At 38.5% G+C, this 53,755-nt stretch overlaps 2 protein-coding genes across 3 annotated transcripts; one reads left to right on the forward strand and one right to left on the reverse strand.

Moving 5' to 3' along the window:
* Window positions 1–2,922: 2,922 nt before the first annotated feature.
* Window positions 2,923–9,947, forward strand: ngb (neuroglobin). The gene is made up of 5 exons (XM_055038977.1): window positions 2,923–3,277; window positions 3,466–3,568; window positions 3,895–4,003; window positions 4,088–4,207; window positions 6,566–9,947. Exons 2-5 carry the CDS (start codon window positions 3,468–3,470, stop codon window positions 6,716–6,718), a joined length of 483 nt encoding a protein of 160 aa, XP_054894952.1. The 5' UTR covers window positions 2,923–3,277; window positions 3,466–3,467; the 3' UTR covers window positions 6,719–9,947.
* A 10,439-nt stretch (window positions 9,948–20,386) lies between these two features.
* On the reverse strand, window positions 20,387–52,389 carry tmem63c (transmembrane protein 63C). Of its 2 annotated transcripts, none has more exons than XM_055038700.1 (23): window positions 52,313–52,389; window positions 40,291–40,516; window positions 38,197–38,276; window positions 37,390–37,477; window positions 35,172–35,209; window positions 33,887–34,029; window positions 32,672–32,723; window positions 32,464–32,572; window positions 28,736–28,809; window positions 28,545–28,625; window positions 28,355–28,475; window positions 28,075–28,208; window positions 27,840–27,962; window positions 25,439–25,592; window positions 25,252–25,358; window positions 24,584–24,670; window positions 24,395–24,460; window positions 23,473–23,635; window positions 23,274–23,379; window positions 22,227–22,394; window positions 22,025–22,137; window positions 21,870–21,944; window positions 20,387–21,376 (listed from the first exon to the last, which is right to left on the reverse strand). In XM_055038700.1, the coding sequence occupies exons 2-23, from the start codon at window positions 40,498–40,500 to the stop codon at window positions 21,146–21,148; spliced, it is 2,523 nt and encodes an 840-aa protein (XP_054894675.1). In that variant the 5' UTR covers window positions 40,501–40,516; window positions 52,313–52,389; the 3' UTR covers window positions 20,387–21,145. The 2 variants fall into 2 exon arrangements, with proteins under 2 accessions (XP_054894675.1, XP_054894676.1); XM_055038701.1 differs by lacking the exon at window positions 52,313–52,389 and adding an exon at window positions 44,179–44,236.
* Window positions 52,390–53,755: the final 1,366 nt, after the last annotated feature.

Here is a 53,755-nt window from a genome sequence, read left to right on the forward strand (position 1 = left end):
TGTTACAAGAATAAATATTCACAACAAAACGATCATTTAATTTGTTTTTAAAAAATTGCCAGCCTTTCAAACATGAAATTTGAAAAAGAATTATACTGTGAGACTTTGATTTAATTTGTTTTTTATTGTTTAAGTCCCATAAAAACAACAATTGCTTGAGATTGGCATTTCTTCAATGGATGGTTTAAAGTTCTCAGTTATTTCGAGAGCCACACTGCCAGCTAAATAAACAGTCCTCTCAGTGCTTGTGCCTTCTCAGAGACCAGCGCTGCCGTCTGCTCCAAGCCTACAAATCCACATCAAATACTCTGGTGCCCTGGCCTCTGCTGTACTCTTGTGCTTAGACAGCTGGCTGCCAGGAATCTCAGAGATCATTTTTACTTACAAACCACATGGGATGTCTGGATATGTTTGAAAGCGCAGTCAAAGGGTCGTCGGAGAGATCAGGACAAGCCATAATAGACACTTGCGGGCCTTTAAGATGTTCAGGCTGTAAGATGGTGTTGTATGAACATAGACATGGGTAGAGAATGTCTGTGAAAAACTGCATGTATGTGAATTTCAGGTCACATATCTGCAAAAGGATTAAACATGTTTCACCTATTTCTACATTTTTCATGCAGTACTCATGTTGCTGCACATCAAAAATGTAAAACTGGGTTTGGCTTAATTCTAGCTCTGCAAAAGTAATGGGTTTTATGAACAATTTACCAAGTAAACACCTTTATTCATATTATGCAACACTGATCATTGCTCTCCTTTGAAATATACAGATAAGGGTAAAATAAAGGTGCAAAAATAAAATTGATAACTTATTTTAAGAAGTGTTTTCCTCCCATTTTAGAGCTGTAAACTTTACATTTTTTACATTTAATTATTTTTTTTTTAACCACACACCAATTTTTGTTAGGTTTATCATAAAATCACAATACACACACAATTGAAATTACAAGATCATATTCACACTGCATAAGAAGAAGTATTGTCTGACACTAAGGACAGCTAGGATTACCACATTTATTTCAAATTTGCTAAATAGCAGAATCATTTGTATTACATTTGTCAATATCAGAAGTTTAAAGCATCAATATTATTTTAGACAAGTTTAGGAAAGCCCAGATGGTGATTTTATGTTTTCTTTGCAAGAATTTAGTAGAATAGTTCACCATGCTGAAGTTAAACAAAGGCACATATTTGGATGTACTTTAAAGCAGCATCTCAGACACATGCTTCCTCGTGTGAAATCATGGACATATCAAAATAACTGAGCCACAATAGCCTTCGGTAAAATTTCCAGATGTTTTAATGGGCTACATTCAAATAGCTGCCATTCTATTCAGTAGGGACAGGTTCTGTTTCCCAGATGACCATGTCTTGGTGTGAAATGTGGGTATAAACCCAGAACAAAAGCAAGACTCTCTGAAGCTGGTAGAAGTAGAGTGACATACCACAGCAGGGAAGAAACCATTGCTATACAAGTAGCATTAAAAAAAGTCACATTACTGTGCAAAGGGACACAAACCATAATTTTATGTGATATGTCCTGTGCTCTTATGAGACTGAAACTGAAATGTTCGCCTGCAGTAATCAACACTACATTCGAAGGAATAGGAGGAAAACTAGCAAACTTGAGAACATCGTACCATCTGTTAAAAAGATGTGGCAACATCATTTTGTGAAATTATTGAATAAATATTCTAAGACATTTGGTATGAAGTTAAAGCTCAAGTAAAAATAAGTTACAATGCCTGAGGAACGACAACTGTAATGCTTTTAAATTAACAATCTCAAAACCTTGAGAAGCAAAATTGTGGTCAGAGACGAAAAGATGCGGGTGAGTGAAACAGCCTCATACCTGACTCACTTATACCAACTTTGTCAGGAGAAAAAGGCTAAACCTCCTGCAAACTATGGTGAAAATGTTGAGAAAGGATATACCTTATTCAAACCATTTACCGAAGCAATTCTAGCAAATACTAAGGAACTGTGTGTAAACTTCTGAATTTGAACAAAGTGACAAATATACCGCTCCCTTTCTCTCTCACATAATCGTTTTTATGCAGCCCAAAAATGTTTCCACAGACTGAATATATTGGAAAACTCAGTTTAATTAACTTAAATCCGGCCTGCATTTTCTTTTGCTTTCATTGACAGCTCCATCAAGGTTAAATGATCCACAACACACAAATATGTAGTGATGTTAAATGATCACCGTGTCCCTTCTTTGAAATCTCAAGTATTACATGATGAAGCTTCAAGGGCTCCATCCTGTCAGGTTGTCATGGGAACCCCGCATCCTTCCTCACTCTGCCTTGTGGTCCCTCCGGGGAAAGCTGTGCACCTCCAATTTCTTGCCGCACAGCAAAAAAGAAAAATGAAAAAGCCTCTCTCTCCCCAACCTGTTAGATAATACCTAGGAAGGGATCTGCATCGGTCAAAAGTGCTGGAGTAGAGGGAGGGACATTTATTTGAGCAAACTGCAGCCTTTAAACTTGTGTTTGGAGACTGTAAGAGGAAACAAACACATCTCATTTAGATTAATGAGAGGCTGCACGCGTGGCCACAGAATGTTATGATCACGGCTGTTTGAGGAGTGGTTATGTGTAGTAGATGAAGAATATAATTTCACCAAGGTGGTGCGTTCAGGTCATTTATTATTGTAGCCATTTAAATCCCCACACATTTCATTTTGTGAAAGCACGGGTGGCAAATGTAGGCAGCTGAGGATACATCTCAGAATAGAAGATGAAGGCCTCAAATAGATTTCCCCGTCTATAAACCTGCAATTGTCAAGTTAAAAGAGGCTCACACTGTGTTCTTCTGGTTATTTAGCTTTTCTTCATTTCTTGTTTAATGTATTCTCTTGATTATAATGTAAAAATCCAGTGGGGCAGTTGTTGTGCATATAGGCTCTCTGTGTACTTTAGACCTCGGTTCACCTGCAGGAGGAGCTGTGGTTTGCTGCAGCTTCTCTGGAGCTGAAGAGAGCGATCCCTCTTTTTCTCCTTCAGTGGCATGAATAGCATCCCCAGTGCTGGAGAGAGAGCATATCAGGAGGCAAACGACGAGGGGAGAGAGATAGCAGGCGGTGTGACAGATAAGAGTGTGGCAGAACTTGCCTTCCTGACTGCACCGTGGGTCGGGGAAAGAGAGAACAAGTGGACCTGAGTGTCAGCCTGCAGCCTGCACCATAATCACTCACTCACAGTCACAGAAACAGTCATTCCCCAGAGCCCGGCTGCAGCAGAACTTCAGAGAGACGACTGACCTCAAAAAGGTACAGTATGGTCATTTCTCCTGCAGAGGTTTCCTTAAGTCCAACATGATTAGCAGGTTGCTGCTCATGTTTCCAGGTGGAATAGCAGAAGTTTTGTTGTTGTTGTTGATTCTCAAAGATATTGTTTTTTTTATTATTTGGAAGAGTTATATATTCGCCCACCAGAAAAGAGTGTCTTGTGCTTGCAGGGATGATGGGAGAGCTGTCAGTGAAAGATAAGGAGCTGATACGAGGCAGCTGGGAGAGCCTGGGCAAGAACAAAGTTCCTCATGGTGTCATCATGTTCTCAAGGTAATGTTCTGCTAAATCAGCGTCTGAACAGGTTGCAGTAATTACAGTCGGAGAATAATCTAGTTGTTTTCTGAGGGATTCTTCTTTTACTGTGATGCAGGTTAATCCTTTAAATGTTCGGTTTCTTAATAGAATATGTAATACAGGTATTCAGAAAGAGTCGGAGAAGATTTGCTGCTCTCTTCCCCATGCAGACAGGGACTAGAGGCTTGACTTGTTGCTTGGCGACAGACTAATCCATAATTTAGACAGCTGCAATATATTTCTGAATCAATGCCATGTGCGTGAGTGCACTTATAGAACTGTGTGGTATTTGTCTGTGGCAGATTGTTTGAGCTGGACCCTGCGCTGCTCAACCTTTTCCACTACAGCACAAACTGTGATTCCAAACAAGACTGTCTCTCCAGCCCCGAGTTCCTGGACCATGTCACCAAGGTGAGCCCACTCCCACAAAATCCAGAGACATTTGAAAGTACAGTTTTAATTGTTGCCTTGCATGCTTCCCCCAATTCACCCCAGGTAATGCTGGTAATTGATGCAGCGGTGAGCCACCTGGATGATCTCCACTCTTTGGAGGACTTTCTGCTTAATCTTGGGAGGAAGCATCAGGCAGTGGGAGTCAGCACACAGTCATTCACTGTAAGATCAACATACATGTGCAAATCAGAAAAAGCTTTACCCTGCTTCAATAAGATCTATGCATTATTTTGTAAAGTTGTTTTTTTCACAGGAACTATTAAAAAAAAAAAACTAAACAAAAACAAACTTGTAGTTTTAGATGTCTTGTTTTAAAATACAAATTATTAATGTGAAATGCAAGCCCGCCTATCTTTTTTTAGATGAGAAGAAATGAAAATTTGGTTTCAGCTCTGACGTACTTCACTTCTCAACTGGCACAAGCAATGCAACATAACGTCACATATATAGATACAAACTGGGTTAGTGAGTTTGTTTCCACATCAAATTTGCATGTAACAAAAAGTTAACTTTTTTATCCTTGACCTTTTTCAAACTCACAAAATTATTAGTATGTTAATATCATTTGACATCTTGTTCTTCGGTTCGTTTAGCATTGAAACAAATATGACTTTGACTTTGAGCTGAACAAAAGAACCAGTGCCACCTAGAATCACAGAATTGTATGCCTAAGAAAATATTAAAAGACAGCTTTTCAATTCTCTCATATTTTTCTAATTATTTTCTTCTTGAAAAGTAGACCACATAAAATTTGATTTTTTGATACCCCAGGGTCGACCCTGTATTTATCTTTTGGCCTGGAAGGGCCTCAGTCAGAGGCATGTCTGGATTTTCCTCCTTCAGATGTCAGATAAACATTAGTTTGGTTTTACTCACTGGTTTCTGATGAGTACATCAAATTGCCAAATACATATTGATCTATTTTTTTCTTTTTTTATCCTGCCTTGATATTTCAGCCATACTGTATGGAGAAGCTGGTTGCCTACATGTCCATATGCATGCCTAAAATTAGAATTGTGTAAACTAGAATAAGTCTTAAGTTTCTTTTTCTAAGGTTGCCTAATGTTGCATAATGAGCTCGATGTTGAAAACACTCTCTCCATATCTCACAACCCAGTTCAATGTGAAAAATGAACTTCCCTCAACAGTTATACATGCTTGTCAGCAGGTTTTGTACATCATAGTGAAGAAATGTAAACCTAGTCTTCTTTGCAGAATTGATCTAATTCAGCCTGACTGGAGGAGTTTTAAAAATGAATATGTCCAATATCAAACCACTGCATCTGAGCTAGATTAATGCTGCATTTTGACTATGCCACTTTAAAGCATGTTAATTTAGAGTTTTTTGGAGCCATTCAGAGGCAGTCTTAGAAGTCTGCTTTGGATCTTTGTCCTGATTCTTAACCCTCCTGTTCTTGGGTTTAAGGTTGAATATTCTCCTTTATGATTTCCCATTTGAAAGCAGAATGTATCATCCAGCAGAACCATCAATGAAAGAGTTTTTTTCTCTGAATTGCTGTTAGTTTTGTTGCGATGGGTTTTATTTTATTTTTGTTTAATCTTGTCGGTTCACAACATATTTTATTGAAAGTCTTGATAATCAGCAAGATAGGTTTGTTTTGGTGGGCCAATGTAAGAAGAATCTTTGCGTTTTTTTGTGCTCAGCAGGGCTTTAAATATAGTTTTAAGTATCATATCATCCTTGTGGATAAGTCGATGGTATTCTTTTGGTAGTAATTTTGGTAGGCTGTCCAATCCTGGGAAGATTCACCACTGTTTTCCATTTGTCCATAAAGTTTCACAGTAGCAGCGTTTCAATTAGAAACATGTTCAAATTTTGTTAATATTCTGCTAATGTTTCAAAAACAATTTCACAATTGCAGTATTTCCACTACATAACAAATGGAGCTAGAATCACATATTAATAACCTTGTTCATTCAATGTTATTAAAAAACGTGCCGCGCCATCATCCTCCTACCACTTCCTGTCATCTCTGTCATCTTTTATGGCACCAGTAACATCTGGTTGTTGATTGTGTGACTCATAATAAGAAAAACTGTTTCCATTGGAGTTTTGCAAAATAAAGCCGAAATCCTAGAACAAAAACTTTTAAGTAACAATGTATTTTTTCAAAATTAGCGTGTTGCCATTTAGTTCCAATTTCAATGTCAAACCAGCTTTGTCTGCCTGCCTTAGACTGCAACTCTTTCTAAACTGACTGATATTTAAAAACTTACTTTTGATCGTAGCATGATGTATTGTCTTTTGAGAATTGTCTACTTCATGCTGTCAAACAGACTCTATTTAAAGGATTTCATAGTTCTGCAAAGATTGCATTAATCAATCATGGTTGTATCTGGAAAAATTAATTTAAGAAGAGATGTGGGTAATTCATTAGGTAACATGGTTTCCCAAGTTGGTATAGTTAATTTTCCCCTTTAATAAACATAATCATAAACAACTGTTCTTTATATTTGCTAAAGGGGTAACATTTAAGTAGTTTTTCTTTACTTCTGCAGGTGGTAGGAGAATCCCTTCTCTACATGCTGCAGTGCAGTCTCGGCCAGGCGTACACAGCGCCGCTGCGCCAAGCCTGGCTCAACATGTACAGCATCGTGGTAGCGGTAATGAGCCGAGGATGGGCCAAGAACGGCGAGGACAAGGCCGACTGAGGCGCATAGCGGGAGCTGCTGAGCAGTTGCTGTCAAACCATCAACACGGTTGCCATGCCATAAGGTTGTGTAACTGTGCAGCATCGTGTCTTTGGCTGCTGTACATGTGCTCTGTGAGCTGGTTTGTATAACATGGCGAATGTATGGTGTAGTTACACTTTAAAATTAGACAGACCGATTGCAGAGTTTATTTTCTTTGCTGTGGATGTTTAGCTTCCAGTCGACGCTGATGTACAGCTGTGAGAATCAGACGCCGTTGGTCCGTTAAGTCTGGACCAGGAAGCTGAGAGCATTGAAGATCACTGTAAGTTTCTTTGTATATAATGGCTTTGATATATTTACTAAACAACAGTGAATATAGTGGTCTTTATGTTGTATCTTAAGAGAGTTGCACACTTGTGAAATATATATATAAATCTATATATATATATAAAACTATATTATTATATCTAGACATCGCACACTATTCAAACTGTGACTGTTACTGTGGCCAGCGAAGGCAGCTCTATATACATCTGGAACACAGTGATACTTAAAATGTGATTTTCCAGGAGAAAATCAGATCACTTTAGTCATAACTCTGTGTGTATGTGTGTCTCCTGGATTTTTTTAGTTTTTATTACACATGTTTTATCTGAGTTTATAGCAACTAAAGTGAATCAAGTTTACTAAATGCTTATCAGTGGCTACAGACAAGAACTGTTAACCTTACTCAAAGCTTTCTTCAGTGATCAATGACTGTTAGGGTGTTGGTTCACACCTTACTCAACATAGTTTTTGATGCTCTCCTCAGACCGAGGTTTTGAGTGTTTCAGTAGGCGTCAGATGACTGTTAAACGCTACATTTTAGACAGTTATGTGACCTTTAGTGTTTAGTAAAGAACATGTTGGAGCAAATTCAACATCTTTGTTTCTTTGCTGTTTTTATTAAGTGTAAAGGTATTTATTGCAGTTGATTTTCTTTCTAGTGCTTATTAATTGCATTGTTGTCACACCAAATGAAGAGTTATCCTATTACTCCAATGTAACTTTTCTGTAAGTGTAAGTGAGACTTCACAAGGCATGAGTTGGTATGAGATCTTCATACATTTATTAAAAGGGAACAACACACTCGGATATGTTACATGATCAAAATGTGACATATTTAAAAATTTTTCCTGATAAAATAGTCTCACATACTGATCATTAAAACTAAGACATTACTTTATTGGTTTTTTTTTTTTTAACTCCATGTATAGATTAAAGTAGAAATATAAAGTCAACATCTGCTAAATTCTTAAACAACATTATAGGAGTGAGGGGTCGTTCTTCTTAGCTCCAAAAAGTGGGTTTGGACTGATATGAAATTCTCATACTTTGATAAAGTAATAATAGCACGACTGCACCTTAAAATCATATAATTTTAAATAAAATCAGCTAGCATAATCTCGTCAAATTTCCAATTTAGATGTGGTTTGTTTCTGATTGGAAAAGACAAGAGGCATTTTCAAAAAAAGATAAGACATAATAAAAAAATATTATTTTAGAAAAAACAAATTACATTTGAATAAAGAAAGTAGCTAGACTACTAGTAAATATTCTCTTCAATATTTCTTGAATTTTTCTTGAATTTTTAGTTTCTTCACAAATTTTCTATCCAAAACACATCGAAGAAGAAACATTTTCAAAGTTTAAATTTGCCTGTGGTATGAATAATACTGTGTGCTTACTGCACATTATCATTCTGCTCTTTGTAGAATAACACACGTATAACCAGCTGATAATATCTGGGTCAGCCAACTGTTTGACACAACTCCATTAAATAACAGTGTTACAACAATAATAGGTTCCTTCAGTTTTCACAACACAACCTAACTTTTTGCAATCAGACAATTTAGGGTTTTTGTAAGCCAATGAAAGAAAGTTGCAGTGACCACATTTCAGCCAACAGTGCAGAACAAGAAGTGGGAGAGGGATAATACCACATTATTCAATACTTAGATTATCTTAAACCGAAAGAACAGTACAACAGCAAAGTTCAGTGTTTTTGAGAAATAATGTTCTCAAACTTTGGTACCAGTAAGTAGAAAGACTTGGAAACATTCAAATTAGCCTGCGTCCTGAGCAACAGAAGCCCTTTATCAGCCTGCTGACCAGCCATGGACAGCAATAGGCTGCAACACTCAGTGCTCCATACAACCAGAAAAAACTCAAGTCACTCTGGCTCTCATTACAGAAACAGCATGACAGAATATTTTTAAACTTTAACGTTTTAAAGACTGAGCATACCTTGAAATTGGTAACCAGGCCAGGCCTAATCCTAACTGATGAGGATTTTCATCAGTTAGGATGAAAATTATGGTATTATCACAGACCACAGTAATGCAAATAAACTGTCTGCTCTCAGTTATTTGTGTGATATACACAGTAACATGTGTATATCACTGCATTATAAGCTCTAACACTGTATGTGTCAGCCACAGCTGTTATTTACCGTTACAGTAAGAATGCCAAGCATCCTAACAAATGGGCCAAGTATGAAAAATACCACCATTCAACTGTAAATCCAAGCTGCTGACATGTGGTTATTATTGCTTTATATTTATAAAGTTTATTTTTATATAATCTGAATTATTATGGTTTTGAAAGAGCATTATTTTTATTCCCCCAGAACGTCGTGCACTTTACTCTTTTGATATTTTATCTTTCGGTTTGTGGTTAATGATCCCTGCACTAATTGGTGGCAAATTTTAAATTTTTTATGTGGTTTCTCTAACTCAAAGTAACAAAAACAAAACAAAAATGTGCAATTATTATTGCAAACGGAGGGTTTCCAGATGAACAGTCTAAACCACACATAGACTGTTCAGTCTGTATTTTCTCCAGCACGGTTGTAATGTGTATAAGCTGGCTCTGAAGGTGTTGCATTTATAGTGAGTCTTTTCTTAGCAGGTCGTCTTTTTTTCTTACCTTAAGCATTTTTAGCCAACCTTACAGACACGTTAACTGTTTTATTAAGTTTAGTTATGTGTATATATTGGGTGTGTCACTGTCTACCTCATCATAATCAGCTGCTATTGAACTGTGATGACTTCACCTAGTTATCTTTTGACCAAAAACACACATTGTTACTATTATCAGAGTTAATAAAGGTACACACTCTTTGTAAAGTAGATTCTGTCCTGAACTTTTCAGGAGGACATGTTATGTGTTTACTTACAACTAAATAAAGTGATCTGTGGGTATTTCACAGCTTAATGATGTCTTTTCCTTTTGATCTAAACCTGAGTCAATCACACAATGTTTTATTCTCTTCCCACTGACAGCCCATTAGAGAGTTACATAAGATCCAAGTGCCAATTAGTTCTTAATCCTTGCTTGCAGAGATTAGAGCAACTTCAGGCATGTCAGCCCACTTATTCATGCAGCTGCACAATGTCACATCGAGAACATTTTCAGAATGTCTGAATATCAGTCTCTCCGTAAGTAAGTCATGCAACAGTAAAGCAGAGATGGGATGGCAAGTTATCTTAATACACATGGATCATTTCTGTCATGCACAGTTTGGTTGGATCTCTGTAAAAGTCACATCAGTGACTTGGCTGTCTGTTCTGCTGTCGAAGGGGCATTTGACATGGCCTTAATCTGTCTCCCTGTGGTGAACACAGGATCCCTCTGTCTCAATAAGCGTCTTCTCGATGCCAGTTGCCTCAGTTCAAAGCTCATAAAAAGAAAAGCCGCAAAGGTTGACTTTGTTTTGGGCTTGACACATACTTGATCCTTAGATTTGCTAATTAAATAAATTACCTTAAACATAAAAAAACATAAATTATTCACGTCTGACAGTTCTTCAGCCTTACCTTGTTGTGTATCAAGGTCTGTCGTCTGGAGAGGAGTCTGGGAAGAGACAACATGGATTATTTTTAGAAAGTCTGCAACGAGTTTTTAGATTCGAGGGGCATTGAATGTTGTCATGGCAACTGTTAGTGTGATGGCCTTGTATGTGTGCTTGTGTGAGGAAGAAAGCAAAGTCATGCTCAGCCAATCACTCAAACTAAATCATACCATGGTGAGGATGGTGGCTTGGCATCATGCTTTCAGTTGATTGCTCTCATGCTTTCCAGAACTTTGGGACAGCAACACAATCGTGCCAGGCAGGAGACGCCATGCATGCCATAGAAAAAGTTAAGATATGTTACATAAAAGAGTCTCATGATTCTTCTGTTTACACTAAAAATATTCAGCTTCCTTAAAGAATGCAGACTCTGCTGCCCCTTTATACATATTTGATCAGAGTTCACAGGTCAACTTAGTCTCATTTTAAGATTAGGCATCTTTTAACTATCAATTAGTTGTATTGTAATTATGACGTAGTTATCTAACGAATCGTCAGGCCTGCAGGAAAAGGGCAGCAAATATCTCCGCAGACCCCACACATCCTGGTCACTAACTGTTTAAACTTTTACTTCCAGGTCTGTGCTCTATGTGCAAAACCAAGCCGCTACAGTGACGGTTTCTTTTGTTAGTCTCTGATGAAATCAATGAACACCTTACAGGCTTAGTATTCAGCTAAACACAATAAGCAGTTTTGCACAGAAACATCATGCCTATACAAGAAACAAAATGTCTGCAAATATTGTTCCTTTACCCTTGTTTTATTTCCCCTAATTTTGCTCTATTTGTAATTAATGGTTGTATGCTATGAGCATTTATAGCTATTCAGATTTTTATTCTGAATCAGCGTCTCATAAATATGAATTAACTATTGTTATTTACTAGTTTGTCAAAGTTATTACTCAATGACATGATAAAGACTAGAATTGATAGTCTTTTCATGAGTTTATCTTTGGATTATGACTAATTTATTTGTAAGAACAAGTCTCATAGTCATGACTTAGATGTCTCTTAGATCTAACTTGACTGTTTTTTAAATACTACATTTGATGTAGTTATTACATAGCTATTCTAGAACTATGACAGGGTAATCTCTTATGAATGATTTAGGGTCTCATTATTGTCCTGCAATTTTAAAATGTTTCATAACAACAACTGTGGCTTGTTGTCTGTAACTATGACTCAGCTGTCTTGCAATTACAACTTAGTTATCTCTTAATTATGACTTAATATTGCATAATTTTAACAGTTAATACATTATAATTTAATTAGCATCACGTGAAAGACTTGACTAATTGAGTTATCTAAAACATTATGAGATCATATGTTCTTAAAAAAAACTATAAAAACAAGAAGTTCAGATGGACCGAGCTGACTCAGAGAGGAAGACCATTATGCCTTTGGAGCTCTTTTGTGCATGAGGTCTTAGATATTTTTACAGTAAAGCAATCTTAAACACACTCCTCCCTGAGGTGTTGTGTGTCTTCTGGTTAAAATGTGGAAACTAACTCATATGGGAGTGACAGTATGCTTTCAGCAGGAGGCAGAGACATTTTCTATTCTGAGCATCTGGGCAGGGGAGAGGCGGGCAGCAGACCACGCTCCCAAAGGAATTCACCTTTCACTGAGTGGTATGCTCTCAGCAGTTGCCACGGGTGACAGGGGAAATGTCAGGGACTTTTCTTTTTCTTCTTTCATAACCTAGTGCACTGCCTACGATGGATATCCCTCCTCAAGCCTCACTTTTCTCTGCAGGAACATTTCTCCATGTCATTTAGGATTCAATAAAGAGAATAAACATTATTAGCGATCCTTTGTGGTGCAGATGCAATCAGTGGCTGTTAGCTTTCCTGTCTGAAATCTGGTGTGGTCCCAGGCTCCAGTGACATGGCATGAACAGAAGATTGCCCCAAGGATAGTTTGTATGCAGACACACACCTTGCAGCAAACACAAAGCTAATATATGCCTGCTTTTATAATCAGTCTTTCAGTTCTTACCTGGTTCACATGGTGGTGACAGTCAATGCACGTTTTCTTCTATTATAATGGTTCTAAAACTTGTAAAACCTTTGGTACTCTCTGTGATTTCTCTGGCATTTAGATGCATTTTAGATGCTGGGAGGAATTTATCTGTAAAATAAAGATCATTCAGGAGAAATGACATCATTCTCACCTTACTCAATCATATTCTTTGACCAATTAAGCTCCAGAAAAAATAATGTTTCTTGATTTAATCACTTAAAAAATACCCGGAAAGTGTTTCAATACATCTTGTAAGATCTCCAACATAAAATTTTTTATAAAAGTTTTCAGAACCATTAATACATTAAATATTTTGTATTATGAGAAAATATTGTGATGGGTTAAGGTGCCAGAACCAACCACATGTTTTATGAATGTTCTGGAAAGTACTGTAGAATTTCTGTTAAAGTTTTTGAAAGGACTTTGGTAAATAAATGTCTCAGCAACTATGTGATGAGCTCCTGGAAGGATTCATATGTTGCCTCATCATTCAGAATAATGTTTTAATAAGTTCTGGCAAAGAAACCAATAAGACCAAATACAGTAAGTTATAGTTCCTGATAAGATTTCTTTTTAAAAGTGCCTGGAGAGTTCTGCAAAATCGACCTCTAGTTTCTGAAAAAGTACAAGCTGTATTACGTAGCACAATTCCCACCACCAGCACTGGAAAAACCCTCAATAAAGCAACATTTTAAAGAAGACTTTCTCCTTAGCATTACATTAGAACCACAGACAGTTATTTTTAAACATGTTTCAGAACCAATTAAGACAACAAAATGAGGTGCGGTTGTAGAATACAATCTGATGATTTGAACCTGTTTCTTGCAGACATGGCCATGTTTTTCCAGCTCTTCAATGTTAAAGCTATTTAACGCTTAGCTGCTAGTCATTTAAGTCTCTGCAGTAAATCGAGTTTTTCTCCAAATTTAAACACTTTTTAAAGGAGTATTGCAAAATAATTTACCCCATACACTTATTTAACACATGGCTGCCTCGCCCTTTACCCACAAACCACACTAAGGGTCAGTAGCAGGAATCCCTGGAACCATATCATAAATTAATTGAAGTAAATCATTTTTTATTTCAGATACAGCACTATCAATCCATCAGCCTGGCAGAGATATTTCAGTGCTTGCTTACATAAATGTTAGATAATGTACTCTTAATATATATAATGCTAAAATGGAACAGAATTGTCTGGAAAACTAATAAACCTTGAAGAGCATAGCTCACATAAGCTGGCATTTCAGAATTTAATGAAGCTAGTTAAGCATGAAAATAGTCGGCATAGGAGCTAAGAATATCCTGATTTATATGATTTAGTTTTTGCTGATGCAGAGAAAGTTTAATGATCGGTGAAACTGTCTTTTACATGAAAACCCACAAGACTTTCGAGACAAAAATTTTAAAGATGTGCTTTTTGATGTTTTCTCCAGACAGTTTCTTCATCGCTCTCCGCACTGATTCGACTTCCACCTCTTGTGTTTCCCCAATTAAGCAACTGAGGAGCCATAAGTAGACCACTCATAAACGAGAATGGAATAGATTTTCTTTTATGGTAATAATACGTTATCATTTTATTCTAGTTTTCATCTAAAATTGTCTTATGTTGTCATGCAAGTGAGCAGATGGCAAAATGGATTTTGAGCTATATCACACAGTAACAAGAGTTAAATTGATAACTAACAGTTCTGCTAAATCAATCAAATATGTAGGAAGTTTCTGACATATTGATAAACTTTAGTTGTTTTTTGGTTTTTTTACATTACATCACTTTATAGTCACATTTTTTTTTTGACAAAGTCTGGGATTTGATGTGATGGTTCAGCACAAAAAAACTGAACAATTTTGACATTTCTCACAAACAAAAAGTAAAATTAAAGTACAGTATGATATATATAGTAACGGCTAGAGTTTATATCCCATGGCAAGACTTGGAAAGTGTATCTCCATCTGACTGGGCTGCATGTATTTAGGGAAATTTTTTTAGTCTCTGGACCTGGTAAAGAAATCCCCAGGCTTGTTGCTGTAATTGCACCAAAAAGTGATTTGACATATTAGGCACTGCTACAAATGCTTGGCAAAGTTTTCAAGTTTTTAACTCGTGTAAAGGTTGTACATAGCTGTACAACCTTGAGTTGATTTAGCACATAAACTCTCACTGGAAGATGCTGAATTTTGTGGTTGTAATGTGACAAAACATGAAAAATTTAAGTGAATATAAAAACTTTGAGAGCACTGCATCTGAAAAAGACTTTGGCTTAAGATGTTAGGATCTCTATGATAAACATAAACAAGTATTTATCCAGAAAGATAAATAAAATCAAGAAGACACCATAAAAACATTTCAATAAGTGGTCACTTCTTTGATGAAAAAAAATTGTAGCAGTCGCTCTTAAGCAGACCTTGACCAATGTTTATCCTAACTTTCCAAGTGTTTTTAATGACTTATTTTTCTATTTACACTTTTGAAATTAACAAGAGAAAAAAGCTAGACAAGGCCAAAAAATAAGTAAAAAAGGGGGAAATTAATTTGGGGTATTAAGACTGTGTCATCTATCCCAATCTGTATTTTACTACAGGCATCTGCAATAAAATGTAGATGTCTGCCAGAAAGCCTGTGCAAATGAAAGCATAGAACAACATGGATGGGTTGAAATTTTGCTGCTTGTATTTGGAGCATGACAAAAAGTAATTGTAGCACACGAGTATTGAAGAAACAGGTTTACACAAATGAACTGATCTGAGAGCTTCAGAGGTGATGAAATCCGTTTCTTCTGAAAACCTTTGCATCTGGCATTTGTAACCACAATTTGTAGAAGTGGGTAGAATTCAGACATTTTATATAAATAAATTCTCATGGAAATTATTGAGTTTTGCCGTTTTTGCATTAGCTTATATTCATACAACATAAAGCAATTAGTAGCAGATTGAATTTGTTTATAAATGTTTCTGTGAAATCCAGCACCCTCCACATTTACCGTCACCCCAAGTTAAAAAGTGGAAAACAGCCTATATATATATATATATATATATATATACTGGATAGCTGACTGGATAGCTCAATACATAAGGCATCAGTATATCACCCGAGAGGGCAGGGTTCGAATCCAGTCTGGGTCCTTAGGCAAGACCCTTCAAGCTACTGCCTACCTCATACCATGAGAGATACTAAGTTGCATAACATGCCGGCTCAGACGTCGCCCGGCCAAACAATGTCTGCGTCAGGTGTTGGGGAACCAGAGCACCTTGATGACAAATGGGCTACTGGAACAAGACGGAAATGGGCGAGAGATGAAAATGTGGATCTGTTGGAATGCTACTACTCAAGTAACCTAGTGAGAGAGGTTACATGCAAAGACTGGGGAAGGAATGGTTACTTCGACATCCCCAGTCAACACTAAGCGCTAAACAACTAGTAGCTCAGTGTTCCAACATCCGCAAACGGCAACTGCTATCACAACTTGAGATTGACGAGATACAACACAAATGCTACGGCAAAAGGGAGGAACCCGGATGTCAGGACTGTGGGGACTTAACTACAAGTCCCCACCCAGTGAGGGGATACACGGCCCCAATGAGCGAAACAGAGCTGAACGAGACAGCTGCTGACCTGAGAGAGAGAATCATGACCCGAATGACAACCAGGCCTCCCCGGCGCCAATTACAACGGCTGAGTGAAGTACCATCAGAAAGTCTCATTGAGAATGTGAATGCAGCATTGAGAACGATCCCTACCAACACCATAACAGAAACCAATGAGCTGATCTACAACTCAGCATCAGTGATCCTTGAGATACTTGGCTATAAGAGCAACCATGAGACCCAATACCCACCATGGAAAAGACGGTTAGAGGCTAAAATCAAGGTAACAAGGAGGGAAGTGAGCCAACTGTCAGAGCTCCACAAGGGTACAATGAAAAGACCAGTACCCAGAAAGTACAGGCAGATGCCATACCTGAAGCACTTGAAACTGCCAAACAGAGGCTCCAAGCCTTGTCCAGCCGCCTAAAGAGATACACAAGGGAGAATGAATCCACTCAACCAGCTAAGGTGTACTCTCAATGGCAGGGTAATAACAGAGCAGACCCACCAAGGCTGGAGACTGAACAATACTGGAAAGGCATATGGGAAAGGGAGGCGTCCCACAACAGCAATGCACAGTGGCTGATTTCTCTACGAGAGGACCACAGCAACCTCCCTGAGCAAGCCCCGGTAACCATCACTGTGACAGATGTCCAAGAAAGAGTCTCAGGTATGAAAAACTGGACAGCACCAGGGCCTGACATGATCCATGCCTACTGGCTAAAGAAACTCACTGCTCTCCATGAGCGAATGGCAGCCCAAATGAACCAGCTGCTACAAAGTGGGACTCACCCTGAATGGTTAACTGAAGGGCGGACAATCCTAATCCAGAAGGATCCATCAAAGGGTCCAGTCCCACCCAACTACCGACCAATAACCTGCCTCTCCACAATCTGGAAGCTCATGTCAGGCATCATAGCGGCCAAGATAAGCAAACACATGGATAAACACATGAGCACGGCACAGAAGGGTATCGGTGTAAATAGCAGAGGAGCCAAACACCAACTCCCGTAGACCGCACAGTTGCCCGAGACTGCAAAACCCGACACACCAACCTGTGCATGGCTTGGATCGATTACAAGAAAGCCTATGACTCAATGCCGCATACTTGAATCATTGAATGCTTAGAGATGTATAACATCAACAGGACTCTGAGAGCCTTCATTGCAACTCGATGAGGCTGTGGAAAACCACCCTTGAAGCCAACTGCAAACCACTTGCACAAGTGTCCATCAAATGTGGCATATACCAAGGAGATGCTCTGTCCCCTACTGTTCTGCATAGGCCTGAACCCCCTCAGCCAAGTTATCAACAAGACTGGCTACGGATACAGACTCAAAAATGGGGCCAATATCAGTCACCTACTCTACATGGATGACATCAAGCTGTACGCCAAGTGTGAGCGAGACATCGACTCACTGATCCACACCACCAGGATCTACAGCACTGACATTGGGATGTCATTCGGACTAGAGAAATGTGGTCGGCTGGTCACAAAGAGGGGGAAGGTCATCCACACAGAAGGGGTCTCACTCCCAGAAGGAACAATAGCAGACATAGAGGACAGTTACAAGTACCTAGGTATACCACAAGCAAATGGCAACCTCGATGAGGTCACAAGGAAAGGAGCCACAGCTAAATACCTCCAACGAATGAGGCAAGTCCTGAGAAGCCAACTCAATGGCAAGAACAAAATCCGTGCGATAAACAGCTATGCCTTGCCAGTAATCAGATACCCTGCTGGAATAATTAGCTGGCCAAAGGAGGAGATAAAAGCCACAGATATTAAGACCAGAAAGCTACTAACAATGCATGGAGGGTTCCATCCCAAATCCAGCACCCTGAGACTGTACACGAGCCGCAAGGAAGGAGGCAGAGGACTAGTGAGTGTGAGAACCACTGTCCAGGACGAAACAACTAAGATCCATAATACATCAGGGACAAAGCCTCAACAGACAATGTGCTCAGTGAATGTCTCAGACAACAGGGAACGGAGGTTGAGGTGCCAGAGATACCATCATGGGAGGACAAGCCCCTACATGGGATGTACCACCAGCAAATAACCCAAGTGGCTGATATCAGTAAATCCTACCAATGGCTGGAAAAAGCTGGACTCAAGGACAGCACAGAGGCCCTCATCCTGGCAGCCCAGGAACAGGCCCTAAACACCAGAGCAATAGAGGCCCAGATCTACCACACCAGACAAGACCCAAGGTGTAGGTTGTGCAAGGAGGCCCCTGAGACAGTCCAGCACATCACAGCAGGGTGCAAGATACTGGCAGGGAAAGCGTACATGGAGCGACATAACCAAGTGGCAGGCATAGTGTACAGAAACATCTGTGCAGAATATGGACTGGAAACCCCAAGATCAAAGTGGGAAACACCCCCAAATGTGGTGGAGAACGCCAGAGCTAAGATCCTGTGGGACTTCCAGATCCAGACAGACAAAATGGTAATGGTGAACCAACCAGACATTGTCGTAGTGGATAAACATCAGAGGAAAGCCGTTGTGGTAGATGTAGCAATACCAAGTGATTGCAACATCAGGAAAAAGGAGCACGAGAAACTGGAGAAATACCAGGGCCTCAGGGAAGAACTGGAGAGGGCCTGGAAGGTGAAGACCACAGTGGTGCCTGTGGTCATCGGGGCCCTCGGGGCAGTAACCCCCAAACTGGAGCAGTGGCTACAACAGATCCCAGGAACAACATCAGACATCTCAGTCCAGAAATGTGCAGTCCTTGGCACAGCCAAGATACTGCGCAGAACCCTCAAGCTCCCAGGCCTCTGGTAGAGGACCCGAGCTCAGAGGATAAGAACCACCCGCGGTGGGTGAGAAGGGAATTTTTTAATATATATATATATATATATATATAATAAAAATAAGTACATTTATTTATAACTGATTATTTTGAAAACTTCACACATTTGTGTTTGTGATGATAGAATTACTTTTTTTTTTCCTGGAATGCCTTGCAAACAAGTTTTGGATGCAATTCTTGATGTGCATGGTGATACAAAATCCTCAGAATAATAAAATGCTTCAGTTTAATTTATTTTAGATGAATTTTTAGGGGAGATAAGTTGGGATATTACTGATGTTTACAAAAAAATTAAGAAAAAAAAAACTTAACTTTTTCACCAGACAAAGTGTACGCAAACTAAAAATACAACTTTTCAAACTTTTTCAGTGTTTGACGTCAGTGAAAGGTTTTCTTTTCCTGGGGTGACGACAAATGCAGAAGCAGCTGTATTTTGCTCATTTTGCCTCCAGAAAATAGTCTTGTGTAGAACATCAGCTCTTTTGTGGATAAGAGCTGGTCTAGTTGTCTTGATTGTCTATCATACAAGGCCACGTAAAATATACTAAACCACCTTTCATCACTCATGATGAATTAATGCAATGCAAGTGGCAATAAAAATATATAACTAAATAAACATCTGGATTAAGCTCACCCAAATGCAATTTGTATTTATCCCTTTAAATGTCAGGTGCATCCCTTTCAATTAGAACATTGAAAATTTTAGCTTTTAGTTATTGGTACCAAAAAGTAAAACTCATTCATTCTACATACATAAACAAATTCACATAGGGTGAAAAACAAACAAAAAAAAATCAGTGGAAAGTGTTGTGGAAGGATGAACTGTCACAAGCAAAAACCCTGGACAAACGACATTGATTGAAATCTGCAGCTCATAAAGTTTGTACTTTATGAATCACTCCACAATGTCTTAAATATTACAATTTTACTCATCAAATTAACTTAAACACTTGAAATGTAAAAGTTTTTGTATAATGTATCAATATACTAGTGTTACCGAAATATTAACAATAACACTTTACTGTAAAAGGTGTCGCTAAGACTGACACAAGACTGTCAAACATGATATAACACCTGTCAAGAACATGAATGACTCTTCATAAATGTTTAAGTCATAAGTGTTATTCGGTAAATAAGGACACTTTTAAATGACTTTTAATGCAAGTTTTAACAGAGCTTTGCATGAAAAGTGTCATTATTTATTTACATAAACATTTATAAAGAGCCATTCATGTTTATAACTGCCTAATGTCAGTTTTATGGTAAATAAAGTTTTAGCAAATAATGTTCAAATTAATTGAGAAAATTTGATCCCCAAACTCTCTGCAAGAAAGTGAAAGTATAAAAAACTACTAGAGCAGGTACACAGTTTAAACAGAAGAAGTATGTTTTTTAATTAAGAAGGGAAAGCCAGGTACCCACCACCTTTCAAGATAAAGCTTTTACATGAACAGCACCAAAATACCGTAGCAAAAATAGCGACCTCATGTTGAGATAAATTACAATAAGCCTTAGGCTGTTTCTGCCTGTATGGCGAGACTGTACATATACTACAGTCCATCTGAGAGCGCCACTCTGCCCTCCGTCTGTCTGTGTTCTCACGCCAGATGGCTTCACAACTCGCTGCCCTCACCCTCAGCCTCACAGAGGAAGCACATATCACCCATGGCCGGACCGCTCTGTCAGTCTGCCGGGGCAAGCCTGCTCACACCACCCACTGCGGTGGGAACTTTCGACACCACTCGCGTTCCAGTTGCACAGCATGGAGCGTGTCTGTCTGATATTATCTCCAAGCCTGCTTCTTTCAACCTTTTTAACTTGCAAATGAAACCGTAGTAGACGGAATCAAGTTTTTTTTTTTTTAAGTTATTTGTACATTAGCTTGATCTTAACATGTGTACAAAGCAGGTGTGGACAAAGTTTTGGCTAGCTGGTTTCTTTTTGAATGCTCCGTTTAAATAATTCTGCTTTTGTTTTGGATTCTTCATGCCCTCAAATAAGATCTATCTCGACTCAGTGTCTGACGCGGTTAAATTAGAGTCCGAGGTCAGTGGTGAAGATGCAGTGTTGAATAATCTGCGCTCCACCACTACAGGACACATGGGAATTAGTTTGGTGGGAGCTGCAGTCACTGGTAGCCTGTGGGGCTGTCCATGAGCGGACTGGAGGAATAGAGATCTGCAGGTTCTCTGAGCTCAGTCTCATGATTTTGGGTGTGCTCCTCTTCGGCCTCTGCTCCTGCCACCGGTCCGTGACCTGAACTCTGGGAACTGGCCATGGCGCCGTAGCCGTGGTGAGCCGGAGAAGGCATCGGAGTTAAAGCCAGCTCTGGCTCCAGCAACACAGATGCAACAAACAGCTGAGGGATTAAAAAAAAAAAAAAAAAAAAACACAAACTTATGAATATGTGCACAAATTCATTGGTGATTCAAAAGTTTTCACACCCTGATCTTAGTCTTCATTTCATGTGCAGTGCATCTACATTTTTACCACACAAAATTAACACATGGTTAAAGTTGAAAATGTTCACAGTCTCATAAAATTGATTTTACAAAGCGGAATGGCAGATATAGTTGTAGTAAAACGTGGTTCTACAAATTAAGTACCAGGGGTCAAATATACACACTTTTAGCTGTTAAAAAAAGTTAAAACTTTACAACTGTGCCATATTTGTGCCACTAATGCCATTAAACACCTTTACAAGTTGATGTTTGTTGTAATAAATTGTGAAAATGTTTATGGTCCATGATTATTTTTTGCACGGTGTTGACATCTAATGTCTAACATCTGTTCATAATTATTTTTAAAATATCACATGTCATGTAACATTAAAAACAAATGAAGTGCTTTACACTGGAGGTGGTGGTTGACGTCACTGTGCTCCGGTCTGCATCAGGGAACGTCTCTGCAGCTGGCTGATCAGACATCTGAAAAAAAAAAAAATGATAAAGGGCTCAAAAATGCTTTTTATGCTGAAGTACATAGCAGCCACTAAATCAAGGCAGACCTGGTAGCTTGTTGACTTGTCTGGAGTTTTCCGAAGCCATAGACGGAAAAGACAGCAGGCAATACAGCAGATGAGCGATGCTAATGTAAACAAGGCGATGGGATGTATTAGACCTGTGAAAGTCCAGAACAAAAACAGGAATTACTTCAACGTACCTTAACAATTATTTGATAGAGAAGGTTGAACGTAAAAAAGAAAGCACCTAATCTGAGCACGGAGAAGAAGAGCAGCCAGAACATGCCGAGGATTGGAGCCACGATGACCTGGCTGGTCGCCGCTCTGTGGATCTTCTGGTTGAGCTTGGTGGGAACGTAAGCGTAGTAGATGTTGTATCGATCGACCATGTGCTTCAAAATCACATAGAGCAGACCTGGAAGGACGAGTGAAGTGGAATTACACCAAGTTATCTAATTTTGTAAAAAACAAAGTGGATGTTGTCCTTCCGTCTTGTTGGTGGAAGGACATGAACAGTTAACTAAAATTTTACAAGATTTACATTAATTTATGAGATCAAAGTAAAAAAAAAGGCCTGCATGAAGAAATAAACATGCACATTGAACTTGAATGTTTCTGAAATAAGAAAGTAAATTAGTTTGAACAGTTTGTTACAATATACTTTCAACATCAACTGAATATACATTCTGAATCCACAGCTGACACTACATATCCACAGGTGCACAAACTGAGGAAAAGCAAAACCAACTACACAAAAACTGTTAAAGATCATGGCATCAAAAGCAGTTAATAACCACAATTAGGAAAAAAGCATATTTCTAACGCTAGGTTTTTCACATTTCTGTGTTAAATGGCTCATTAAACAATTGAGTTTTCCAGATGAGCTTCGAAAGACATCTAGAAAGCCAAGACCAGAGCAAAAGGTAGCCCAAAATGTCTGGTTCCTGGAAAACCAATATTTCTGCACAACTGCTTGGTCTGTGCATTTAAAAGTTTTTGTAAAACGGCATGTATAGCTTCTGCAAAAGCAAAGTTTAGTCTAAAAAAGTAGCTGGATCGGACAGCAGAAGTAAATAGAGGCTTGGTGAGTTCTGGGCTGACACAGGAGTGTAGTGGGCGTCTGGCTTGCAGCTCACTGTGTCTGAGTGTCTGGGACTACAGCAGCATATTCACACAGTGTGTGTTAGGGGAGGCCTGCATATACACACTGACTAAGAGGGAGGATGGAGGAACTGAAACTGCTGAGAAAAGAGGGTTAGATGATGATACAAGAGGGTAATTGCATGTCACTCACCAAAGGGCGTAATGATGGGACACGTGATGCTGTAGGTCATGCTGACAGCAAAGATACACATGGTCCAGGCATACTCCAGGCCAAACTGGAACTCGTATGCTTGACTCTGCAAATATAAAAAAGTTGAACTCAGTAGATTTTATTTGATATCTTTACAAACAAAAGTTCACACTAAAATTAAAGAAAAACGTATGCTAACCCTCTTCAGGTGTATCCGCTCAGCCTGGGATTTGGCAAAGCAGAGGCGCAGTGCATACACTGTGAGCGCCGGGATTCGAAGCAACTCCATAGATGTTCCGACAAGACTCGATGTGATGACATAATTTACAAAGAATGCACCATTGTCAGGAAGAAACACACACCTATATATTTATATGTAAGAAAAAAAAAATAAAACAAAAAAACAGATAAATGCTGTTTTAAGACAAAGCCTTATTAAAGTATTCATACCACCAAAACATTTCCACCTTACATCACACTGGTTTTATTGAGTGTTTATGTGATAAACCATCAAGGGAGTGTGTGATAATAAAATAAATAGGGAGGAGTAGGGGTCTAAATATTTCCGGGGTCTCTGCACCTTCTAGCATGCCATCAGCCGTAACCATACAACCAGAGCTGCACTGGGATGATTCAGATAAAAGCATATTCATGTTTTAAAATGGCCAAGTTAAAGTTCACAGCTAAATTGAATCAAGCATTTATGGCTGGGATTAAAAATTGATGCTCAGAGAATCTGTCCATTCAATCGCACTGATAGCTCAACCTGATATGAGCCATTTTGAGAAAAAAAAAAAAGAAGGAAAGAAGGAACTATCAACTTTAAATGTGTAAAGCTGACATAATCATACTCCAAAACATTCAAAGGTAATGATGACTTTACAAAGTATCGACTCAGGAAACTGATTATGAATGCATTCCCTAATGTTGAAAACCAATAATCTTTACCCTCCGTTTCACTATTTTCCACTACCTTGTGCCAGTCAGGCAAAATTTCATAAATGTACTCTCAGGTTTATGGATGCAATGTGATAAAATGTAAAAATGTTCAGTGAACGTTAATACTTTTTCAATGGATGTCAGTTTATTCTTTAAATTTGAATTAAAAACAGCAGCCTTACTGGAATTTGATTTCTTTCTCATCCAGAAAGTTGATATCAAACAGCCAAGTGAAGAAGAGGTCAAGACTGCAAGAAATGTACAAATTCAGGACATAAGCAGACATGAAAACACGTGATATAGTGAAAAATTTCTTGGAAAAAAAAAAAATAATAATAATTATACATTTGTGCTTTTTGTTGGAATTTTACCTGGATAGACCAAGAGAGGGGAGGATGATCACCATGAAGACCAGCAGAAAAAAACACTTGTGCATCGTCACTTGGTTCTCAACCGATCTGAGACATTACATTAGTGTACAATGAGTCAAAAATAAAAAATTAAAAGCATAAATGATGAATACGTTTAGAAACGTATATTCATCTCGGTCTACATGTTATAATTCTGTTAGATTCATTCTGCATTTTCCCCTCCAGTGAACAGTTGATTTGCATTCGCTCCTTCACATATCACGCCTGCACACAAACGTTTGTGTGGGCGGTTATGTAAAGAAATGGTGCTCATAGATGCAGCATGAAGGTTTTCTCCCGACACGCGGTCGTTCTGCTCCTCTTTCAACGAGTCCCCGTGCACGGAAAAAATAAAGAAAAAAAATGGCGCATGGCGACTACAGTGCATCTCATCATTCTCTCTTGAAGATCTCTATGACAACCTGCCCAGAATAACAGTGCAGGCAGAGTGACAGTGAAAAGGAGGGAGAGAGTAGAATAAAAAACCAAGAGGGTAAAAAAGATGAATAATAAATGAAAGGAGTTGAAAGAACAAGCAGATACAGATGAAGGGCCTATTGGAAGAAGACAAGGAGCAGAAAGTCCAATTTAGAAGAGGAGAAAAAGAAAGTTGAGAGCAGGATGAGTACCTGGTCCAGTGGGACTCGAAGAAGGCAGAGTAATAGACGATGAAAGGCAGGAGTACTGAGAAGACCCAGAGCAGGAAGGTTGGAAAGAACTGGGTGATGATTGGGCTCTGTGAAGGAGACAAGCATGGTTATTCAACATGATCCACAAAGTCTGAAACGGAGCTCTGAAGTACTTTAAAACACAGACCCTCAAACTTTCCACGGGCCGCGTGACGTTGAACTTGTCCATGGTGTTTACGATGATGGCAGGAGTGGTGAAGAAGAAGAGCAGCAGGAAGAGGAGGATGTTGAGGAGGACGCATCGCAGCCACCAGCGAGAGCCGCAGACAGCCAGGTTTTCCCTGGAGAAGTAAAGATGTAGAGATTTAGTCTGAGAGAAAGAGGAGAAATGGCGACTCTGTTAACCAGCTTAATTTCAAAGATGTTTTGTAATCACAGCTCAGCATTGGTCCTGTCACATTCACAGACATTATATTTACCACCTCCTTAGATCATCTTCATGACTGTGCATCTAAAAAGAGTTTTCCAAATCCAAAGACTGGCAGCAGAGGTGATCGCATTTCAGATGATTCACTTTTCTTTCCCAGAGTCCCAAATATGCCAAAAATGTCAGGCCTGATTATGGGGTAAAGTCTCCAAATTGCGTGAGAGAGACACTGAAAATTAGGTGTTAGACTTAAGAACTGTGTTGTTGTGGTTTTCCTTTGAATGCTCCAGTTTCTTCCCACAGTGAGAAGACATGCAGGTTGGATTATTACATCTGCTGAGTTTATGTCGTGAAGGGTTTATATGGTTCGTACTGTCCTAGTACGAACCGTATAAAAAAACGGTGCATGGCGACTACAGTGCCATGCGCCGAGCGTTGGAACACAATAAAAAGGTTACAGAGAACAGATGCAGGCAGATATAAGGATAAAGTGTGATCTGTAAATCTTTGTGATGCAGATTATCTTAATATTGATGTGGGATGCTGGTGGATTTGTGTTTTACCAAGAGCTGAAATTAAACCTTTTTCACCTCCAGTTTACCTTTTTGGTTTGCGTTTTATCGGACGTAACAAAATCAAAAATGTCAGTGCATTTGAATAGGATTTTATGTCACAGACCATCCATGTTTTCCAATAAAAAAAGCCATGACTGCCCCTGCTGCTAGAAGATAAAACTTGCCTAAAACTGATTTTCTATGTGCAAAATGTTTTATTATGAAATCAAAATGTAACATACATTTATTTCTATTTTCAAATTTAGAACAAAATGAAGCAACTATTACAAAAGAGAAAATGTAGAATGAGGTGAGACATCTATATAAATATGGGAGAAGAAAGATAGGTAGCATAGTTTGATTTTAAAAGCAGATTTTGCATAATAATTTACTAAAATAACAATTTCTTATTGTGTTTATAATCATAAACATTTCCTTTTACTTTTGTAAGAGCAACAGTGACAAAGCCACACAGAGTGACCCCTGTCATAAAAGGGCATGAATTTGTGCACAATTGTAAAATGGAAGTAATATGATGGACATTTTTCAAATTACAAAAAATGGGGTGTGCATTTATATTCAGCCACTTTAAAAAAAGTTTTTGCTGCCTTCAGAGCTGCAAATCTTTTTTGTGGGACTGTATCAACTATGTAACGATAGCAATTTTCAGAAAATACTGGAGATCACAGTCAGGTGGATTGAATTTGAATATTTCAAGTTGTCCTTGTGGAAAGTGAACCTCCAACCCAGTCTCAAGGCCCTTCATTTAGCTCCCTCCATCTACTGAATCATCCTGACCAAGTGGCCTAGCCTATTTCTACATGATGTTGCCACCAACATCTTGTATGATATAAATAGTGTGTTCAAGTTGAGGTGCTGACTTTGTTTTCTGCTACACGTATGACTTTGCATGTAGTCTACAAAGTTTCAATTTAGTTCCAGAGCACTTTCTCCCACATATTTGTTGTGGAATAAAACCTTAAGTGGGATTTCTTATAGTGTTCTTTCTACTGTGGCTTTTAAATTTAAAGTCAGTTTTATAGAGTTGTCAGGAGATTATTCCACCCAAGATGTGGATCACTGAAGCATTCTTGGTTATTTCTCTATTTACTGCTCAATTTAGCCATTTTAGATGGATATCCATGTGGTAAGGCTGCAATTTTCAAATAATGGGTTGAACAGTGTTCTCTAACAGATGTTTAAAGCTTCGGATTTAGTTTTATAACCCAACTCTGCTTTAATTTTCTACACAGCTTTCTCTGTGATTTGTCTGTGGTGTTCTTTTATTCTCGTGAGCCGTTTCTTAATTAAAACACATCTGAACTATTTTCTGAAGAGCTGCATTTATACCAAGATTGAGCTACACACACAGGTGGACACTACCAAAAAAAAAAAAAAAAACAACAACAGTGGAAGTTATACAAGTTTTCTTTTACACAAAAAACTCAAGGTTTTATAAAAAACTTCCTCTGATTGAAGATTTTACATGAAAACTTCAAGGAAAAGTTTTGTTGGGTTGTCACATAAAATCTCCATAGAATACAAGTAGTTTGTGGTTGCAACTTGAGGCTTTGTGAAAAACTGTGTTTTGTATTTCTGCTACAAACCAGATGATGTCACTTGGAGCAGGTGCGTAGCTGACACCCCACCTCTGTGACTGCACCACAGTAGTGATGCTGGACTGCTGGGGTCTGCTGCGGCAACGCACGCAACTGTAGTCCTTCACAATGCTGGAAAACAAATGAAGACTTCATGATTTACAACAACAGTAAGGAGAGCCTGAACATGGCAATCCTTCCCCGCTGATGAGAGGAGCTGTGGGTCATCCTGCTGATTACTCACACAGCCGTCATCCTCTCGTCTCTGAGAGTCACAAAGGCGATGCCCAGCCTCTTCATGGTGATCCGCTGCTTCTCCGCATTAAACTCATCTGTGCACTTCTCCTCTAATTCGCTGTAGTACTGTTCTGCATCCACCTGCAGAAAATAATACTGCAAACTTCAGAAAGCTTTTTACCACATTTAGCAATTCTAAGGCTTATACTTTTGCATTGCAGTGCCATCCAGTGGTAAAACTCTTCCTATGCAATGGAGACAGTACAATTAATGCTCATCCAACTTACCTTTTCAAAACCACATATGTCGCAACAGAATATCTGAGCACAAGGATGGGTCGTGATCATGACCTTCCCATCTTTTTGGGCCTTCGTTGCAAAATACAGCCTGCCTTTCATTGCTTTGCGCCTGCAGGACACAGAACATGTCACTCCACTTTCAAGAGATACCATCTGAGTCAAGGAAAGTTGACTGTACCTTTCTAAGTCCAGCTTCATCAGTTTGTGAACATCAAAGCAGAAGCGGATGTCGGTGACTGTGCAGCTGGGGTAGGCCTCGCTGGTGGGTGAAGGTTTAAAATCGATTATTCCTCTTGGAGAGCTAACTGATGAAAATAATAAAGGATTTAAGTTGACCTAACAAGAAACTAGAGGGAAAAAAATGAGTACTGAAAGTGCTTGGTGATGAGTCCTGGGTCTGAGATCTCTCTGGGAATGGAGGTGATCATCAGCGTCCTGGAACCCTGCAACATGAAACACACACCCAGTTTTACCATTTTGGTGTAAATGTACCATAAAAATTATATTTGGTACAGAGAATTAAAATGCTGCCATACATAAATTATCTAAGAGTGTACATTTTTAGATTTAAAGAAAACTATAAAAATAAAGCTGTGATGCCAAATAGCATTCAGAAACTTATATATTCTTTCCTAATTGAAATTCAAATATTTTGTTGACCTTCCTTCATTAACTGTTTAGTTAATGACAGTCTTTGAAAATAATTGTATCTGAGGAAAAGTTACTCTTTCTGCTACCAACTCAAGACTGTTTAAGCTGTGAAATGCCTGAGGTTCTAAAGTTCTTACACTGCTTCCCTGTAGCTCAGAGAATAGACTTTAAAATACTTTTGCTAATTTATAAATTACTAAACAACACAGCACCAAAATACATTCAAGACGTCGTCGTCATATCAACCTTCCAGACCTCTCCGGTCTTCTGGTTCTATTCTGCTACGCATGCCCAGAACCAGAACTAAACATTCAGCCTCTACGTACCACAAATCTGGAACAAACTGCCAGAAAACTGCAAAGCTGCTGAAACACCAAGTTTCTTTAAATCAAGGCTAGAACATCACCTGTTTAGAGTCAGTGGAAAATTTATGAACATATTTTATGGGTATTGATGATTTTGATCAAATGCAGTGTTTGTTGCTTGTTTTCCCCTTGGTGTCTATATTATGTTTTAATGGTGTACAGTTTCTGCACAAATAAACTTGAACTTGAGAGATTTTCTTGCCAAGTTGAAGTAACTCCTCCTCATCTCAGTGGGTGCAAGATCTGGGTTTTGATTGATCTTTATCATTATTGTTATTATTACAACAATCAGTTGTGGGTGGATTTTGGGTCATTGTCATTTTGCCTGGTCTTGTTCTGCTTCATGCTGGTCTTGTTGTTTAGAGATGATCTTGAATTTTCCTCAAGCTCTCTCTGATGCCGTGTAGAGAACAAGGTGGAGTGTGTGATAATGAGCTTGTCAGATCCTGCTTCCTGCTCCATGCTTCCACAGCAGGATCTTAGCTGTTTACTTTTATATGCATCACAATCAGCTGTAATATTATCTGCTCTAAGACAGAAGAAACATTTATACTCAGACTTTGTCAAAGGGAAAACAGAAGAAAACAGAACCATTAGAAACAATCAATCATCTAGCTTTATCTAGATGAAATCAAAGCTACTGAGGGTGATTTGAGGAGTGAAGGAAAACTCACCTGCAAGAATCACTGCTTCTTTTAAAGTGGTTACGTTTTGCTCCTTTAAATAAACCACTATTTGATCAGTCTATCTGAACATCATCTCCTGGAGAGAATCAACATCTTTCACTTGACATGACAAGTAGAAAAGCTTTCGTGAAAATGCTTCCTGAAAGCCTCTGGCACCAACTCACACACTCTCAAAATGGCAACTTTCATTTTGCTGTGCGACAAACTATCCTTAGCAAATGATACAGCACAAGTTTATTGAGCCTGTTGATTTAGAACATGTGTTAAACTCAAGACCCACGGGTCAAATCTGGCCACATAAATAGAACTTCAAGACAGCAGGTATGTGCTTAAATATTAAATATTATTTTACAAAAAATCCAATGTTTTTATTTGCATACTAATCAAATGAATGTAAATATATTTTAATTATTTATTTTTAGGATGTACTCATTGAATTGCAGAGAAAGCCAAAATATTTTAACAGTTTGCTAAATAGTTTTATCCACACAAGTGGAAGAACGCATTTAAGGACATCCATGATCCTTAAAATGGATCATGGATGTGGAAATGAAAATGAATGTGACACCCCGTGTTTAGATCGAAGTACAGCCCTCACATCCTGTGGGTAGTTTAATGCCATTCCAATTCATTCAAAAACTCCAAAATAACTTTCAACTTCCATCTCACGGAACACTGGAACTAACAAGATGTGTTTACTGACGTAAAACATTCCCTCTAAGGGTGCCAAACCTTCATTAAAGGAAGAGAAACTGAGGATTTTCTTAGTTCTAGTTCACGAAGTTTTATAGTTGTTTTGGCTTCAAGCCGCTTCAACTCCAACTTTCTTCAAAACTGGAACTCCTGCTCTCTTTCTTCTTTCTCCAAGTGAAATCGGCCCAACCTTAGCTTTAACTGTGCATTTAACCGGGAACCCACTGATGACTCCACAGAGAACGGATCGTAACGTGACAGAGTGACCGGTTAACCCTCCTCATTCACACTCCTGGCAGGAGTTTTACTCTCAACCACAGGTTCATGTGCCTTTGCCATGGCAGGCACAGAGGGATCGCCATCCTCTGCATTAACCCAAGATCTTTTCTCAACTTCAAGATAAATAAAGACCGATTGTGACAACAAATATCCAGCAACAATAGTTCACGTTCAAATCAGTTGTCCTGCATTCATCCAGCTTACCACAAACTCATTCTGGTCAATAATACCTTGTTTACTTGAGCCAGAAAACAATGGTTTTACAGAGCCACAATAACTAACGCTCATTATGATGTGTCAGTCAAAATTTAAAAAAGAAAAGAGACCACACTGACCAATCAGAACATAGGACTGTTGGATCCAGTGAGCCCCCTCTATCCAACCACACCAACAGCCACCTTACCTCAGAAAACAAAGAAGGACACAAGGCAAACTGGATTACTCATCCCACCACGAGTGGTTCTAAAAGCACTTTTCATTCAAAAGATCCTGGACAAGCCCCCATTTGTTACATCTCCAGATGCTGTCCAGCAGATGAGGGATTGTAACAATAAACAATGTTTTGGGAAGAATAAAAAGGCAGAAGGAATGTAGTAAAAATAAGAGTTTAGTAATAAAAATAATGACTTCAGCTTCTTGAAATGAGAAACATGTTAACACCCTTACTCCTCAAAATAGAGTAAAATCAGTTAAAACAATATTCATGAAACGAAATGAAACCATTAAACCAAACAAAGGCTGCCTCTGAACAAAAACTTAGCCATCATAAATACTCAGCAGGGACAGAAATGTAATCTTCCTATCAAAAGGAAAAGACAGAAACATCTTCTTAAAAAGAGTAGATAAGTACAATATGCACTCCTCACCAACAAGAACTCCATGGAGTAATCTACAAAATAAACAGGAGACTCTGGCTCTGAAAGGGTTTAGAAATCTATGAAGCAGGCCTATGTTGGAGTTAGATCCCACCTCCTCTGTAGTTTTCTCAGAGCTTAAAGGTGACCTATTCTGCTTGAATGAATAAGTTTGAACAAAATCATTCCGAGATAATAAGATTTTAGTCTGGTCAGTTCTGCTAATTTTGATCTCATTTCACAATGAGCTGTTTTGGGCCTTGATTTAGTTTTTTTCTTGACACCGAAAAAACATTGTTCTCGTCATCTCTAATTTGAGTGTGCATTTTATGTTGATTCCAAATATATCCTGAGAAATATACATAATAACTACTTTAGGCTAATTTAAAACAATATAAAACTAAATGTTTTATGAAGGTTGCTGGTACATAACATAAGTTAATATCTCGGATTACATTGAAAGCAAGCTAAGGCTATGTTTTCCATTTAGGTAAATGTAAAATACAAAAGGCGGCACAGAGGGGAAGTGTTTTTCTTGTAGGGATCGATGTGATGTGATGCTGACAGACCTTTTCGTCATCTCTGTGCTCCAGCCTTGCAGAATGGTGAGCCATGGACAGCAGAGTGATGATAAAGTACACCAGAGCAAAGACGCTGTGTAGCCAAAGAAAGCTGTCCCTTTGAAGCACACAAATAACACAACAGTTACAGACACTTTTTTAATACCTCTGGTTTGTTTCATGAGGTGTGATGTCATCCATTTTGTCTCTCACTTACTTTGCACTAACATTAGCAAGTGTTGTTCTTCCAAAGTCTTTGGGACTGTCTCCTGTAGAAATAATGCCACATGACAAACATTTAAATTTTGTCATATCTTAAAAGGAAAGTCCCACCACTCTTGTCTAGAGGGTGAGGCGCAATTAAAGCAAACTCATGTTCAGCTATTCGAATTTTACACAATGTCCTCACGTCAGCCATGTCTGGTTTAATTTGGGTCAGCCTTTGTTTGCAATTGCTATGGCAGCCTGTGTTAGTTTATTTTACAGAGGGTGACGCATCAGTCCATAAGATGACAGCTAGTAGAAACCAGCTCAGTTCCCCGCAGAACCCATAAAAGGTCCCTGCCTTCATCCTGTTGTGCTTCCTACAAAATAAACACACAGCTGCCAGAAAGGATTTCTGTTGCTATTTAGCAGCTGGTTATACGCTTCAGCCCTCTCCTAACACCTGCCTGTGTGGACCAGTAGGAAATGAAGCCGTTTCTATTCTAGCCTGGGTTACCTTCTCACCAGTATGTCAAAGACCTTAAATTATATATAAAGCAGGATCTTTATTTTAAGTTTTAATTCTCACTTTAACTTTTCCGCATTTTGTCCTGCTGCAACCACAAGCTTACGTGTATTTTACTGGGCTTTTATATGATAAGACACAAAATAGCTCCCAATTCTGAAGAGGAAGGAAGTATATACATGGTTATCAAATTTTACAAATAAAAATCTGAGATGTGTGACCTGCATTTCTCTTCAATCTTGTGATGAGTCAGCCATGTCACTGCAATTATGTTTTAGGAGAAGTCACATGTAGAAACTCAAATTTATGCAAATAAAAAGATAAGGTTCTCTCTGTCAAATGGAGAGAACCTTTCAGCAACAATTTTGCCAAACAAAGTTGAATTTAGGTTTGACCTTTGACTAGGTCATTCTAATGCATAGATGAACTTTAATGAGAATCTGCCCTTTGCTGCTCTAGCGATAAATTTAGTTCTTTTGCAGTTAAAAAGTAGTCCCTCCACCCTTAGTCTCAAGTCTTTTTTCATCCTCTCCCAGGTTTTCCTCTAGCATTGCCCTGCATTTAACTTCATCCACCTTCCCATTAACTGACCAGCTGTGGAAGAATTTCCCACAGCTGCTTCGTCAATGTTTTATGGTGGGAATGGTGCGTTTAGGGTGATGTACAGCATTCCTTGCATAATTGCCCAAAAGCCCATCGTACCCTGGAGGTTTCCGGAGAAGTTGACCGGCAGGATTACAGCCAAGGAGAGCAGGGAAACCACCGTCATGAGCAGCATTATGTGGCGCTGGAAGGACAGGTATGTGACTGCGTCAATGCCGCATTTACTGCGGATCTCCTCATCCCTGCACACATAGAACATATGGATAAAACTCCTATCCAATATGTAGACTCTTCAGAACTGAAAGAAACAAGTTCTTGAAACTGTTTCTGAGTTAATAAAGATGAAGTTCTCACACGGCCAAATTTATGTTTTAACAATAAAAAACAAACAAAAAACAAACAAAAAAACAAGATTAGTTTACCGACCAGGTTTAACAAATGAGTAAAGGATTGCTTTTCAGCTCAATCTAAATAATTTGGTCAGACAGGCAAATCTGACCTTTAAACACAGGTGAATAATATTTGTTTTATTTCTTTAAGATTTACACATTACAAATAAACTAAAAAGGTTTCTTCGTCATGATCCAGGTATTTGCATTTGTAGTAATTTGGTATAATAAGACCACAAACATCTAACAACTCTACACTCAGACTTGGTGTGAGAAAACAATCAAGTTGCATTAAAAACATAAAAATAAACATAATCAAAAAACAACCTGTTTTACGGTTCGCATTTTTAAAAAAATCTAGCTATTTTGTTTGCTTCAATAAAATTTTGGATGTTGTAGTCTCATTATTTGAGCAGATACAATAAATGTTTTATATTTAATAAGAAAAAAAAAGGAGCCTGCAAGTGCTTTTTATTTGACTATTTTGGCTCTCAGGACAAAAACAAAAGTTTAACTAAGTTTAGTACTTGATAAACATGAAATCTGCAGCTTCAAAGTCAATAAAACATTGGTCGATATATTAAAGCTAAAACATAGAAATTCCTGGGCAGGAAGCTCAGGACGAAGAGGTAAGCAGTGTGCTTTTGGTGTGAATGTAGCCCACACATTGTGAGCTTTCAGGGTGGGTTTGCTTTTCCCTGGAGATCCCTGGGTGAGCCGTTGACATGTGAGCTAAAAACAGCAGCACCCAAATGCCACCACAATACTATGGAAACCATGGATACTATTAAAAAAAACATTTTACAGGCTAAAACAGCCATGTGCAGTCAGGTTTGAATTAATGCAAACATCCAGCAGAAAACCACATAAACCCAGCCAGGGTTGCTGAGCTGCTAAAAGAGTTGTAACCTAGACTTTACGTTGGATGGTGACATCAGCTGAGATTACAGGGGTTTGAAAATAATTTCAGAACAAACTTCTGTGTCTTAACTTACTTCATATGGTAAAGAGATGAAAGCCACGAGCAGAAGCCCTGGAATGAGAGGAGAATAACAAAACATATGATAAACAACTCGCTACATGTGGCAACATGCGGGGACTCTTGCATGAGGTCTGCAGGGTGACACGGAGATTTAATGGGTCTAGGCTGGCGCTGTAATCAGTTTACTGCCGCCTCGGTTCTGTGTGGGCAGAGGCCTCTGACTCCTGTCTGATTCTTCGACTTACTGTGTTATAAACAGGCAGGGAGTGACTTCAGTCTGTCACACAGGTGTCACAGGGAGTCCTAGACAGTTCGGCTGAGTCATGATCCAAACAGTTGGGGCCACGCCATCTTGGGCAAACCGGGCTTCATTATGAAAAACTCAGCATGCAGCAGCTTTTAGGCTTGAAAATAGATTCAGCAAATTAACAGTGACACATTGGTTTACTGTAAATAAACCTGTGTGAGACTGGTTGTCTGTGCAGTATCTTTGGTGTTGGTAATGATAGTATTTCTTAAAAATATTGTGCAGGGTGATGATGGCTGGACTCCACCAGTCTCCCCCTCATTCTATCACATTTGTTTACCCTAATTATAGTTTTACTGACTCAAAGATAGTGGTGCAGTAGGAAAACAGGCCTTTATTACCTTATAAGCATAAACTTGCTGCTATACTTTCACACTCGTGATTGTCTGATAGGGTTCAATTTGTCCTTGGATGGTGTCCATGACCTTCTGCCAACTAACACAAGCTTATGGACGAGCGAGAACATATATCTTTTAAACCTGCATTTGTACAATTAAAATTTTAAAACACTAAATAGATGGTCAAATGTGCAGTGATTCAAAGATGGAAACTGTCCAGAATTGTGGTTCCATGTTTTAAAACACTATGCATGCTGGGTAAAAAGCAATTAGAAGCTTATTTGAGCAATTAAACCTCTAGAACTTTATTTAATAAAAAAATAAAGTTATAAAGTTTTATAAAAAAATAATGTTCTAGAGGTTTAATTAAAAAATAAGCTCAAATTGCTTATTTGAACAATTTAAAACCTCTAGAATTTATATTTAAGAAAGAAGTAACTTTTTTTTTTCTGGACTTCCCAGTTTGTTGTAGCAGATGGCTGCTCATATTGTGCCAGGTTCTGGTTCTACTGGAGGTTTCTTCCTGCTAAAGGGAAGCTTTTAAAATCCAGATTGCACCAATTCTTTTTGTTCAACGGTGAACAAATAGAATAATAAATATCAAGGAACAGACAGAACAGAAAGAAAGTTGTGGAGAAGTTTAAAGCTGGGTCAGGTTGAAAATGTTATCCCAGGATTTATACATTTCAGCACCCAGCACAAATGTGGAACCACTTCCTGTCAGACAAGATCAAACTTAAACTTTTCACCTACATGCAAAATGCTGTATGTGAAAACTAACACTACAAATCAGCCTCAGGATATCATCCCCACTGTTAAACATGGTGGAGGTACCATAATGCTGCGAGGATGCTTTTCTTCAACAGTGACTGGGAAGACGATAGGGCTTGATTTGTAAGATAAACGGTGCTAAATGCAGGGATGTGCTGCAGACAAAATCCAGCTAGACAACGGCCCAAAATATGCAACCAGAGCTACAATACACTGATCAAAGCACATTCATGTGTTAGAATGGAAAACGTTTAGAGAAAATGTCATTTGAGAATTTCTGGGAAGACGTAAAAGTTAATGTGGAAAGAAATCTAGATGTGAAAAGCTGATGGAGACAAGTTCCATGTGACCCGCTTTTCTAATTAAACTGCAATGTGTAATCATGGAGTTTTTCTCATTTTAAAAAGCAACACAGTTTGGAAAACATTAAAGTTCTTATTGCTTCAAAATGATGCACTTCTTGCTGTTGGTGTCTCTCATAAAATCCACATAAAACATTGAAGTTTAGGGTTTTTGCCATTAAAATAATTTAAAATAGAAACATTTTAAACATGAACACGCACACTTTTTGTTGTGCTGCTGAACTAAATATGTGTTTATATTGGTTTTATATTGTTTTTCTTACAAACAAAATTAAGCCTTCATTTAGCCATCCAGCAATAACGTTTTAGATGGTAATTATGGCCTCTCTTGTTACCATTAAAAAGCTTCCCAATAATCTTTAATTAATTAAGTGACTTCTGAGGTTATGTTTTCTCAAATAAAATGGGTCATTTGGTTTTGGCTTCATCATGGTCAATGGCTCTAAAACTCACCATGTCCTTTGTCTCAGAGTCGGAGGGGCTGGACTCCGAGGGAGATTTTTCTTTTTCACTCGGTTCTCCATAAAACAGGGATGTAAGACTAAGGGGGACAAGAGGGAACAAAATAACATTTTTAACTGTCACTTATGATCTGTCATTGCCCCAAATAAACAAACATTAGGTGCCGTGGGCTTTGGAGTCTGGAGGATATCAAAAACAAGCATGTGACAAAGTAAGTGGATATCCATCCTTAGACGTCACCACTGACTATTCAGCTGAAGGTCAAATTAGGCAGCATGATTCAATTACATTAAGGAAGGGCCGCTTGGCAAAATGCACAGATGCTGCCTGCCTGCTTGAACTGTGAAGCGTTCACCGGTGAGGCACGACATAGGGTGCTGAATGAGCAAGAAAACCCACAGAGCAGACTCACTTCATAACTTTAAATCATCCCCCAAATACTGACTGAACAGTGGGAACACTGTGCATATGTTGATCACCTCATTCTGGTAACATAATCCTGGGCATGTTTAATATCAATTAAAAGAGAATAAGTAAAATATAATGATGCATTTAATTTCCACTTCCAGTGACAAAACACAAAAGATACTACTTCAGTACCCCCATATCTGGAAAACTCCAAAGCACCTTATTCTAAAATTACAGTCAAGTGAAGGACTGCATGTGCCATCTCTGTCTGGCAGCAGAGGGAGCCGTTCCACTGAGCATGATTTCTCCCATCTTGAATATTTGAACGAGCCTCACAGGGTGTAAAGTATATCAGATTTTTCTGATGAGGGCGGCGAATGAGGGATTTACCTGTCATTCTCCATAACCAGAGCCAAACGACCGTAGTCCCACGCAGCCTTCCTCAGACAAGAAAAGATGAGCAATAACAACTGCAACACAAGAAACGGAAATGATTTCAGAGCTTCTGGGAAATCTGATATCCTCAGTCAAACACTCTGTTCTTATAAGCTCTGGCTCAAGTGTCTCCATAAAGGAGCTGCCTCCAAAATCTCTGTCTTACATTCAGAAAATTCAAACGTTTGACATGTTGCAGCAACAAAGAGCCGTCCTCCTTTTCCCTGTACTTTCTCGTGTGTGGTTGTCTTGGAAACTATCAGAACCGGGTCAGCGTGAACGCATGAACACATGCCATGCAGCTATGTCAGATCAGAGCAGTCAGCTGCAAAAAAAAAACAAACCTGTATGCCCTCAAATGGATGTCAAGCAGTTTGTCTCAAGCAGGTTTTAAAAAACAAAACCTATTCACTCAGTACAGTTGAAAAGTGGAGTTAAGTGGTATCCTCGGACATAACTGAAAGGTCATGGATGAATGTTGCTGAATGCAAATTGAGTAAAAGTGCTGATGAGCTTTTGATTGTAATGGCAGCATTAAATCATCTCCTCTTCTGAGCCCATTTAGACAGCTGTGTTAATGGAGAAAAGCGCCCATAAATGTTGAATGATTCAATCTTTAAGCAGTGAAAATACGGCAGAGGCCCGTGGATGAATGATGGGCAAACGTTTCTCCTCCCTTGTCATTAAACATTTTCCTGTTTCGACGTGTGGTTCTCCTCTGTAACTACCACACATATTTTATTCAGTGCGATGATGGGATTAATGCCAGGGCATCCTCTTGTCACCTGGAGGGAAACACACCGACTCATGCCTGTCATTAGGAGACAGAGTTCAAACCCTCTCTGTTGCCTTGACAACCCAGCAGTCACAAAATGAGCCAATTAAAATATGGAAGCTGCTGATCGAGAGCGGAGATCAAGACTTACGAGGCCTGACAGTGGAACTGAGCTGGCTGACAGCTCCAAGTGAAAGTCTATTATTATCTGGAAGACTGCAACAAAAACAGCAGCCGTGTTTGTAAATAAGGCACAAACTCCATTCTCAAAAGTATATTTAACTTGACATGTGTGACAAGAATGTGATGTATTTGCATTTCTGTTTATGAACATGATTATGGGGACCATAATCTCAGATCAAATTGAGTGCAGCTGGGTTAAATTAGAAACTCTTTTGTTGTAAAGCTAAACTTTCTCACATGATGTCACATTAAAAATGTATTTTGGGGGATTTTATGCAAAATTTCCACGAAAAAGTAGGACATATTTGTAAGGTGGAAGGCTCCCGGGTGCATGGTTACAGAGTGTAAATGCATGCCTCTCATGTGTGAGACATGCATTGACATTCAGTCCCTCTGAATCAAGACTTTGAAGATAAAGCTTTTTTTCATAGAATTGTAATTAATCTTTTGGGGTCAGTTTCTGCAGTTTGGGATATCTAGAGACTCAAATAAACGTGAGGCCCATTCGTCTTTGCAAAGTCGTTGAGTCTGGACATATAGCTTTGCTACAATCCTCAATTGGACTTTGACTGGGCCATTCTAGCACATGAACATACTTAAACCCACTCTATTGTAGATCTACCTGTAGCTTTACGGTTGTTATCCTGCTGTGGTGGGAGATATATTTCTGCTACAGCCTCTTTTGCAGCCTATAAAGCCCTTTCTTCCTGGATTGTCCTGCATTTAGATCCATCCATCCTAAGCTTTGACTAGCTTCACTGCTTCTGCTAAAGAAGAGCATAAATTCTGCACTAATCTTTCTGCAGAATAATTTCCCACATGCTTGCTTTGTCACCATATTTTCTGGCAAACTTGAAACAAAATCTTTTTACACTATTTTTTAATAGAGCATTTGTTCTTGTTCTACTATAGTCAGAGTTATGGAGTTCTATCCTAACCTGTTTACAGGAGAATAATAGGTCATCTGTAGAATTAAATTTGTTTCCATTTGTTATATTAAATAAAGCACACATTTTCAAAAAACTAGGACATGCTGCTATTGGATAGATGAGTGAACAGACTTCTTGGTGAGAATGTGTGCGAGTCTGTACCATCCAAAGCACCACATTTATGAAGAGGACCGTGGGCACCCCACCAAATGGCAGGCCCTGGAGGACGCTGTTGCGAGAGTGAGAGCGGAAGCATTGCTCTGCCGTGCTGTTGTCCTCCCCAGACGGTTGCAGGAATCTCAAGACATCCAGCTCGACGTGCTGCAGCGCCACAGAGGGCGCCCTGGTCTCCAACAGCTCTGATGACTCCATCAGAACTGGATCATATCTGACAGAGGAGACAGACAAAAGGTAGACATAAATGCAGAATCTTCTTTTTGTGTTAACTTAGGCGAGGCAATGACAAGAAGTTTATGAATATGCATTTATATTGCAGGAGAATCTTTCGTAACAAAAATAAATAAAACAGATTCTTTACTCAAATGTTTACTCAAATGTATTAAAATCTATCATTCACAAAACTGCACAATAGACATTTTTATGCAATAGATTAGTCACAGTGGATGTTTAGTAACAAGTGGTGAAAGTGTGAATGATTTTTTTTAATTAGTAAGTGGCACTTTACATAAGTGGAGTTAGTACCAGAGCATTAAGCGTCATGGTCCGTTAGGAGCAAGTGAGCTGGGCTGGCCGTTCATTTAACAAATTAAACTAGAGCTCCTTCAAGTACATAAAATGCTGACTTACACAGCGAAGGCTGTTGTAAAACCTAGATGCTTCAATAAGAACCACCTCCTAAAAATACGACATTTACAATGTTAGAGACAGAGGGTGTTATTTAAAAGTAGAAAACAGATTATTATTAACCTTGAACAGGTGTTAGAATCTGTTTTTTTCATATTTTGTAACATTGAAACAACACACTCTAATAAACTTCTAGCTGTAATCCTAATGACTTCTTCACAATTTTGCACATTCCCATTTGTCAAAAACTATGCAAACCACAAGCTTAACAAATAATATGCTGGTCTATCAAAAGAGATCCCGGTAAAAGTCCCAAATTTAACATCAGCGATTCCTTACAAGTGAACCAGCCATTGTGAAAAGGAAAATTTATTCTTCAGGGTGAAAAATCCAGAAACACCATGTCCTAATTTGCTCTTGAAAGCCTGAAAACAAATTCAGTGTATTAACAGATTGTTGTCAGAGCCTGCAGAGCATGCATTGGTCAATGCAGTGACCACAGAGCTGAGGTCTGAACCATCTGTCCTCCAGCAGCACATGCTAATCTCACTTTCAATCAATACATTACCGACACACAGCTGCCCAGCTTATGTACCTTCCTCAGTGAATAAACAGAGGCAATGGAGCAGTTCAGACAAAGCTCTGCATCAATACAGCAAGTTCACTTGACCGTTATGACATCAGCTAGATCAGATCGGATTTCACGGTGAAAATATAGATTGCTCTTCATAGTAAATTTGCCAGTCACCCTGGAGCAGTGAATGTCAGCTAAAACTATTTCAATCCTGCAAGTTAGCACATTGTGACTCAAGGTCTTCAAGCCTGCCTCCTATTATTGAACAAACTGTTGGTGTGATTCATCACTGAAACAATAACGTCGCTTCCTGAGGGCGTTTGCCATACTTTTGAGAATCAACTATAACTTGGCATTTGTTGTGCAACTGAAGCCCCAGCAGAAGAAACAATGTAGGAGGAGAGCTTATGAAGGATAGAAGAACAAAAATACAACACAGTGTAGAATAAGAGGCTCCTTCTGTTCCACTGCTTCGCATCTCCTATTGAGAAATGTGATCACAAACAGTCAATATTCAGATACTGAACCTCCCTGTGGAGATGACAGGAAGAAGATTCCCAGTGGGCACATCTACAGGCAAATCTATAATATGCTAGTCAATAGAGTTGTTTACATAGAAACACTTTAAATTGACCTAAATATGAAATTACAAGTGTTTATACATATACAGAAATACATTTCACTTGATCACTGAAGCCTGTGCAAAGACCTGTTGGAAAAGTGTTTACTTGATTTTTTATGTAAAACAAAAGATCTTTTAGAAATTCTACGTTTTACGTGCAACCAATCAAATTCAGCACATATGTCTAGTTCAGTTGAAATTTCACTTTAACAAAAAAAGTGGTGAAACATTACTCCACTGCTCTCAAAACCAGATTTAAAAATTGGTAAACATTTAGAATGCCCGAAGACAGACAGAAATATTTATTTGAGTTATATCGACATTCAATATAGCTTCCCATAAAATGCTAAATTATGTCAAAATCTATTCATAGAAATTTATTAGAAGATTTTTTACTGAGGTTAATAAAATTTGCCGCACAAAATAGTAGGCCCTCTCATGACGTCAAGCCCTTTAGGAAGTCTGCAATGTTATGAATCTTATACACCAAACCCTTCTGAGAGATTTCAGTATAGCACTCTGAAAATGAATCTGCAAATTCTTAAGGTATTGGAGAGTGAAAGTTATGCAACTTTTCACTCTTTTAGAAACCTTCTCATACAGGCCAGGCATTAAAATCTGATTTCTGATTTACATCCAAAAAAGAAAACAAAGAAACAAAAAACAAAAGTTTTCAGCAGAATCCATTCCTCAATATGCCTACGTTATAATATTACCTTGTCCTTGCCCACTGACCACAAGATGTTATGAATTTTACTACACTGCTGGATTTCTTGACACTTTTAAACATTAGCTTCAAACTGCATCTTACTACAGGTAAGAAGCTAGACGCAGGTACAAAGTTCACCATCATACAGAAAGCTAATCAATTTGGATCAAACATACCATTTTGTGAATTCAAGCAAACTTCCACAAATTTCTACTTAGCAACGTAAAATTAACCTTGTGTCTTTGATGGCTAAACATGTGGCCGTGGTCAAGTGCAAAAATGTAAGTTCTCACCATAAAATGTGTAATTTACTATGTATTCAATCTGATCATCACAAATTGCTATCAAAACACAGCAACCATCTAATTTTAACACTTTAGCTCTATCCGCAAACAGAAAGTGACATACTTTATATCATTTTTACACTGATGTCATGTACTTAAAACGTTTCAGGAAGTCGACTACTCTGGATTGTAGTCCTCGCCAGTCCTTGGCAAAAAACCCCCCTTTGTTAGATTTTCTGACACTTTCACTGAATGTCAATTTTTAGGCTTGTGAACAGTGCCACCTATTGACCACCTAATGTTATGGTGAACACTTTGAGGTGGTGGTGATCAAAAACATAAATTACAAAACACTGAAGGGTTAAACAGTAAGTAAAGTAAATCTCACTATGTAGCATGTTAAGTATGACAGTATCAAATGTGAAAATGCTTCTCAATGCAGCAAAACAGACATGGAGCATTAAAAAGAATTGAAGTTAATTAAATATATCTTGCAACTGAGGCCGATATATAGGAAATTCTAAAACAAGTCTTGTATTTACAGTGCTAAGCCTGATTTTATATATTTTATTGAGCTTTATCTTTATAAATCTCAGCTTCAGACAAAATTATTCTCGTGTTATCAATGTTCCTGTTAACCAGAAGGGCGTAAACAAAACCCTGAGCAGCTGTGTGAACAGTAACGTGAAGTGACAGCAGCTAAATCAAACAGAAATCACGCCTTATTGAGGAGGATAAACATAATTATGTAGCTGTAACCTGGAAACATGCAAAGCCTTAACAGAGTCATCCAAACTGTTTTCTGCTCCTGCTGATACTTGCTTTGCTTTCTGCTGTCTGTGATGAGAACACAGGACTCCTTCATCCCCCTCCTTTAGAGATAGACAGGCTGCTGAGCGATACAGGCCAGCTCAATACACGCTTCACACAGCATCTGTGTAAACGCCACAGCATGACTCAGCACTTCCATGCAAAGATACTGGTCCCATCTCATCCCCTCATGTACAGTATGAACACTCCAACAAGCTCATGCTGATCCATTTCTCTTCCAGCTTACCCAATTCTGCAAATGTGGTTGTCTTTCTAATCCTTCCTTTCTGCTTGTCGCCCTCCTCCTCTGAATCGGGCTTCGAAAGCCAGCATAGCAGATTTACAAACTGATGTTTGGCTGGTGAAGCAGGATTGTGGCCAGCTCTTGGAGGAGGAGTGAAATCCCTCATCCACACCCAGTTCAGATAATTAATAATCACAGATGCTGAAGTCAGTAGGGGAGCCGACAGCTGGTTAGAAAAGACACCTGAGTTTGATTTAGAAAACAAAAAGGCAAGCGGTAAGAAAAGCAAACTCATGTCAGCTAATCTGTTTACCGCAGCAGAAGAAAACAGCTGAGGCCTGTCTGTGCATGTGTGTGTGTGCGTGGGTTGGCATTATTCACACTGTGAAGATCTAAACGTGTTTATTTAGTCACTTAATGGGGACGTGTCCTCTTTATCCAGTCTCCATTAAATGAAGGATGAGAACTTATGGAGAAGTCAGGCTTCTGTCTTTGAGTTAGAGTGAAGATACCATACCACAGGCAGTTTCACTCAAAATAAATAGACTGCCTGCCAGAGGATCAATAAGTTGAAATAAACTCCAATTGAAACCAGATATATCAGTCTCCCCAACAACACTGTAGTTGCATTCACTATAGACTGTTTTTTTTAAAAAAAGCTTACTTTTCATTATTTCACCAGTTGCATATTTGAGTTCAAGGAAGAAATAATTAGAAATACAAATGGACAACTTAAGTTTAGCAATAAAACAATAGTTATAAATTGAACAGTTATTTAGCTGCAAATCTGTAGCCTGTGCAAAAAAGGGACTAAACCTTTTACAATTAGCAGTTAATCTCATGATCAATAAAATGAGCTTGATAACTTCCATTCTGATGATTAGTATTTTTTGAAGGACAATTTTACAGAAAGAGAACGATCCATATTGTTTATGGTTCTGAGTTTGCATCATTGTTTTCTTCCAAAATATGCCATCTAGTCAGATTAGATAGAATAGGGATGTAAAACTCTAGTCATTGGCAGTTGGAGTCTTGTAACTTTTGTATGTGTCACTGCTTCAGCAAACCCAAGTCAAACACTTAGGTGTCAATGTCCAGTCCTCAAGAGATGCTGGTTTAAGAACTTTGCAAAGGTTAAGGGAATGCCTTGAGTAAAAGTCTGAAACTTCAGACATTTATTAGCTACCTGAAACTGTCCATCTAAATCTCATAATAGTTATTTTTGCCATGCTATGATTAGAAACTGATTGGTAATTCAATTTTACATTTCCCATTTTAAAATCAGTTTCAGATGAAGCTCCCAGCTTTATGACAGTCCGATAGCCATCACACAGCAATGGCTGACAGCACCTATAAAGCTTTCATGCCTTTGTCAAATTTTCAATTGGATAAAGAAACATTGCCTGCCTGAGGGGGATGAGAGAGCGATGGCTCTGCAGTCTCAGAGGAATGGGCCATAAATAAAACGTTTGCCTCTGTTGACATATGAACCTTGGTAACTAATCAACTGGTCGTCTCTGTGAGAGAAAAAGGCCAACCTCAAGGATGCTTCACCGTCTCGGCGAAAATGAGAAACGCGGTTGCAAGGATGCACTTTCCCTCTTGACTGCAGCCTTGTTAAAAAGGCTGTTTTCTCTTATGATGCTTTTTGCTTTTGGAAGTAGAAAATGGCTCACTCAGCATGACTCTATTATATGGTTAAAGTTTCACTTGATTTTTCCCTCAGTTCCTGTAAAATGTGTGTTATTTTTTCCAAAAAGTGCTCTGCCTCTGACTTACTGTTATTTTTAAATAAATGAGCCATGCAAAGAATATGTTATCACAGTACTTTTTTTAACTCCACATTAGGACGTTAGAGAGTACAGGAGAACGTCATGTTGGTTGTTTTTACATATTTGTAAAAAAAACTCACTATGCTTAACACTATAAACATGAGACAGATAATCTATGAAAAAAAAAATCAAGCTTCTATGCTTTCTTGTGGTCCAATTGCCATCTCCAAGGAACTTCAAAAGCATCACAGACCTTCCACCATGCTTGAGCATGAGGATCTTTTCCACAGACCAGTACAGAGCAGTATGGAAAGTGTGTTGTCAGAAATCTCAGCCTTTGTCTCATGGAATTAAATGGGATGTTGTAGGGGTGCCAGTGATTGTGCCACAGTGATTTTGCTAAAACAATTCATTCTTAACATAATATCTTTTTACCCCACTCTGTAAATCTACTCAACTTAATGGTTGTATTTTTAGTAATTTTTTTTTTGTCAGATTATGCAAATACAATGAAAAATTAATTTATGTTGAGGCTATTCAACCATTTAAATCAGGGTTTCCAATACATGAATGTGTCTATAGCAAAAGAATATCAAGCATCTGATAAGTGTTAGTTATCACTATAACAATGGGGTAGAAACAATTCATTGGATTAATCGTGATGAATCAATTACTGAAATAACTCATTTCTATAAAAGGCTTAAGTGGTTGGCAACTTTTTCATTTGATTAATTGATTAAGCATAAACCTTAGTTGCCGACCAATAGCACACTTTCTAAGCAGATTTATGGCGTGAATGGATGTTTTTCTGAACTTCACACAAGTAGGTGGTGTGTGTTTTGATGAAGTTACACTGGAGCTGGAGGTGCTGGATGAGTGGACGGCCAAGCCTCATCAGATTCAGTCTGACGGGGGGAAATGGGCGGAGACGTCAACGCAATCTGCTCACCTCCTGCTCAACAGAGGAGAAGGGAAGGAGCTTTGCCTCTCTCACGCCTCACTCTCATAAACACAGACCAGTGAGTTGTGTTTGCTTCACTGCTCAGTCTGACGTCCCCTTTATGCAGAATGTTTCAGGGGGCTGAACAATCCATATCATGGCTGGAACGATGGCTGCAAAAGGGGGTCATGTTCATCCAACTTAACACCTGCTTCCCGTCTGGATTCACATAAGCCTCCCCCTTGAGGGCTGTCCGGCTGCTGCTACATAGACTGAACCGCTCCTCATTAGGTCCCGTCTGGGCTCTGTGGAGTTACATGCAGCAGGATGAATGTGAAATTGACCAGTTCACCAATCACATTATGCATGTCTAGATATTCTGGATTATTCCACTCATATCTTCTCAATTTACAAATGCACACATCACTTGAAAGAGCAAACAATCCTAACAAGAGACTGTTTACTTAGGGCCACAAATGCTCCTAGTATCCATCTTACTACCTGGGTCAGAGACTTTCAATAATATTTAGCATTTTGTCTGCTCACAAGACCCTTCAGCATAATTGATTGTTTTATTTGGGTTGGTTTATAACATAAAATCAAAGTTAAATAGATTATGTCAATTTTTTATAGATACAAATCTGAATCAGTCCCCATAACTCTAATTTTCCTAAATTCAATTCTTGTGCAGCTAAATGCTTCCTAAAAGCACCTTCAGGCTAAATGTGAACAAATCACACTGTTCAGATTTAAAATAGTGAATAATTTATCTCTCCATCTTTGTTTATTATATAAATCACAGAGAAACTTTTCTGAGTTTGAAATGTGACACTGTGCGTGGTACAAATACTTTTGCAAGGCTGAAAATATGCATTGCATAAAAAGTGCCTCCTCATGTCTTTCTGCTCAGCTGTGTCTTGTCTTCCTGATTTAATTTGCAAATTACTTTTAGAATGCATTTAATTCAAAGTGCTATAAACACACTAATTTCTTACACTAATCCCAAAAAGTTCAATCTCACTTTCTGCCAGGTGGTTGCATGTTTAGGAAGAAAGAAAACAGTTTGTAAAAAAAAAAAAAGAAGCCAGTGAAAAGTGACAAATGAGAATAGATGATGTCTGCACAAACCCATGAATATTTGATGCCATGTATCGATGACAGATTACCGAGAGCTCTTTGTTAGTCCGTACACATCAGTGATGATACTGCGTGCATCTGCATCAATCCGACGGACCCCTGTGGAACAGGAAAACTTACAGCTTCAATCCTAAATAGCAGGGAGCCCACACTCTGCCACAAGACGTAAAAAGAACAAACCGGAGCCTGAAGAGCAGAGCGGCTGCGCTTAAATGACAGATGGAATACAAATGGAGGTTTCACAGCTATCCGTGGCACCATCAAGCCTCTGTTTGTGTTCGATTTTCTGTCAAAGGGGGGTTTTACCAAAGTGCTATCTGACTGTTTCATTTATACCTAACAGCCTGAGACATGCTACTGGGGAGATGACTCACATGAATACAACTCACACATGATGCAATCATCCTGGCACACTCATATTAATTATGTTGGGGACAAATTGTCCTTATATTCACAGAGAGAAGACCTGGATACGTGCAGCACTACACATCTCACTCCCAATAATAGCCAGCACTGCAATCATCACCGCCACAGGGAACACGTGGGGAAGTCTATAAGATAACCGTTTGGTGGTGTGAATGGAGTCTCTGCTAAAGTGTGAATCCTTTCTATTCCTCTACATCTCTCATTTGCTCCATTTTTAATTTTTGCAAACACTGGTCTCCTTATTTCTCTCACCAAAGAAGTCCCTCTCAATATGCATGGCATGCATCTGACTTATAAAAGGGATCTTTCTGCATCAGCTTCACTATTTGTAAGGTTTGATCACTTTTCCTGAGCCCCTTTCCTGTTCAACATGTTGCAACAGGCCAACAGAACTAAGCAAAAAATATTTAATTATTCTTACAAAGGCTTAAAGAGCAAATATGGACTAAAACACCAGAAAAACTAAACATACTGAAAATATGAAACATAAATAAATTTAAATAAAGAAGAATTTCCTTATGTGTAAAGGGCCTGTTTCATCTGGACCAGTAAAACAGAAAAATTATACTACATATGGATAATAGTGTTGCATTTCTAGCAGGACAGTATTGAAGCATGTCAATCTCGATGACTTTTCAAAAGGAAAACAACCAGTAGATGGTTAATGGCAAAGTGGAAAAAGGATAGACTAAACAATTGTACTACAAAATTGTTAGTCCAGGAAAAGTGAGGAGCTATGCTTAAATGAATAAGAATAGGGAATAAAAACTGTTTTAATGGTAGAAACATTTTTTCCCCAAAATAATGAAACTTGATTATTAGGGAGTCAACAGCCAGACCACCAATAAACCTGCACCTTTGAGCATGAAGTTTATCATGTAAAAGAATGCCTTTAACATTTATGTATTCCCAACAAGAACACATTTTCTACTAATGTTCACAGAGCAGATGAAATTCACTCTCTACCAAATAAGTACAGTCAGCTGTGACTGTTGTTTTCTCTGCATGTATGTAGTGTGATTTTATATCAGTATTGTAACTTCCCCTCCGTTTGCCACATGCTGCTGTAGATAAACTGCAGAAGGACTTAAAGTTTGAGTGGCATGACACAATATGTTAGCATAATGTATTAAAAGCTAAATTACAATATTACAGTTCGACTCTTGGCAGTAAAACACTGAAAGAAGGCAGAGAAAACTGACACAACCACTGCAGTATTTGCTAACATTAAGCAGGCTATTCAGATGGCACACAGCTTTAAGTATTCCTGAAAATATAACAGTTTATCAGGTCTGGTTTGAACCAGATCTGATATAGTGTCTGGTTAAGACGGTATATCAAACTCAAATTTGAACTGCAGACTTTATAATCATTGCCTTTGATTAGGGAGGACATTTTGTTCTGCAATTACTTAAACTTTCGTCTGTGTTCTCAGATGTTGTGCCCTTGCCTTTTTCTGTCTTGACAAATTACATGTTTTATGATTTACAAATTTCTTTAAATATCCTGCGAGAAAATATATTTTTCCCATTTATCCATAACAACCGGAACCTTCAATATCTAGCAGCTATTTTTTGCAATTTATTGTCTATTAAAAGATCTCAGATTAATTTCATTCTTTGCTATGATGGGAGGGAAATTACCATAATAACTCAAAATAGGCTGGAAAGTGAAACGTCTCCCCTTTCAGAAATGGTTGGAATTTTTCAGATAGCGCAAAGTGTGGATGAATTACAGTACTGCAGATTTGGCTGTTTCCGATACATTCACACTAGAAGGGTTAAATTTCTGTCTGGCATAATGGTTGGAAAAAAATTTAGAAATATTGTGCCACCATGAGCGGTAATTTTTCAGCTCTTCTGTGAGTATCCCAAACTTTTAGAATTTCTTTCACTTCAGAAAGTTTGTAACAACAAAATGAGAAGTTCAAGTGGTGTGAATATGGTCTGCACTTGCATGTCTGGCCTTCAGTCCAACTCAGTGCATTAAAGAATGCACAGCCAGGAATAATCAAACCTTTACAGCGTGTTTGCTTAGAGAAATGTTCATCTTTTCTCTCTTTATTGAGGGCATCTCCGGTGATACTGGATTAATGGTTTTTCAGCGGCAGCGAGGTTTGTCAAGCTCCAAGGAAACAATCTATTTTCATAAATCTGAGGTTCTGAATAAGATGAGGAAATATTTCTACTTTAGAATGATGCACAAATGGGTGCCTGGAAACAAGATCCACTTCCTCTCCTCTAACAAACACTAATTACCGTCATAATGGTCATTTTCCCGACGTTATCAGATGCGGTGAGCTTTCTAACACACATCTGGCAACATTAAAAGATTGGTTTTCAAAGCTCCCAATTATGGTGTGACATATTTTTCTGACCTGTTAAAATGTCAAAAGTGAATGTGAATCTGGCATTTCTTAAGGTCATCTCCCTTCTCCATTGTTTACAAATGGCATCAGCATTTATTTCTTTTAGAAATAGCAGACAATTAGCAACGTGTTTTATTGAAAATTTAAGAGATAGACCAAGATGAATACATAATGGCTCATTGATCGAAAAAGTGAGCTACGTATTTGTATTCAGCTCCCATTCAAGTACAAACATGGGTGTCCACTTAAGCATACAGGCTTTGACTAGAGAGCAATAATCAGAGAATAATCCAAAAGGTCCATCGTAACTTTGAAGGAACAAAAAACAAAGTTACGATGTCTATTTAGACAAATTGGGTCTGAATAGACAGTGTTGAAGTAAAAAGCCTCAGTTACAGATTGACTCTACTCATGTGGAGAAGGCAGCAAACATCTGAAACAAGCTTCTCTGGTGAGATGATACTCAGATTAGGCTGTTTTAAAGGTGATGGGGATGGAGGTGTACCTTAACACAGAGTGACCTGAGAAGAACAAATATTTAAGGCAGCAAAGACTTGAAACTTGAAGAAGTTAACATGAAACCATTTAGAGCGTCAATGAAACAGTGTGTGGAAAATTAGAATTCAGACCCAAATCTGACTGACAACGGCAAAGCTGCAGATATAATCCAGCTTTGTTCTGATTGCAGCACAAGGTGGCTCTAATGAGTCTTCGCCCAGGAAGGCTGAATGAAAATGCCAACCACACTTTTCAAATTTCCATTTGCAAAAAGTTCTAAAACCCATGAATCATTGCCTTCTGTTGTCTACCCTACCACATAACCCCCACTAAATTACATTTAAATTTGCAGTTGTAATGTGGAAAAATGAGAACAAGTTTAAAATACATGAACAATTTTGCAAAAATCAACAGGTCAACATGCCTGCTCAGCTGACCAAGAAAGGCTTTGTGTCTGTGATTCCAGCAGAGTTCAGACAGGCAGCAGGGGGAATGCAGCCTGAATGAATGAATGAATGAATGCAAGAAATGAATGAACTGCCTCACAAATCAAACTATAATTTCCTAAAACCATAAACTGAACAACAATGAACGCTGAGTTTACCACGCAGCTGGCTCTACAGGAGGAACAATAGGTGTTCGAATGGGAAGAACAAACGATGCACCTGCTTTGGGTGTAACACTATCTGACACGTTGCCAGGATCACCATCCTCCTCAGCAGACGCAACATCAACCCGCGCAATGAACTTTTCCATGTTCAGCTCATTGTCTCCCCTTCTTTACATTTAGGAAACAACGAGGTTTTCTTTACCAAGCAAACATTTTTCGGCGACTCACTGTTCCTCCTGTTTGCTGCAGCGCACCAATCTGCCAGCGCACCCACCTCTCCCTGTTGTGCGACTTAATAAAGACGATTGCGCCAAAAACAGCGCAGTATGCCCCTTCAGTGCGCATTTAAGTCTCTGAACGGATAGTTTAAATTTCACATTGCTCACCTCTCGGAGCTTCCTGATCGCTGGCGTTTGGTGCTGGTGATGAGGATGCTGCTTTTTTTTTTCCTCCAAGAAAGAAGAGAAACTCCCACCCACTCAGGAACCGTCTGACAATTATCTCTACCGCGAAGGGAGCGTCTGTAAATAATCACTACCCGTTTAATTCTGGATTTCCATGACATAAACATAAACCTAATACAGATTAATTCTAAGAAATTAGGAGTATATTTTCAATAGTTGTATCAGCGTGTGTGTCAGTTCAAAAAATGAATCTGGAAGTAAGCAAAGGATAATTCAGCCCAAATGTTCAGAAACATAAAATGCTTAAACACAGAAAAAAAAAAAAAAAAAAAAAAAAAAAAAAAAAAAAAACATGCTGTGCTGTGTATTGGCTAACACAAAGGCATCTTAGATGTTGGTTATTGAAATGAACAATAAAAAGAAGCTAATTATCATAATGATTAATTATTTATACAAATGCGTTTGGTGAGTCACCAAAAATAAATAAATGTTTTTTTGTCTTTTTTAAAAATGTTTTATTGACGTTGGAATATTTTCTGTTAGAGTCTTCACCTGTGACAAAGGTTCACCCTCCAGCTGAACATCGACCTGAAACTGAATCCAGTCAGACCTACAAAGAAAAGATGAAATCTTAGTTTTCCCAGTCAAAGTCCAGACCTACATCTAACTGAAAAGTCTGGCAAAACTGCTGTGAATTCTCCAACTTGATTGAGCTTGAGCCACTTTTCAAAGTAGAAAGGACAAAAGTGTAAGTTTCTTGATGGGTTAAACATGCATGTGTTTGTGTTTGGACATCATTTCAAATCCAAATGAGATACATTTTAGTTTGTGGTTGTAAAACAGATTACAGAAGTTAAAAGACTATGAACACTTTGCAATAAATGTTCTACAAGTTTTACAAGTGGACAGGAACAAATCATGACAGTCCCTGAACTCATCATTTTAAGCTGGGCCCATTAGTGTGGTCATACCTTTCTCAGCCAGTAAACTGAGAGGCAACTGTGAATCAATATATTGTTGATCTAAGAGATCTTCTTAATCCTGTGATGAAGCATTTTTTATCCGTATTGATCCAGTTAGTTAACTGGGTGCATCCCATTGGGATGGAAATGGGTGAGATCTCAGGTCTTAACCACTACAGCTAACTCCATGAGGGAATCTCTCTTTTGGAAAATATAGCTCTCATCTCAAGAGCACAGAGTAAAATGCTTGTGGGATGAGTGCAAACAATCCCTGAATGAGTCAGTTTTTGTTTTATTTTGTTTAATTGTATTTGTCACTGCTCTGCAGGTGCTGTCCTATTGGGTGGACATAATCTGCAAATGAACTGACTCATCAATAAAGCAGCGATAATAAAGATTACCTTGCAACATGCAATGATAAGAGCATTATGGATTTTATTGGGTTGCATCCCAAAATACCTTT

This window comes from Poeciliopsis prolifica, unplaced genomic scaffold (assembly GCF_027474105.1).
Source record: "Poeciliopsis prolifica strain line A6 unplaced genomic scaffold, Auburn_PproV2 SCAFFOLD013, whole genome shotgun sequence".
NCBI classification, from domain to species: domain Eukaryota; kingdom Metazoa; phylum Chordata; class Actinopteri; order Cyprinodontiformes; family Poeciliidae; genus Poeciliopsis; species Poeciliopsis prolifica.

Excerpts from the sequence above, each read along its gene's own strand:
- ngb (XM_055038977.1), top strand. The coding sequence starts at position 3,468 with ATGATGGGAGAGCTGTCAGTGAAAGATAAGGAGCTGATACGAGGCAGC. Across the intron at positions 4,004-4,087 it reads TCCTGGACCATGTCACCAAG|GTAATGCTGGTAATTGATGC; the intron begins GTGAGCCCACTC and ends AATTCACCCCAG. Across the intron at positions 4,208-6,565 it reads TCAGCACACAGTCATTCACT|GTGGTAGGAGAATCCCTTCT; the intron begins GTAAGATCAACA and ends TTACTTCTGCAG.
- tmem63c (XM_055038700.1), bottom strand. The coding sequence starts at position 40,500 with ATGGAGTCATCAGAGCTGTTGGAGACCAGGGCGCCCTCTGTGGCGCTG. Across the intron at positions 32,573-32,671 it reads CTTGCTAATGTTAGTGCAAA|GGACAGCTTTCTTTGGCTAC; the intron begins GTAAGTGAGAGA and ends TGTGCTTCAAAG. Across the intron at positions 28,810-32,463 it reads AGCACAGAGATGACGAAAAG|GGTTCCAGGACGCTGATGAT; the intron begins GTCTGTCAGCAT and ends TTCATGTTGCAG.